At 31.3% G+C, this 63,210-nt stretch overlaps 4 protein-coding genes across 9 annotated transcripts; 2 read left to right on the plus strand and 2 right to left on the minus strand.

Annotated features, from left to right (window-relative positions):
* Window positions 1-3,867: 3,867 nt before the first annotated feature.
* Window positions 3,868-6,854, minus strand: LOC117680430 (tryptophan--tRNA ligase, cytoplasmic). Its single transcript, XM_034446452.2, has 8 exons — window positions 6,641-6,854; window positions 6,057-6,165; window positions 5,471-5,590; window positions 5,200-5,382; window positions 4,897-5,110; window positions 4,587-4,760; window positions 4,235-4,375; window positions 3,868-4,097 (listed from the first exon to the last, which is right to left on the minus strand). Exons 1-8 carry the CDS (start codon window positions 6,771-6,773, stop codon window positions 3,918-3,920), a joined length of 1,254 nt encoding a protein of 417 aa, XP_034302343.2. The 5' UTR covers window positions 6,774-6,854; the 3' UTR covers window positions 3,868-3,917.
* A 37-nt stretch (window positions 6,855-6,891) lies between these two features.
* On the plus strand, window positions 6,892-19,895 carry LOC105327142 (tryptophan 2,3-dioxygenase). The gene is made up of 14 exons (XM_020066756.3): window positions 6,892-7,006; window positions 13,402-13,448; window positions 13,561-13,651; window positions 15,169-15,236; window positions 16,217-16,285; window positions 16,388-16,449; window positions 16,972-17,047; window positions 17,333-17,446; window positions 18,134-18,223; window positions 18,347-18,382; window positions 18,488-18,536; window positions 18,618-18,752; window positions 18,846-18,936; window positions 19,111-19,895. The coding sequence occupies exons 2-14, from the start codon at window positions 13,404-13,406 to the stop codon at window positions 19,205-19,207; spliced, it is 1,023 nt and encodes a 340-aa protein (XP_019922315.1). The 5' UTR covers window positions 6,892-7,006; window positions 13,402-13,403; the 3' UTR covers window positions 19,208-19,895.
* Window positions 19,896-40,786: 20,891 nt separating this feature from the next.
* Window positions 40,787-44,165, minus strand: LOC105327141 (tryptophan--tRNA ligase, cytoplasmic). Its single transcript, XM_011427452.4, has 8 exons — window positions 43,960-44,165; window positions 43,366-43,474; window positions 42,571-42,690; window positions 42,286-42,468; window positions 41,983-42,196; window positions 41,673-41,846; window positions 41,319-41,459; window positions 40,787-41,181 (listed from the first exon to the last, which is right to left on the minus strand). The coding sequence occupies exons 1-8, from the start codon at window positions 44,090-44,092 to the stop codon at window positions 41,002-41,004; spliced, it is 1,254 nt and encodes a 417-aa protein (XP_011425754.3). The 5' UTR covers window positions 44,093-44,165; the 3' UTR covers window positions 40,787-41,001.
* Window positions 44,166-44,225: 60 nt separating this feature from the next.
* Window positions 44,226-56,468, plus strand: LOC117680482 (tryptophan 2,3-dioxygenase). 6 transcript variants are annotated; one of them, XM_034446455.2, is made up of 15 exons: window positions 44,314-44,331; window positions 48,055-48,148; window positions 50,076-50,122; window positions 50,236-50,326; window positions 51,893-51,960; window positions 52,951-53,019; window positions 53,122-53,183; window positions 53,548-53,623; window positions 53,926-54,039; window positions 54,720-54,809; window positions 54,934-54,969; window positions 55,073-55,121; window positions 55,203-55,337; window positions 55,431-55,521; window positions 55,682-56,468. In XM_034446455.2, the coding sequence occupies exons 3-15, from the start codon at window positions 50,078-50,080 to the stop codon at window positions 55,776-55,778; spliced, it is 1,023 nt and encodes a 340-aa protein (XP_034302346.2). In that variant the 5' UTR covers window positions 44,314-44,331; window positions 48,055-48,148; window positions 50,076-50,077; the 3' UTR covers window positions 55,779-56,468. The 6 variants fall into 6 exon arrangements, with proteins under 6 accessions (XP_034302345.2, XP_034302346.2, XP_065931993.1 ...); XM_034446454.2 differs by lacking the exon at window positions 48,055-48,148 and having other exon boundaries at window positions 44,226-44,331; XM_066075921.1 differs by lacking the exons at window positions 44,314-44,331; window positions 48,055-48,148 and adding an exon at window positions 45,881-45,982.
* Window positions 56,469-63,210: the final 6,742 nt, after the last annotated feature.

The raw sequence follows: 63,210 nt of genomic DNA on the forward strand, positions 1-63,210 counted from the left end.
GAATTATTGATTTTTAATTAACGAGGCTGGGGGGTGGCTGCCATTTTAAAGCATTTTTATCTCTATACAAAGAAGATTTTCACTTTATTGTTCTATAAATCTTACATCGTACTGAAATTGTCTTTTGAAAGAAATGTATATGATAGTATTGAAGCATTATTTAAAGATTAAATTGATGGTAAACCAAGGGTTACAAGATGCAAAAAATATCATTTCAGCTGTTTTTCAGCATTTCTAACTTTTCAAAGGGAGATAACATGTAAAAAAAACTCCTAATATTTTGTTCTAATATTTTCCTTTTTTTTTCCTTTTATAATTTCACCATCAGAATTTTTTTTAAATGCTCAATCTTTTTTACACATGTATTGATTATTATTATTTTAAAATTTGGAAATAATCTTGTGGCTACTTTTTTTTTTTTTTTTTACATATTTGCATTTGTATGACATATATTTTTGGTAAAATTGTGACATTTTTCTTTATAACAAATAATGTTTAGTTTTTCTTATTGTGTTAATTTTTTGTGATGTTATTGCTATGTTTTTTTGCTTTTATTTATATTTCATATATTTTTCATAATTTTTTTTTTACATAATGTGCAATTTCTTCAGATGCAAAAAATCATAAAATTAACGATGATTGTGATGTGGTCTTTCATATTAAAATGTAAATTAAGATTATTAGAAACATTTCTGCAAATTATGTGAATTTTGGAGACAATTTTTGGGACTCCCCAGCCTCCTTAATAAGCGAACCAACCCCAAAAAATTGCATGCTACGTTTCAATAGTTTATTCTATTAATTAGAGTTTGAAGGAACAGCCCCCAGCCCCACCCACCCCCATCCTCATCCTCCTCAATGACCGTTCCCTTCAAACCCCGATAAGGAATTTTACCGTGTAGGAAACACTTAGAAGGATCCCCTTGTCTCAACATTTAAGCCAACGAGAGATATTTATTTCAGTTCTTAGAATTTGTTTTTTAATCGTTAAAAAGAAAGTGGGTTTTTTTGTTTTGTTTTCAATACCCATATCAGTGACGACAATATGGCGTGACAGACTGTTAATGTACAGGATTTCTTTCTTATTGATTTTGGAACATTTAACACTGCCTGATGTAGATGGGGTTACGGGAGTTGAACCTCCCCTTCAAAATGCCAAAAAAGATGGAGAGATAATAGGGGAAGGTTATGAATATTTTATATATTATATCAAAAATAATCTTTAAATGGGTAATTAAATTATGACACATATCGTAGTTTCAAATTTCTCTGGTTAACTTGAAATTTGGAATTCGCACTAACTACCAACGTATACCATAAAATGGACAATGTAGAGTCAGATGATTCATTATGATGGAACATTCTATTCTTGGAGTGTTAAGTCTAAGTCAAAAACGACTTGAAGGTTTTAATAACATGTCTATAATGGCTAGTAAGTACAAAGTAATAAATTGTCAGCTAGAATTAGATGACGTGTTTTTATAAAACAATATTGAGAAACTTGACAACTTGAATTTAAAACTAACAGATTGAATGGACATTCATAGAATGTTAAAGCTTCTGTAAACCACTCAATGCTGGTTTTAAAAGTAAAAATATGGCATTTATAAACTAAAATCGCAGATGAAAGACTCGCTTCCACCCAGATGGGAATTGATTATGATGGTCAATCTCTGTTTCAAACACAGAAAACTACTTTTAAAAAGTGAAGATAAAAAAGTTTTGTTTAGTCTGATCAAATACAACCAACAATCCTTAAGTTTTTTCTGCAACGTTGAAATAAATCAGTTCCAAACTTCAAATGGAAGAGGTTTCCTTCTTTAAAATCCTTGATCCTCTTTATCAATCACGGCATAAATTTACCAAATGTGTTACGTGTACTTTCATAAATCTATTAGCAACCTCGAGCTCTTATGCCGAAACAACATTTCTAAATGAGTGTAGATTTTACACGGTTGTAGTTAACCTGACTACGGTTAAAGAATACTTGCTTTGAATTATATATGTACAGCTATCCAATCACGCACAGAATACATTGAGGATATAAGGGATACTTAATCAACGAGTATTATGTATTTGGAAAAAATTGAATGGCTATTACGCAATTTTACATCTTTGAAATGTGATTAATCTAAACGATAATGAAAGAAGACGAACGCAAAATAAAAGTTTGAACATTGGGCAAGGCCGCCGCTTTGGTCTCAAAGAGGCATACATATAAATGATATATCGTATGGATTTGTATATAAATACAACACAAAAAACAGATATGCCATCTAACAAATCTACTTCATTTTGAGAGTTCAGACAATGCACGTAGGTTATCATTAAATATTTGATTTAATCAAATTCTATTTTTAAATTACTAATCTTATTGGGTACCGTACCCTTATCAGAAAGGCCACCTGTACACTTTTTGGCTGACAGTTTCACTTGTTTATTTATTCATTTATTTTTTGCGATTGGTGGTTAGTGATCAAGGCATTCGCAACAAGGTATCAGATTTTCGATAAATCATCGTTATATATGTATAGTTTCATACATCTGAACGTCTATCTACATCACATTTTCACCAGAACTCCTATTTAACAACTGTACATGATGTCTTGAAAATTTAGAAGTTGAGGACATAATGTAAAGAATTGTATATGTTGTCTATTTTGGTCATGATCGAATATACGACTGAAACAGGCTTTCATTGTATTTTTTAAAATCTCTTAATAAGACTTAATTAAGGTACCTCACTACACCTTGAAATAGTTTCTCAAATCAGCAGAAATTTACTTGATTATGATAGAAAGAATGATGGATAAGAATTATATATATCAAAGAGGCGAGAAATGTACAATTTTAGTTTCAAAAATGTCATTCAGTAAACATGAACAAAAGCCCCAGGTGGATTGGAACTCATTACCTGCGGTTCACAAGCCTGATACTTTAACCACTGAGCTATGACGATATACATCTGAATCGATTGATACAAACAGATTCACAAAACATTTAAATCGCCATCTTGTGACGTAGTGTCTTAAAAAGTATAAGTCTTAGTGTAGTGAAGTACCTAAAAATGACTTGCCTGGTTTAATTTATGATATCAATTTATATTGTATATATACCATTCGAGAAGTTAAAAACACGTACTTTTAAAATGTGTTTTGATTTCTAGACAATGTGATAACTATTTATGTTAGTATTATTTACTATTTGGTGTCTTTTGATGGCCTATGTATTGATCCTTTCAAAACATGGAGTGACAAATAAGTCGACATCACATCTTCAAGTTGCATTGTCCAAATAGGATAACAAAACTTCAGAATCAAATTCAAATTGCCTTTCTTTTTACTGATAATTATGTCGCAGACAAGGTCGGTGTTTGATCGATCGATCGATTGCAATCGATTGCAATGCAAAAAGGTGATGGTCGCAAAAATTCAAATTGGGGCAGTCCTGGTAACACAGCAATGTTCTTAACCTGACTAATGTCATTACTGAAACCAGATGCAAAAAGGAGCGTTTAGAGGTTACGACAGGGCAATTATTTGGCTTTTCAGTTTCGGTTTCGTATTTTACTTTTTTCTTTTTCTTTTTTTATTTTTTCAATATAACAAGCAAGAATGTTATTTCAGGGATCACGTTTAAAACGAATACGCAAACATCTTAGATTTACAGAAACTAACAAAATCACATTAATTAAAGCATATAATGATATTTATGAAATTTATTGTTCAAACTACACTGTAACAGCACATATTAATTAAAATCAGAGCGGTAAAATATAGATAAGCATGCACAGGCTTTTACACAAACAATCCCTAAGATATTTTTAAAGTTATTGCAAAACCACTTTTTTTATTTTTTCAGCCAAAGTTCAATTATCCAGTATTTCATGGGTGCGTGATTTAAAGAAACACGAAATGTCACTTCTTGCTTTCCGCGGGAGGATAATCATATTTCAATTTTCTTGGCTTCATGAACTGTCTGACCATGTCATCGGTAACCTCTGCGCGCCTTTTACGATGTTCGCCGACCAGTTTTTGTAGAATTTCTATCAGTTCCATTTTCAACGATCCTGTCATTAATTCACCGCTAGCATATGTCTGGAAAATGGATAAAAAAAGTTACGTGTACATGTATTTCAATTGCACTATCAACTTCAAACTAAAGAACTTATTTTAACTAAATCAGAGTGAAAGAGTGAATAATTCAAGCTTCAACTTAATACAGGTATCAATACTTTTCGAATTTCTTCAAGTCGTTTATCATCTTCCATGAAGAACGTCAGATATTGATATGACACATCTATCTCACAGTTTCCTCCCGTTGCTTTATGCTCTTCTACAGTGGCACCACCTCCGGAAAATGCATATTTATTGATCTGAAAAAAGGAGTTTGGCACAGAATACTTTAAATCACCTTCGAAATATGGCTCATACTTTCATTTTTGCAAAGCATTGCTAAAATCATATACCAAGTGATGACAACGTAATCTCATTATAAAACATGAAGGATTTGTAGATTTTACTTCTACTTTTTTTCTTAGAGGGAGGATTATTTTTTAGACATATTAAAGTTGAGGAATGTTATACCTTTTCCTTGATTTGCTTGTCCGTATCAGTGACAAATATTGAAGAATTAGGATCACTAGCGCTCATCATCGTCTGTGCCCCTTGTAAAGCCGGAAAGAATGTAGAGTGGAGCAAAGCAGGTTTTAAGCAACCCATCCGTGGAGCAACGTCTCTAGTCATTCGAAAGTATGGGTCCTACAAGTACATCATGAAATCATGTATATAATGATCTTGTTTCAGAAATACGTGTCGAGGTAAAACTATTGTAAAAATATTGTAAAAATTGAAATGATATTCATTAGAATAATTGAGACAGCCTTGAATAAAATACCTGATCTATTGCACATGGGATGAGGCAGGGAATGTCGGTCCTGCCACTGAATATTTCAGGAAACATGCAACTAAAGCTTGGCGCAGCTTGAATGGCAGGAAAGCTAATTTTACCAATACTGTCGCTGTCTGAAAACCCAAAAATACCCTTGACTTGGTTGTACGTCACCAGCTTTTGAATTCGACATATTGTCCTGTAGAAAGCAGGACTGTTCCTATTCAAACAAAAAATTTCATATGAGTTTAGGTTGAGAAATAACAATCAAAGCAAAGTTCTTGGTAAAATATTTTTATTTATTCATACGTGAGGAAATCCAGATCGCTGAAGATGAATGTCTTTTCGACGTCAAAACCACATGCAATGATATCCTTAGCATTTTCAAAGGCCAGATGGTTAGTTTCGTCCAGGGTAAGGTCTTTCCACAGGAACTTTTCGTCATCGGTCAGCTGAATAACAAGGGGTACGTCAAATGTGTCTTGCAGCCATCTGAATATTATAAAAATAAAATGAATTTTAAGTTTAACAATAATGCTAAGTTAAGGCTACTAAAGCGTTCTTTTTAATAATTTCGTACTTTGTGAAAATAAATGGAATAAGATGACCCATGTGCATAGCTTCTGATGATGGTCCTCTACCGGTGTATAGATAAAATGGCTGTTTCTTTTCATAAACATCTAGAATCATTTCCATGTCCCTGGAATAATATCGAAATTCCAAAACATTATATATATATATATATATATATATATATATATATATATATATATATATATATATATATATATATATATATATATATATATATATATATATATATATATGGTTGACAGTTTGATATTGTCATTTTTCATTCTTAAGTATTTTATCATGAATTATAGAGATCAATTGCGTAAAATATGGTTGTTATATGGATAAATATTATTTTATTTCCTTATATTTCAATGAGCACATGTCGTACTCATAATCATACTGTCTATGAATAAACAAATGCAATATCATAAGACAAGGAACCAATTAAACACTTATCTAATCTTCAATTTCTTCCTCGTACAAAGATTAATATTTTCGTTGTCAACAATTAAATTGGAAACTGGGTTTAAAATTTTGAATCCCTTTAGGATTGAATCATAAAGCCAAACATATGACAAGATATGGTAAACCTTTGTGAAAAGAATATGCCTCTCCGGAGAAGATGATGGACTGGTTTTCCTGTAGCCTTTTCGATTCTTTGAATTAAAGCATCGTCAATCTTTGTACTTCCGAATCTTGCTATTTACGTCAATATAAAAGAGTTGTGTTGATTGGTTTCTTATATAAATACTCTAGATATAGTACATTAAGAATATTAAATCAAGCTGACTTATAAGATCGACCAACATTTTCGTTATAATATTCATATATTTTTAAGTTTGATTGATATATAATACATTGTATCTGTTTGTTAATTAAAGTCATTAAAATTATGCATTATGACGTAACATGCCTCTATGAATAGATATGATCTAAAATTTTTAAATATGCATTATGTTTAGATTGCATCATCCAAATTAAAAGTGGAATTTTAGAGCCATTATCACACCAAACGTTACAAAGTGTTGTTTTTAGCATCTGACTGTTCTAACAAAATTTGACAGCAGAACGATTCTTAATTACATTTAAACAATTGAAAACGAAAGTAGACATACTATCTTTTAAACGTGTATGTACAAATACTAATGAAAACGAATTTTTAAAAAAAACTTACTTATGAGTTTGTCATAGTCTACCCCTTTTGCAGAGTGTGTTGAGACTTCCCAAGGATTGACTATGTCCTCTTCATCAGCCCCAGGTTGGTCAACATTTGACCCATTTTTGTTCATTCCTTGACTATCAGACATTACTCGTTTGGTTTCGATACAAACTCCGGTTTACGTCTGATACCTATAATCTCCCGATATCAAAATGAGAAAGAACAAGAATCAAAATAGGTGGGGCTTTAATCGACCAATCAAAACAGCGTTAGTTTGGCAATCCTTTTTATCGGTATCTGCCAAATAAAAGATCTTTTTTCTAAAGGTTTAATCAGATATCGTTAGGAATCACGAAGAAATAACGTGATTATACTTTTCAGGTAATTTTTATAAATTCATCGTTAATTTTTTTTTATTTCATCTAATTAATCATCATCTGCGTGCCAACACGACCGACCATAAATTACTTAATATAGACGACTACATTCAATCTGGTTAAAACATCTAAGTTACGGAATTCTTGGTAAACGTTGAAACCTTGCTGTTTCATGAATGCAGTTTTGTTTCCTCGGTACTGAAATAATGTATCGTATGGCAAAAAAATATAATACATAAAATGAACAGATGATATACTTGCTTCATTAACACCCTTATTTAAAAAAGGATATTTTTTATTTACACATGTATGGTAATTGATATATAAGTTTCCATTTGAAGGAAAACATTGTAAGTAAAATAGGATATTGTTACTTAAAATTAATGGGAAAAGTGAATGCAAATTTATCGTTCTAATATTTAATAATGAGTAATTTTGAAGATGTTTAGAAATATATTTATTTAATTTCATTTTTAAATTATGGAAAAAATAAATAACTTTTAAGAAAAAAGTGTCTCCATAATTATTAATTTAACGCAACTGTATATGTGGTCGTTAGAATTTTAAAGACACATTTATTAACAAAAAAAAGCTACAGAGTGTATTTCTATAAAAAAAAAATCACTAAATATCACCCATTTTTTGTTTATATAAAAAATTCTATTTTAAACCAATTTTATGTGCATCATTTAAAGAACTGAGTAGTAGTTTTATCTACAATAATAACCCCGTGATAGTATATCACATGGCAAAACATATTTCCTTATTTTTCTTATTAATAGATTGTTGCCTATTTGTATGATATATTTGTGTATTCGTTTTAAAGCCACCATATACACTCTTAGTCAGAGATATGAAACAGTCATATAAACGTGTTATTTATTTCGCCTGCGCGACTTAACATATAGTGCCAGAAACTTTGTTGAAAAAAAAATTATTGATGAAATGATTTGATTAAATGATTATTATCAATGAGTATATATCAAATTGGTTATGTAAGTTTGAAGGTTTCATTTATTCTTACAATAATTAATATACTCAAAACACGTAATGACGTTTATATTTGTGCTCATGGCACATGAATTGGCTTAGTGTATTCACAGGAATTTGAACGTGGTAGATTTCCAATTCAATCAGATGGGAAAATATACTCTGAATGTAAATATTTATTCGTTCATTCGGATTTCCTTCTTCCAAAGTGTTTCTTGTATATTAAAACTTGAACTTATATAAGATTGTGTACATACATTGGCGATTCCATGAAAAATGATGCTTTTTTATACCTGAAATTTTCAAAATAAATGATTATTCTTACATACACTTCATTAGGTATTTCTTTTTCTTATCGTTTTCTACTTTTATTACATCTATATAACTGACGCGAACAGACGTCAAACACAAACTTTTAATACTTACATCTGACCGGATTACGCCAACAACCGTCGAACATTATAATTTATTAGGTTTGTTACTGACTGTTTACAGAAATTTGTGGGGTCGGTAAAGTCCATAGAAGGCGAGGCGGAGCCGAGTTTTTTTTTTTTTTTTTTACCTTTCTCGTCAGTCGTCTGTGCAAACCTGGATGCCATTGTAGGATCGTAATATTACGTCACGGTCAAAGGGGTTACTCTTAATATTTTGGGGTTAAAAAATTAAAGGTATGGTTGAACGTTTATGTAAAAATATCAGCTCAAATGAGCGTTACGTCCGTCATGTTGCCGTATAAATGTAGACGCTCGTTGTGTAAAGAAGTTTATAAGGCAATCACCTGACGCGATTCATCCAATGACGTAAAGACATTTTAGTCCGAGGCAAAACAATAACTTTGATTAGTTACATCTAACCGGATAACGTGAACAGACGTCAAATTGATGACTGAGTTATATGTGACCGTTAACGTTAACAGTCGTCAAATGAATGACTGGCTCACATCTAACTGTATAACGTTAACAGCCGTCAAATGAATGACTGGCTCACATCGAACCGTATAACGTTAACAGCCATTAAATGGATGACTGAGTCACATCTAACCGGATAACGTTAACAGAAGTTCAAAGGTATGTTAATTAAAGTTACATATATTCTAATAATGTTCACAGACGTCAAACGGATAATGTAGTTATGTCTAACTGACTTGAAACAGCAACCAGACGTTAACCGGATAATTTAGTTACATATAAATGGATACCGTAATGGGCGTCACGTATACTTAAGTCACTCCTTACCAGATAACACTTACAGACGTCAAATGGATGATTTAGTCATATTTTACTGGATAACGTTAATAGATGTCAAAGGAATGTTTTAATCATATCTAACAAGATAACGCTAACCGACGTCAAACGAATTGCATAGGTCAACTTTAAACCTTTTCATTTTTTTTGCAGCAACTTCCGAATATGATATCCGTGAAATCATTATATTCCAGGTTAAACTAGAGGTACCGTGAGCAAGCTCACTCAAAAAACCTTGCACTAAGAAAATATAACAAATATAATATATATTTTAAAAATTCTGTACTGCGTCATTTTTTAGTGACCTTGAACTTGCCAAGGCAATTGTTATATCACGTTTTAGCTTCTAATTATTTCTCAATACAAGATTTGACCTGAACAGGAATTTTTGAGGTGACCTTGAGCTTGTAGAAATGACTTCGGTCAAAATCATGACGAAACTTCAAGTCATAAGCAATGTTTGTTTGAAGTAATATATTTTAACGCTCCTCCAAAGGAAAGATTTGGACCGGACACGATTGCACAGATGAAGATGGTTATTTCTATATACCCGGCCCCCAAAACTTTGTTTGCGGGGGGTATAATGAATAAAGGCTAGTTTTAAAGTAGGTATATAATGAAAGTAACAAACGTATCGTTGTTTTTAAAGCCTATTTAACTCTAAAATGTTTCTGCTTCGATCCAGGTTTGAAATACCCCAGAAATTATAGTCACGTCTTTTGGACAAACAGAATATAAGGAAAATATAAGAGACATTGGACTAAATCCTGAAACTCTGAGTAAGCGATATAAGTCAGTGATATATATCGAGGCGCTATGGCTTACCTTTAAATAATTAACACAATAATGCAGCATGTTTAAATTATACTTGCACGGTATTGCCAAATTATATTGAAATGCAATACATTCTCTCTATTTGACGAAGTTTCTACCTTGTCGTAGGTCATTTGCAAAACTATTTTGTTAAAAACCACTCGGATTGTGCACAGAAGTACTCTGAAGTGGATATTGAAAAGATATTGTAAAGATGCTTGGGTTTCTGATATACATCTATGTAGTTTTTGGAAAATAGTCTGTTTGAATTCCCATGCATACCAATTGCGCTCGTTTTTAGCAGACCATTTTTGTATTCATATGAAGCAGAACTCATTCAAAAACCTGTACGTGAAAAAAAAAAATCACCCCGCACAACAGTTAAGGCTGTCAATAAACTCCGTTCAGACAAAAAGTACGGGAAATGTACATTATGACATCACAGTATATTACAAACCTCGAAAGTACTTATTAATCTATTTATTAGTAAAATTAACTTATACTTATCTTTTAATTAAAAACAACAAATGCTATTACTTACAATTTTGATGTCCGTTATATCGTACACACTGAAAAATAAGCGAGATGTCGTTCTCGCTGTACTACAAAATATGACGTCATATGCTTCAAAATGACGCATTAAGTTAAATCATTGAAGGCTATCGTGCAGTTTTATAGCGAAGAAAAATAAATGTCATACATTAACGGAAAAGTATAAATGAATATTTTGTTTAAAATTATTATAAGTAGAATGCTACCTATATAGTCTTATTTTCATTTTGTTAAAAGTATGTATCGTATAAAGAAGCCACCTCGGTTTTGTATAAAATATCGTATATCTAAAATCTGAGTACCTAAATAAATCACTCAATTGCAAGGGCATACACTTACCTGTTCCAGAAAAACTTTTACATGTGAATTTGAAATATGCTATCTAACTTAAAAATTCTACGATCCTTGTAAAATCTTACAAATTAATTATTTTTTAATGAAATTAACCCTGTGACCTTCAAAATTTTTCAACATATGCATTATAAATTACGGTTTCTACTAACAAATATTCTTATCTTTAAAAGTTCGCACCGTTTTTCAAAATCTACGATATAACATCAAGTTATTTCATTATTCAGTTGTGAATTTTGACATGATTATGCCCTTGCAATATTGAATTTTTTAAATGACCTCAAAACCACAAATACATCTGCTTGTACCATGCGACTGCCATATCACGTGACCACTATGAACATAAAATATTGTACTGTTATATATATATTTTAGAAATATATTGCATTTGAGTGACTGTTATTGATTTTAAAAAGGACATGCCAGTTTAACTAAAGTATGCGTGTTTTCATCACAAAAATTTGCCCATATTTTTATTGACCGCCTTAACTGTACTGCGCCGCGCTGTGGCCTTCAGCTCAACATTTAGGTATATCAACGACGTATTATCAAAAAACAATTGTTACTTCATACTGATGTCGACTCGATTTATCCCAGTGTACTTGAAATAAAAGATACCACAAAGTATGCGTCATGTGTATCACATTTGAAAATTTTACTGGTAAGGGACATTGATGGTAACCTAACAACAAAACTTTAAGATAAACGTGATGGCTTCAATATTTCTATAGTCAACTTTCCTTACCTATTTAGCAATATACCTTCATCACCTGCATATGGAGTTTTTTCCTCTCATTTAATTCGATACGCAAGGGCATACTCTACGTATGAACAGTTCCTAGGGCAAGGCAAGCTACTGAGAAACTTTTGATAAATCAGGACTATGAACAGTCTCGATAAAAGTCATCTTTTCGTACGTTCTATGGTAAATACAACGACTTTGCCTGCAAATACAATCTTCCACTTGGTAGCATGCTGACTGACGTTTCTCATACTTATTGTTAGACCATAATTAATCATTTAATTGTCTATTGATTTTTCCGTTTTTCCCGAATTTGACAAAGAGCACAATGCAGCTGTGACCTGTCAGCAGATGAAGCTAATCTTCCATGGCACCTGAACCTAACTCTAATCTTTTAGGGATCACTGTTTGCTCTGGTCCTGTTCTGTATATTTCCTTTGGACTTTTCATTTAGGCAGTGTTTGTTGTCACCACATGTCCGTCTATTTAAACAACTAGATGCAACCCCACGCAAGCGCAGATATAAACATTTTTATACATTAATACATGTATGATACAATTATCATGTGCATGGCCTTTTTCTGTTTGTTGCAGCTGACTCGGAAAAATTCCAATTTTTCATTTTATTTTAAATTAGAGCGTGTGTGCATAGTGCGTCGTACCTCTATTCTGAATATTGTTCTTTATGTCAAATCTCACTATAATTTTTATCATTACACCAAATAAGAATTTCAGATAAAACTGTAATCCATACAGATGTAGAGTTGTTAACACCATCTGTTCATGTTTCACAAAATAATGTATAAAGTTTACTACCAATCTGTAGTGGAATAAAAATGGATGTTACTTAAAAACATTAGTATAATAACAGGTTTATTTTGCATATCTTAAACCACAGTTTTCAGATCCAAGGTACATGTAACTGTCCGATGATTAAATCGTCCTACAATTGCCACCGCGACGTTAATTAGTCACCCCGTTCTGGAAAGATCATTCATGAAAACTAAAATCGCACATTCAAAAAACGAATTGGCTCATTGTATTTGTTCAACATTTGTCAAATTTTAACATCTATGTAAACGCTAAAAAAGTTACCAGTAAATTTAATTTTTTCGTTCTTTACATAATCATTCAATATTATCCATTGCAAGTATATATTTTGAAGCAAACCACCGCTGACTTGGATCCGCCAAAACGTGTCCACCTTATCCTTATTTTTGCTATTTTAGACTTGTTTATCGAAATTGAAAGTAGGTTTATGAATACTTTCAAAAAAACTTATCAGTTAAAATTCAGTTATAGCTTACGAAATTCATGTCACACGTGGTAAAATACCAAAGGTGTAAGCAGTTACTCTGGTGCAGGCATTTTGTATTCTATTACGTGGGGTTTAAATAACTTCGTTATGATTCAATTTCAAAAGTTCACCAAATTCTGTCAAACTTGAAGGACACGGAGTGTTGGCAATATGCAAAAACCTTGGACTGAATTTCGACACATAAAGCAAGCAATACGTGATTTGTTAGGGGCTTTGTTAAATCTTGTAAAGCGTGTCATAGAGGATCGGTTTTGCAAGTCTAATTTTAATTAAAATGGTCTGAATTACAAAGTATGGTAGGGACCAAGTGATAAATTCTTTACATTTTGAAACGCATTAGTAAAATATAATTACGGTACCCTTCATAAAATTTATCGTTTACATTTCAGATATGTCTGATGAACCAAAGAAACTAACATATGAAACCTACCTTGGTGTAAGGAACTGTGTTTAATTCTGAATCTTATATATAAATGATTATGTTAAAAACTTCATCATGATAATACTTAAGAATGGTGTTGTTATTGTTTACATGATAATTTCTTTAGTTGGATAAGTTGCTGACATGCCAGGAACTAGAGAGCGAAAAGGCAGGAAACCGGGTTGCCGAGGAACACCTCTTCATCATCGTTCATCAAGGTTTAACATATAAAGATGTCTATAAGTATAGTATCGAAATAATCAGAGTACATACATGTATATCCGGGCTCATTGATGTGTATTGAAAACGTTTTCATGAAATGACATCATAACAGAATAAATAGAAACAGACACATTGAATGACATGATTCTTTTCATATCGTAAATATGATAAATGGGTCAGATATGTAACACCCCAACTAAGATAAACTGTTGGCCATGCTTTCGAAACAATTTTCTGAACAACTTCTACAATCAGCTTAATAACGGGATTTCTAATGTTATAAAATGCTCTTGGGTATTAGTGTATTTTGCCTCTCGGCAACTTTGCATTGCATCTCCAAGTATTCAGGATGTTACACACAAGAAGATTACCATTCATATATGTAGATATATCAGATGTAAACTATCACTAATCAACTAACATGCTATCATTCTACTTCTCTTTTGATTTGGAACTACAATTTTGTTAAAACGATCAGTCACATCCGACACCGTAGCTATAACTTGGACATTGCTTAATTAATGAGCCCGGCAAACAAAGTTCTTCCTCGTAGTGTTGTTCTTTGATATTTGAAAATACTTATGGCAGAAAAATGCGAGACAAATTTAAAGTAGATATTTAGCTTTTCTAAACTACTAATTAGTGTTAAAAGAAAAAATATTATCAAAATCTCTTTTATAATTTTGTTTTTGTAAAACAAAGATAGAAACCTTTTGAAAAAATATTGTTATTGTTATGAAAAAAAACCATTATATCCTTTTCATAACAAAAAAGACAGAAAAAATATAACTATATATAAAGCTAAGGAGATAATAGAAAGCAGTGACATTGGCCAGTTTATATATGTTGATGAAAATAAAGCAAAAGTAAAATATTAAGATTTTATTCATCATTTTTTTATCAAATGATATTTAAATATTATGTACATCTCCTAAAACAAACATAATTAATAATATAAATAGTATACACTTGTATATAAATGAAAAAAAATATCTTCCCTACATAGCCAAACAAAGTTTGCGAAATCATGATAGTATATGCACATCTTCCGTTACTGGAATAACTATAAATAAACACTTAGGTCATTATAGCCGTTATTTCCAAATGGCATTAATATGTACACAAAAGTTATTTAAATCAAATAAATTCCTTCCGCATTAATATTGAGTCCGGCTAAAAACAACGAACATCTTAACTATGTTATGTACTTTACTATTCATTATTACTAGATAACCGACAAAAGGGTTCAAAGATGTACAAAATCATTCTAAAGATTATATCCGTACCAAGTAAAGGTGCTTTTACGGTTAAAGGATTCATTTAAAGCATTCAAAACTTTAAAAGAACAGCAATCGAATATAATCACGTCATCTACTGAATAATATTGCTTACGAAGTTAGATATTGTCTATAGCCTATCAAAATACTATCTAGACAATCTTCCACCAAAAGTTGACACAAAATCATTCATAAGACCAGGAAGTCCCTCATTGATTGTCTAATTCTATTTACAGGATTTGAGATATGGTTCAAACAGATACTCGAAGATTTTAAAGGCGTCATAGACATATTTAAAGAGCCTGTATGTGTTCCTTTTTCCAAATAAAAAAATTATTAATTCATTATTTTTTTGTCAGGTAAACTGTGTTAATACAGTCTATAAGATGAAATGCATATATTTTTGCAAAAATCTACATGACTTGGGCACCAGCAGATTAGAGGCACGTATGTGAAATGTGTAGTACAAGTAGTATGCAGGGTTTGCTATTAGATAGTAAAAATACAATAATAATATATTTCCAAAAACCATTGAACAGCTATATGCACACCGAGTTTATAGACCAGGTAGACCAGGGCAAGCAAGACGGTTTTTATAATATGAAATTGTGGGAAGTAATTCCTTTCTACTCTACTTATCATAATTATAAAAATAAAAAAACTTCAATATAGTAAGTTTCAGAGTCATACAGCTGGGTGATTCATGCGCCAAAAGAGGGGGAAGGTCTATTTACTGATGGGGTATTAATTTCTTCACAATTTTTCTGTACTCTCGAACGTCCGACAAACAAAAGGCTTATTTTTATATATTTAGAAAGTCCTAATCAGAGTATTCCCAAGTTACTTGACTGCCCCCCCCCCCTCGTCCGCCTAAATTTTTGTGATGCTAATATTAGGTATTGGTGGACATTTCATTGATTTTTATTGAAATACTAATACTTTGCAAATTTATAGTTTATTAACACTATTATTTTCCATATAATATGAACTCAAATTAAAACATCAAAATATAATTTTATGTTTAAAAGAAATTTAAAGATAAAATTGCAAAAAGTTTAATAAGGGACACTTACTAGTATATAGTTTTGTGAGCATTATGATATTGTTTCTCAACGAGACAATAATTTGGACATTTTACCAACAATAGTAGTCTTTATAAAAAACTTATCATTAGTTGCACAAAATTATGATGGTGTCCTTTTTTAACCTATTTTATGGTACTAACAATAAATTATCTTCAAACATTAAAATATGTAATTTTGTGTTTGACTTCAATTTTTATAGAAAATTGAAGAACGGACACATTTGTCTGGAATCACCACAAAATTAGGACGATGCATTTTAATTTTGAAGGTACAGTCACTGTATTATATATACAATAATTGGATTTAATTTGACTTGTATTGCTTAAGGGATAAAAGAAGGGACATGTTGTTAGTTATTAAAATGTTGTAGGTAGTTATTCAGCATTTCGAAATAATTGAGACTATGCCACCTGCAGTTTTCCTGAATTTTAGGTAAGTTAATTTTTTTTAGGACCCTAAAATCACAAATGTATTTAATTAATGCACCAAAGAAGCTATTTTTCCGGGGGTTTTTGTTTGTCTTTTTTTTTTAAATTTTATGTTGGTTTTTTTCAAATGGAACTTGAACGTATTCTAAGTATTTAACAATCGAAAAAGAACTTTCATATTTTACGTTCAAAAAAATTCAACAAAAAAATTGTCATGGTTTCTAAAATATATAAATTTGACGAAAAATAATATTTATTAAGATGTAGTATTTTTTGACAAAATTGTTTCATTGTTAAAAATTCTAAATGACGTCACAAGATTTTAATACTAAAAAGTCCAATTTATATAATATATAATTTAATGATGAAAGGTTGTATAGAACAAAGATCAAATGAACACCATTCAAATTTGAACTTTGATTGGATCAAAATATGCGGTACCTTGATATTTTTATTTGAATTAATTAAAGGTATAACTAAATGTAATTATACATTACCTTAACCCCTAAAATGCTTTCATTCAAAGAAAATATTTGAAGAGCGGATCAGGATTTCAAAGTCTACAGTTTCGCCAGATTGAAAATACTCTTGGTCTAAGACCAGTAAGTTACATAGATTTTATTCTGTCTCTTTTGAACAAATTTTACACATAATGATACGAACTATTTTTTTCTTCTTATACTGGCGCTTATAGTAAAATCTAACACTAACATTTTACTGTATTTACATTTAGATTTGCATGGTAGAACCATGATATATGCTTGCAAAAATCTAAACTTAATGCTTTGATTGGTAACGATCTCGATTGGATAAACGAAAATGGCATTTGTTATTTTATAAATTGAAAGTCGATTGTGTCATCCTATGTCGTATTTTATTTTCCTCAGGAGACACGAGAGCAGGATCAACCAGGAAAGGATTACAAAGATGCTCTCAATACAGAACAAAGCGAGGTAGCAAAAGACTCAGAAAAAGGGGATACCCTATTTTCAGTTGCAGAGGTAAAGAAACACTATCGTAACATTCAAACATACTGCTTTGAATTTTAACATTATATTGCATTCTTTATTAGATCATTTTGATATATAGATGATTAGCATTGCCAAAAATTTATAACCTGTGTCAGAAGACTCTGCGTTATATTTTATTGAATGCTACTTTTGTAGCCAGTACGAAACACCGAACCACGAAATCATCTACCTCGATTTCTTAACCTATTAGTGTCAATAGTGTTGAATGCTACCTAAATGTTTCTATACTATCAATTAGTGTATTGCATTAAAGAAATAGCAAATTTCCCATTTACAAAGGGCCTACTCAGCAAATCTCAGCTAATTCATATTTAAATAATAATATGTCGAATAAAAAACATTAATAAAATCCCCAAAAATTATCCTTGGAAAATCAAGATTCATTTTATTTTTATGAATTACATCCGCAAAATCAGTCTCTTTGATAGTTATACTAACAGTATATGCATATATTAAAATCCAAAAGCGTGCTTAAGGCGTAAACTTTATAAAATTTATTTTGTTTATTTAACAATTGTTTTTGTTTTATTAACCCGAGTGAATATGCATTGAAAAATTATTCATATTTATAAGACATTATTTTAAGCACTTTTGTCTTTGATCGGGAAACTATTGCGTTATGACAACTATTAAATGTTTGACATACAAATCTTTCAGACATGGCTAAAAAATGTATTTGGTACCTATGTCAGGGATCGGGTTCAGTATTTTAACGTGCTGAGTGAAATGATGAAAACATGGGCTGAGGTAATATCTTTTTAAAATAAGTCTCCTAATATATATATATGAATGCTATTACCCAACTTTCTTCACTTTATATAACAGTTTTAAGGTTTTTTTATGTAATAAAGATATAAATCTTTTGTTTAGGATACCACAATGGAAGAGCATCATAGAGGAAATAAGGTAAATTTACATGTAATTTATGAATATAAATTTAGGTTTTTTTTTAGTGTCCCATCAATGAATAAAAATTAAAATTACTCTTCTCTGGATCATTTATATTTATAGGAAGCATTTGATAAGATTCTGAAAGAAGATACCTATGAAACCATACCAGGTAAATAAATGTTTCTGAGTTGTTGACATTTTTCGTTTGATAAATTTTTCTTACCTTTTTTCTTGTCTATTCAATTTAAAGATAGGAGACTTACTTTCGAAGCTTTCCACGGAGCGTTGTTGATTTCACTTTACCAAGACGAACCGGAATTCCAAAGCGCATACCATACAATAAAGCTTTTTATGGACATAGACTCTTTAGTCTCAAAATGGCGCCGTAAGGATAACTTTTAGAAAGCAAAAAACATTATCACTTATCATATTAATGATATACAGGAAGATTATATTTGTACCCTTTTCCTATTTTCAGATACGCATGTTCTCATGGTTCATCGTATGCTTGGAAAGAAAACTGGAACAGGGGGCTCTTCGGGATACGACTACTTAAAAAGGACTAATCAGTAAGCAACAGTGGGAAACTAGAAAATTAAATCAAATGTTTGCCATTTCAGTCGTCATTGACTTTTGTTGTTACATGGTTGAAAGGGATTGTTTCTTTTATATTATAAAATATATTATGATTATATTTATGCATAATTTATTCGAAAAAGAATATTTTACTTTCTAATTTACAGAGATAAATACAGAGTGTTCATGGAATTTTTTAATATGGGTGCATATCTCATCCCGGAAGATTACAAGAGAGGGGAAAAACCGTATTCTGTTCCTTAAAGTGTAGAAGGAATCTAAGGGACATGTGGTGAAATTAATTGTTTATGATACGTAAAACTCTGGTTAGAGAGATATGAATGTGAATTGCTTATGATATGCACAAAAAATGTTTTAACGACTTTTTAATTTTCAAATGATCAGGTAAAAAACCTCAATTAAATATTTTAAACACCCAATACTATTCCCTGAATTTGTATTTAATTCCGTACATGTATCAATTATAACACTTTTTGCATATGATTCGGTGAAGAACCAGGAAAAAAATTAAATTAATTATTAAATTAAAAACAACAAAGAGCTTGACAAGTTAAAAGAAGAATTGACTAGAACCAAAACCGTACGTTCTTCATAATGTTTATCGTAGGTTTTTTTTTTTCATATTTTTTGTCATTTATTTTCATTGCGATGAAAACATTTTATCAATTTCAATGTATAAGAATTTTTTAAAACTTGATCGATATCATAAGATAAATAGTTTACTGATGTCTTGATATTTTAGAAAAAAAATATGGCAAGTTGGCTATTTCAGAAATATCCAAATATTATCATACTTTTTATTATGTTATTGATATAGGATAGTTTCTTGTATTCTGAGCCGATTGAAATTGAGATTTTCTATGTGTTTTCTGTTCTGTTGTGTGAAATGACTTTCTTTTGACCTCCTTAATATTTAGCAGAATGTGTGATGATAGATGAAAACCAAAGTTTTGCCTGTAAAGAAAACCATGATCAACCGTTTATTGAAGTATGAAACACTTCTTTAAGTGTTTAAATTCCACTTGAACATGAAAACCAAAGTTTTGCCTGTAAAGAAAACCATGATCAACCGTTTTAACAGAAAACAAACGCCAATTATAACAGTTGTTTCTTTCGGGGATACATGAACAATTTATTAATTTGCATTGATTTCCTTTGATGAAATTAATTAGAATTGCTTGCTTCTGTTTAAAAGTTTTCTTATATACCAAGACGATTTTAACATGCTTCTGTATTATTAGACGGACTTATAATAAGTATTGCCTCCTGAGCATATATGCTCATAATTTGTTTACAAAAATTAATTATTAAATTAATACTTGTACACGTATGCATGTTAATGTTTCGATGTATTTCAAGAAATATCGATTGTCATGATTTTGAATATGTTGTTTTGAATTCAATATTAACAAATGTTATACGATTAATAAAAGAAATATACTGTAATAGTTTGCCTTTTTTCTGCGACTCCCTATTTATCTTGTGTTAACTTGCGGTATTCATATTAAACGTTGTTTCTTTGTCCAACATATCATAATTTTCATAATTTGATTTTAATAATTGCATAACTATAAAATATTGACTTTTACTGTACCAAGTTTATATTAACAAATGTCAATGACATATTCTCGCATTATTGGTCTCATGGTTGGAAACCTACCAAACAATTACTGTATATTGTTTTTATATGTCAGAGTGTCAATTTTCAACAATAATCTTTACAGACGCAAGTCATTTTAATCAGTAATAAGAATATCATAATATTTTGAAGATCACATGTACGGAAGCATATTAGTGGCTTATCTTTTTTTTCAAAATTCTTCAAAACGCCAAGAAACAAGAGGCCTTTGTCCACGATGGTCACCTAAGTACCATATTCCTGGTAACATGACCTGTTACAGGGTATCATTTTGCATTTTAAGCTTCATTGGGGAGGTTAAGCATTTGAACGTGTACGTCTACGGATACGTGTGGATTACAAATCTGTTAACACGTACACGAGCCAAAATTTGGGTTACGATATAGAACTGTACGTGTACGCCTACGTGTAAAATAATTAGATTCAATATTTAACTTGTTCAGTTTACTCTCATTTTTTATGAAATAATTCTATAACTTTGAAAAAAAAAAAAACAAAGGCATAGTTGTCCTTATTTTATCGTCTGCTTTACATTACACAACGTCCGATATACACTTAGTGTATATTTTTTATAAAAAAAAAATACTAGGATCTGTCTTCAGATATTTTTGCCGCTTATTTTCTTAAATTATTCGATATTTATAAATACTTCTTCATTAAGACGATGTTCATTCAATAGTATGAAAAAATCCCAAGATTTCCTCTAGGTTGTCAGGCTTAATTACAGGGCTAAAAATAGATAGTGTACGGGGATTTTGCATTGATCAGCCATAAATAAGCCGGGATGATAACGTTGAAAAATTGTGCGAGGTATTCCGAGTGACTTCCGAATGGAAAAAAAAATTCATCATTCCCTATTATAAATCTCCGTTGGAAATCTCTTTTCGTTCTTCTAATTTTTTTACGAGGTAAATGATAATGTGTTTGAATGAAGTTATTTTGGAAATTTCCCCTTTCGATTTCAACTGCTCTTCTTTCAAGGTTTGTGTATTTCTATTAAAAATTGTCAAATGTGCAGCATTAAAATTAATAATGAGGTATCCTTTTGTCTATTTTTCTCATGTTTTGAGTGCCAATAAAGTTCTAGCATTAAGTTACATGTGCATCATTTTTAAATATTTACAAAATTCACAATTTTTACAATTCAGTTTTAAACGGGTCAGTTTTGCTCGTCCCTCATCTAAAAAAGTCCTTAAAACGTTAAATATGAAACAGTGTTTTGCACCCTTAACCACAAAGAAAATTAACATATTTACAAGGCGTTTTGGTGATTTCATTCTTATATTGTCTCCCTCGTTAGAAAAGTTTGATTACACAGGGTAGAGCTTATTGTACCAAGACATAATTTTATAAATCCAGAACAAAAAAAACCCAGCTTTACAAGCCATGTTGAATTACTCACTCAGATTTGTTTTCGAATCAAATGCTTCATACGTTAAATCTTGCCAGTAACATACTCATGCTCGTGAGTTTGCGCTTCATTTTCGACATCGAAATGGAGTGGGTTGACAACCTCGATGATTTTATTACCTTTGTTAATTCAATTCTTTTCACCATTCTATCAAATTTACGACTGAAATTTCCTCATTCAACAATACGTTTCTTGACACTACTTCAACTTTAGTCAATTGTAAACCTCTATTTAATGAAGTCAAGCTGCCACCCACCTCATACGTTTAAAGGCATAACAAAAAGCCTAGCCAACAGAGTCAGACGTATTTGTTCAACTCAAGAACTATATTCTAAGCAAAATAACCTCCCAAAATCCCACTTATGTACCACAGCTCTCACTCTGTACAAAATGCAATTGATGATTTAGCTAAAGAGGATCGATTATCCCATTTGAAATGCAAACCTAAAAAACGAAAACAACAAAGTCCCATTTGTCACTACTTACCAACCTGTCCTTTGTGGTCAAAATGCAGTTCTAAAGAAAAACCTGCTAATACTTTACAGCAATGATAAAATGATTGAGGTTTTCAATAAAATAACCAAATGGCAGCTTTCAAGCGCCCTAGAAACCTAAAGGACATGGTGTTAAGAACCAAACTAAAGAACCATCTAACTAATGTGGCTTTAAGACTTGTTCTGACACTAGATAGCTGTTGTGCAAACACAGCTCTGATACAGACGACTTTTCTAGCCCAATTACTGGCCGTACTTACAAGATTTACGCAAATATTTCTTGTCGTGCTGACAATTGTATATACCTCAAAAATTGTAAATTTTATCAGAAACAATACGTTGGGGAGACAGGAGACCTCCGCAGGCGCATCAATAACCATCGTTCCACCGTCAAAACTAAGAAAATTAAAGAACCCGTCGGGAAACATTTTAACTAGATGGTCACAAATGAGAGGACATAATGATTTTTGTTAATGATCACAACCCAAGCTGGACAGATGCGGAGAGAAAAACATAGAAAAGTTTTGGATGCATAGATTGAAGCCATTCCGCCCTGACAGCATGAATAAATTAAGTGACTTCACCGAAATGAACATCAACTAAAGCATCCTAATTTTTTCCTCGCAATATTACCATCATTCAAGTATTAGTCATTCCTTAATCGGTTTAATTTGTACGAGTTCTTTTTGTTTTCTTTTATTTTGGTATTTTTAATTGTTTTTTATCCATTTTATTTTCTCTATCTAACTCCTTTTAGTTTTTACACTTTTGTGAATATTTATGAGGTCATTTACAGAGCCTGTCTCCCCTACAAACCTTTACTACGGATTATCTTACTAGTACAACCTAATTAACAGCAACACTCAATTAGCAAATTAACTCGTTCGCGTTATCTTTCAGCACTCCTTCACAGACCGTCCGCTGCGTCGAACGGGATATTTCTTTCTCGGGCTTATGTAGCAAGGGACAGTTTCGGATAAAGTAACCGTCAATATTTTTGTAAAATTGAGAATTGCTGTACTTGAAGGCTTATGAGTGTTGCTAAAATTTATGAAATGATTTTAATGATTATCATTGGTTAGAGGGATGTCCCTTGTTGAAATTATTATGCAATATGAAGGCGTCATATGTTAGGTACTTGAGAACCAGAAGTAAAATGCAAAACCTGCGGCTATGACCGTTGTGTTGACTTTACACAGGGAAATTGCAAGTTACAGACGAGAAAGTTAATAACACGAAAAGTAGATGGATGGGACATTGTAAACTATACACCGGTCAGTTTCAGACATGTGATGGTGCAGCATGCACACGGTACGGAAGGTCAACCCTTTGCAGGGAATTGGCTGGGGGGGGGTCTAAAAAGCTGAAAAATCATGAAAACCTAGCAAAATATGAAAGGTTATAAATCTCATAAAAACCAGTATGTAGAAAATTTTACAGGTTTTGACTAGTAATTTTCTTCAGAAATGGTGATTGGCCTTATAAAGAGTAAATTAAAGGTATTTGAGCTGAATGGGCAGTGGGGAAATTCTAGTTATAGAGTTCCGAAGACACACATCCCTTGGCTACAATGAAATGTATCAAAAAAATTGTCCCATGCCACCATATGATCTTTAATACAAAGATGTAGTTACCACGTTCAAATCCGGTGTTTTATAAATCATTTAGTTTTTAGTTTAGTGCTAGTTTTGTAGATGTTTTTCTCCTTTCATATGTAGTTTTTATTTTGTCCGAAGAAAGGCCGCAAAAATTTGACAATATTTTGCTTCATTGTTCGTGTTGTTGGTTTGTTTTTAGTGCCTTTTTATATCTCATCTTAAAACCGTGTATCTTTTGATCCGACATTATAGATAACGAGTGTTGTTGGTTTTCTTTAGTGCTTTATATATATATATATATATATATATATATATATATATATATATATATATATATATATATATATATATATATATATATAACGGGTCAGTAAGAATAAATAAAGATACTTTAAAATGCTTAGGTATATATGTTGGACTAAACAAAAATATATGTAACGAAAAAAATTGGATATGTAAATTAAAGGAATTTGAAAAGATACTGGATTCGTGGAGATGTCGAAAGCTTACAATCTTCGGTAAATGTCAAATTGTAAACTCGATTATTCTATCAAAAATCATTTTCACTGCAACGGTTTTAGAAAATCCGGGAAATGATTACTTTAAAAAATTAAATAAACTAATTTTTTCATTTTTATGGGGCAATCGTGAACGCATCAAAAGGCACACATTAATTCGCGAGATGAAAGAGGGGGGTATAGGAATAATTGACCCAGAAATCAAAATTAAAGCTACTAAAGCAGCTTGGATTTCAAAACTTACACAAAATAAGAGTAATTTAAGTAAATTTTTAAATGCATGTTTAGCAAATCATAAGATGAAAATCGAATATATTCTAGAATCAAATGTAACAAACACTTCTGATTTTAATAGTCTGAAAGGACTTCCACAATTCTACAAAGAGGTATTTACTGCATTTAATGAATGCAAAACTCCAAAAAGCATTGATACTGTGGAAGAAATATTACGGCAGAATATTTGGTTTAACGTAAACTTTAAATACAAGGGAAAAGTTTTATATTTTCAGAACTGGTTCGAAAGCGGCTTTCATTATGTGAAAGACCTTGTGAATGATAATGGTTTTAAATCGCTCAATGAAATAGCTACTATATTAAAATCGAAAAGAAATTATCTTTGTGAATATCTAACACTAAAAAACGTTTTTCACTCTAAAATACATAATGATACAAGCAGGAGGAGATATATAAATATCAAAAATGAATTTCATTTTAAATTACAAGGAGAAATAAAAGATATCGGTAAAACGAAATCTGGCTTCTTCTATAAAATACTACTTGATGACAAATCCAAAAAACCTATCATGGAGAGTAAATGGAAAAATGAATTTAGCGACATAAACTCATTGTGTTGGCGAAAAATATATGATGAAAAAATTGTAAAAATTAATGATAAAAGCATTGCTGAATTTAATTTTAAATTATTGCACAATCTGTTGCCAAATAATCTATACCTTAGCAAATGGAATGTAAATATTGATAAATTTTGTGCGTATTGTCAAGAAATTGAAAATACAAAACATATGGTTTTCGACTGTATACTTATAAAAAAACATCTGGAAAAAGGTTTCTGCTATACTTAAAATTAATATTGCTTGGAAACATCTTGTTTTGGGATTCATTTATAATGGAAACCAAAGCAATGTAGTTTTAAACAATGTAATATACTTCATTGCATGTAAAAATTTTAAATACAAAATGAAATGTAAATTGATAGAAGACAATGTCACAAATGAAGGCCTAATTTTATTTTTAAGGTCATCGCTTGCAAGCTTTTTCCTTGTAAATCAGCAAGCACAAACTGTCAATTTTGATTACTGTATACTTAGAACTCTTTCTGAAATGCTGTAAATTGTAAAATAGTAATAACAATAATGTTGTATTATTAGTAATAGAATATAATGAACTAGAGGGCGACCTGGCTCTCGTACTTTTATGCGGTATAGGACAAAAAGAACTGTGACTGTAGAAGCAAGTCCTACCGCATAGTACCGCATTTTATATTCTCTATATTCACAATTGTCAATTCCTATTATATGTTTATTCGTAAATTGTATTTAAATTATGACTTAGAATTGTTTTCATATATATATATATATATATATATATATATATATATATATATATATATATATATATATATATATATATATATATATATATATATTTTTGATAAATCTTTACATAAGAAAAAAAATGATAAATTCGCACTATTAAGTTAGATATGTGTATGATCTACAATGATTATAATTATATTACTTCACTTTATTAACTTTACTTTGTAAAAATATAAATGTATAAGGTATCCTCATTAGTTACCGATCCAGGGGGCCCCTGGCACCCCAGGTAAGGTATACAAAGAGGGCCTCTGCGGAGGTATTACCTTAAGCAATTTGTATGTAATTTCAAATAAAATCATTATTAAAAATATATATATATATATATATATATATATATATATATATATATATATATATATATATATATAACGGGTTGAGAAAACAACGGTTTAATGAGTGTTTAACTTTTTAATTTATTTCTATCAATATATTTATTGATGAAATTAAATCAAACTGTAAAGTATTTTGATGACTTTGCATGTCGACCAAGTTTGTAATTTACTCAGAACTGACCTGAATGGACATTTAACATGAAAAATATAGACAATTTCAGCTGAAATCGGTAACATACATATAACTTTTAATAACGCATATTAATGACATTTAGCTGTAGTATGCTGTTGAGAAATCTGAAGCGTTATTACAGTCCCCGAATTTTCTAGCTTATTCAGGGTCGAATTCCAGAGAGCTCTCAAAGTAAAGCGTAGATGAGTTGACAGTTTAACTTTCATTATTTCGATGATATTCCAAGGAAATTCTTATAATGTTCATCAAACTAATTACTTTTTTCTAAGCTAATTTGGTAAATAATATGCGCACATCACTCATACTAGAGAGCTAATTTATAATAAAGGCAATTTTTGTTTCATATTTTCCAGTAAATAAATTGTCAATGCTAGAGGCATTATTCTTGAAACTTTTATCTGTGTATGCCAGAATTGAATTTTTGTGATTATAGTATCTATATAACCGTATTTTGCAACTGTTGATTATGTTATAGATGAATCATGTAATTTCATAATATCTTAACATATTATGCATAAATGTATATATATTTCTTGATTTGGTTTGATTTTCTTGCCTTTTTTCTTAATATCTAAGGAAGAAAACTAATTATTTACCAGAACTTTTTCGCATGGTTATTACGTTTTAAAATTATCAAACAAAATAATTTATTGATGCATAGTTCTAAATTCCTTGGAAAGGATATTCCATTATAACAAAAACATGTCTGATTTTTAAACCTCCTGGGTATAAATACCAAGCTCTAAACTACCATTAAAATGAATATAAAATGTCACTTGAAATATATCTTTATTACAAACTTGTTAATAAACTGATCCTTAGCAACGTCGTTGGGAATCTATAACGCTTTCCATAGTAGCATGTTTTTTTGCATGGTTATTACGCTTTAAAAATATTATACAAATAATTTATTTATGCATAGTGTTAAATTCCTTGGAAAGAATATTCCATAAAAAAACAAACGTGTCTGGTTTTTAAACCTTCTTGGTATAAATACCAAGCTCTAAACTACCATTAAAATGAAAATAAAATGTCACTTGAAATGTATTTTTAATACAAAGTTGTTAATAAAATGATCCTAAGCAACGTCGTTGGGAATCTATAACGCTTTCCATAGTAGCATATTTTTTTGCATGGTTATTACGTTTTAAAAATATTAAACAAATAATTTATTGATGCATAGTGTTAAATTCCTTGGAAAGGATATTCCATTAAAACACAAACGTGTCTGGTTTTTAAACATTCTTGGTATATTTATACCAAGAATGTTTAAAAACCAGACACGTTTGTGTTTTTTTAACAACCAAGCTCTAAACTACCATTAAAATGAAAATAAAATGTCACTTGAAATGTATTTTTATTACAAAGTTGTTAATAAACTGATCCTAAGCAACTTCATTGGGAATTTATAACGCTTTCCATAGTAGCATATTTCAAGTTCATTTTTTAGTGCTAAATAACTTATAAATAAAAAACAGTCCGTTTGTTCTAGCCAACCTTCTAATGTACTATTGCAATTAGACATTAAGGTTTTATACCTTACCTCTAAACATATTAAATTCATTTCCAATCTAAGCTTATTCCTCAAACTTACACGTCAGATATTTTTTGGAAATTTCGTAATTATAGTAAGGGTGTCATTTTCCAAAAAAGGAGAAAGTCAATATGAAAGTTTCATAACATTTTCACTGTGAAAGTTTTATTATGAGGGGACATAGAAAATTGAGAGAATTTTTTTTCAAGTTTTACCCCCAAAAAATTGTAAGAAATACTTATCCATCAATGCGATCACTTCTTTTAGAATACTCATAATTTCTACGTGTATTATAGCTCCTTTTGTTTGGAGAATGGCTGTCGACTATTTAATTGCGTTAAATATGTGCATAGAAAGCTAAATCCCACAAACTGATATTTATGTTAAACCCCCTTCTTTACTTTTCAAGGCAACATTGACGCTTGTTTGTTTACATTTGAATAAAGACAGTAACACCTCTTGATTGTTAAAATATTGTCATTTATTTAAAAATGACGCAAAAATTATAGAACATATAAACATAAACAAAAGTGGCTGGAAGACCCACAAACATTTGACTAGAAAAACAAATTGGAGAGTATAGAACAAAAGGGGTCTCTCAGCCGCAAAATTGCTAAAACTAGTTCGCATGTTAAAAAACTACCATTAATGAAATACAATGGAAACAAAAGTGGTGCATAAAAAAGACTGATATTTATGTACAAAGTGTGATTTCTGGGGTGTTTAAAGAGATAATACAGCTGTAAACATCTGTGTGAATAACTTCAGATTTACCTGTTGTATCGTTAGGAAATAAGAAATAACGTAAATTGTAATAGGTTAAATACATAAAAATCCCTTTCACATGCTTAATTAACGTATTATGAGCTTACAGAAATTTAAGGGTCGTACAAACCGGAATAATCTTATATCGTTTACTTGTACCACGTAGATTTGATTGACAGTAATTGACACGTGCTGAAAACTACAAGATCTTCGTCCGACTGCGGTCATATGGTTATACGAGGTTAAAGGGACTCTCCGAACGGAAGACATTCTCACTTACTCGATAATTTATAAATGGTTTACCAATTTCGGTTCATTTTAGAATGAACAGACATAAATGTGTCAAATAACCCCTCAAGGGACCTCATTTACAGAAATGAATTTGGGTTGTAGCAACTCCTATGATAAACACGAAAAAAAACATGCTTACAAAATAATAATTGTGGTTGATTTAAAACTTTGAACAATTATTACCTGGGAGAAGTTGATAAGACATATTTTTATCAAAAAACATGTCCAGGAGAATCTTCGCGAGCCCTGCATGTGTTTTGTTTACAGTAAATACGCATGCTTAATAGTATGGAAGGCTGACCCGTAACACGTTGCGATGTGATAGGTAATACGTAATTATTAATTTTAATGAAATAATTAGATTTATTTCATGGAGAACTTTGTAATTTTCTGAAAGTTTATACATTCATGAGTAGTACAAAAATACCGAACCCAATCGGAAATATTTTTCAAGTCGGTTATTTAATAAAATGCGCCGTACGGTCTCTTTAAATAATAATGCGTTTAAAAAAATCAAAACAGGACGTTTTATTGATCATCAAAATGATTTTATTGAGAGACTATGTATAAAATGACAGACAAACTTATCTCAACTAGCATTAAAACATAAAATATCACTTAAAACCGTATCATTTATAAAACTGTTTACAAAAACTAAACGCACGATCCATAGGAATTTATAGTGTTCAGACATATCCATATCCAAAAATTCATTTTTATGATTCTGAAAGAAATTCGTATATACCGTCTGGTTCTAGCCAATACTCCAATGAATTGTTACAATCTTATAAAGTTTTATAAATGTACATAACTTCCTTCAAAAGTCCTTTTCGATCCTGCATTTTTCTTACAGTCAACTTAAGTTTACATATATTTAATGGTAAGGGTGTTATACATTAATAATAATATTAAAAAGACAATAGAAAATACTATATTTACTCATAATTTTTCAAATAAAAACAAATTAAAACAAACATTTTAGAGCAATATGAACTGCAATTTTCATGCTGACTTTTTTTTACGACAATGTTCTTTTCTACTAAAATCACAAAAATGCTCATTGTTTTTAAATTTCTGTTAGCTATATTTTTGTGGGAAAAGCCGTTTTGAAGCCTTGATTGGAGCAAAATTCAATTGTTGTCGTCCTCTACAAAAACTGTTCTGCAATGTATTTCTTATAAGAGAAATTATTCATCTGACAAAAATTATTGATTTTCAAATCTTATTTATCATAAAAGTTTATGTTACATGCAGACTTATCATACTAGCAGTTTTTTTGCTGCAAAATAAAATTCCCAAAAAATACAGCTCAAATTGCCTTAAATGTTATGATAATATTGGAAAATTTTACCTTGAAAAAATTTGATTTGACATGTTTCGAAATTATATTGCGCAACAAACTCTAGCTAGTTGAAAACCTTGTGACCCTGTTTTATCGTCTAAGCACAGGATGAACCAATGCCATTCAGTCAACTGAATGGTAGCTGAATGGTCTGGAAAGGTGACTCAAAGGCATAGTTATGCCATTCAGTCACCTTTCAGTTACCATTCAGTCATATTTCAATTGACTGAATGGCAGAGATTCATCCTGTGAAGATCGCTAATCTTGAGGTTGCATTGTCCAAACAATAATTACATTCTACTGGGTTTTTTCATTAAATTTAAATTGGCTTTCATTGTATTGGAAATTATGTCACAGACAAAATTACTGTTTGATCGACTGCAATGTTGAAACGTGCTGTTTGAAGATTGAAACAGTCATGGGTCATGGTAACAGAACAATGTCCCAAGGCTGGCTAATGTTTATACTGAAACCAGATGCAAAAGGACTGTTGACAGATTACAAAAGGGAAAATATTTGGCTTTTCAGTTTCGGTTTCGTATTTAACCACAGTCTTACAAATTTGCTCCTGTTATTTGTGTTGATTCAAGGTATTTGGGTTACAACTCTTAACACACAGTTGGTGCATTTGTTGTCATGCAATGCCTTGATTTACAAATACTTTCCTTTGATCAATTTAGGCTTAGTGTAACCATTAAATATAACAACATAGACTTAAAAAGTAAAATAAAACAATAGTTTGCACCTTTAATGGATCAGTTATAAAGTACACAAAAAGCTCAGTACTTTTCAATACTTGTCAATACTCCGCCAAGTTTCTCAAGACCGTCAGCAAAATGTGTCAGTACTTTTCTAAGTTTCTCATTAATGTCAAAGATTGTCAGTACTTTTCTAAATTTATAAGTACAGTCAGTAAAAACTTCAGAATTTGTCTAAGTTTATCAAAAATGTCAGCACATTGTCAGTAAATGTCTTAGTTACTATATAAGTACAAAATTGGAAAGTAAGTACAGTAGTGTCTTACACAAGAAAAATAAACGTTCACTTACATGTTCGGCAACATGAGGTCTTGTGACAAATGATAAAGTTTACTTGTCTTAATTGATTAATGACTCCTTATTTTACGCGAATACTTAATTCTCGTTTTGCATTAAATTGTGAGAAAAAAAATCGCTAACGCACAATTTTTAAGAGTTTTATTTAGTTTACATCTGTCCAAAAAGTGAGATTTAGATATGCGAAAGATGTGCTTTCCGCGATTTTAATCGGTAATTAATTCATTGCGTTTAATCAGAGATTACCAGTTTGTATTAATTATGCAATGTTTTAATTGACACAAAGTTAAATACAAAATGTTTAATCGACTTTGATCTATAACACACCATAAAGTATAAAAACTGGTCTTAAAACAATTGAAAGGGGATAAATGGTTTTAATAAGCGAACCAACCCCAAAAAATTGCATGCTACGTTTCAATAGTTCATTCCATTAATTAGAGTTTGAAGGACCAGCCCCCAGCCCCACCCACCCCCATCCTCATCCTCCTCAATGACCGTTCACTTCAAACCCCGATTAGGAATTTTACCGTGTAGGAAACACTTAGAAGGATCCCCTTGTCTCAACATTTAAGCCAACGAGAGATATTTATTTCAGTTGTTAGAATTTGTTTTTTAATCGTTAAAAAGAAAGTGGTTTTTATACCCGCACTTTCTAAAGAAAGTTCGGGTATATTGTTGTTACCCTGTTCCGTCCGTCCGTCCGTCACGTTTTACTTTCTCAAACTGTCTTACATCTTATAAACCAGCAAACTGAACTCTTGGAGTTTGATTTGGGGTATCATGTTGTTTTGTAAAAAGGTTTCAAAAATTCTCTGTTAGTCCTGGGGGTCAAATAATTGGTAAAAAATGACGTTTTTTCACAAAAAACCTTCTTCCTCGAATTCCTCCTACATTTTCAACAGTAGACAAATCATCTTTTGGAATATGTTTTAGGGTATCCTATAGATGCGCAATAAGGTTTCAGAATTTTCAATTTTGTCCTGGGGGTCATTTAATGGCTGAAAAATGACGTTTTTTTTTACAAAAAAACTGGTTTCAAAAACGTCATTTTTTTTTGGTAGTAGCCAAATGATCTTCTAGAATATGATTGGGGGTGTCATATTGAGGCGTGATCAGGTTCCAGAATTTTTTTATCATTAAGGGGATCAGTGGGCAACAAAAAATGACGTTTTTTGGCCAAAAAAATATGGTTCCCAAAACTCCTCTTACAACTTTTGGAGTAGCTACGTCATCTCTTGGGATATAATTGGGGCTGTCCTATAGATGTGCAATAAGGTTTTAAAAATTTAAATTTCATCCAGGGAGTCAAATAGTAGCAGAAAATTGACGTTTATTACTAAAAAACAAAACATTGATCCAAGAGCTCCTCTTATGATTTAATGGATAGACAATCATATCTTGGGATATAATACGGACTGTTATATAGATGTGCAGTAAGTTTTTAAAAATTTAAATTTCATCCAGGGCGTCAAAAACAAGCAGAAAATTGACGTTTATCACTTCAAAAAAACATAGATCCTAGAAATCCTTTTATTATTTAATGGATAGACACATCATATCTTGGGATATGATAGGAAATGTTCCATAGATGTGCATTACGGTTTTGAAAAATTAAATTTAACCCTGAGGCCCATTACATACCGTTACATACCTTTTGATGCCCTTTAAGGATCAAGAATATATATGGTTAAGGGGTGGGGATCTCTACCGTTTTCGAGATATTCGTGCACTTCCTGTTCAACGGGGGGTCATGACCACCCCAAGGGCCCATGACCTACATACAGTTTGATGCCCCTTGACACAAGGAACAAGAATATATATGGTTTAAGGGTGGGGATCTCAACTGTTTTGAAGATATTAAGGGACTTGCTGTTTGAGGGGGTCAGGACCACCCACAGGGCCCATGACCTACATAACATTTGATGCCCCTTGACATCAGAAACATGAATATATATGGTTTAGGGGTCATGATTATAACAGTTTCTCAGATATATAGTAATTTCAAATTCCTGGGGGGTGGGGATGACCCCAGGGGTCAGATCTAATAAACCCTATATATTGCCAGTAACAGCCAATATATGATTATGAAAACCCTATATTATTATCTTTGTCCGTTTTCAAGTTACCATTTACAATAGAGTCTACGATTCTTCCTACAAGGTTCAATGTTAGACCCCACACCCTTTTGACACCCCCCTCCCCCGAAAAGTGGTTGTCTAACCCAAAATGAGAAAAATCAAACCAGGGTGCACAACTAGATATGCAGGCCTATCATATCCTAGAGTTTTGTACAATTCTGTTCAGCCATCTCTAAGAAACAAGTTCATGGCAGGAAAGAAGAAAAAGAAGATGAAGAATAATAATACATGTATTAAGAACCGTACAAAAACAATAAGTCTTCAAATTTCATTCGGGAGACTAAATAATAAAGATTAAATAGAGATAGGATCATCAAACATCAATATTTAAAGATAATTGACAATTTCTAATTCTAAGGGGGTCAGGATGACCCCTTAGGGTCATGACTTACACGCCATAATGAATTGATGCGCCTGCATGACCTAAGGAGGAATAATATCTTTGGATTAAGGTGGGGATAGTATATGATATTTAATAATTTCAGGAAGAGCACTTGGGATCATGACCTACATACCATCTTAAATGCCTTGAACAAAGAAACAATAATATAATATGTACATGATATATGATTCAATTTAAGAACACAGATATAGATCAATCATCTGTTTTGTAATACTTCCTATGTATATAAACATGTATATGTATTAGTTTGTGTTTTGTTCTATACTATTGATGTTCATGACTGTAGTATGGCTTAGTCTTATTTTAAATTACATTAAAAAATTGTTAAATATATGACTTGGAACCCCCACTCCCAAACAAACTCAAATATAAACTGTTCTCCCCCCCCCCTCCCTTGTCGAATGATCTATTAAAATCAAAATATAATTTGGGTGTCTAAAAACTTACATAAACTGGTAAAAAATGTTATTCTTAAAAAAATTATATTACACCTTGCATAATTGACAAATGATCTATTGAGATATGATCAGAGGTCATATTTCTACCTTGGGATCAATAAGTAGTATTCATTGACAAGTTAAAATTAATAACAATAACTTATTCAAATTATAAATGTTTATATCCACATCCACCCCCACCCCCCTAATCTAATCTGGTTAAAAAGATTCAGTCTTCTTAATTTAATACATTCTTACATGTGTACAGTAGCAAATTTTAAATCATTTCTTGATTGCTTTTTCTCTTGTGATTAACATTTTGGAAATTGCTTAATTCAATTTTTAAGATTTATAAACAAAATGTTATATGCATCACTTCCATGTGTATTCGCCTATTTGGGGCAATTGTAAAGTCTCCTAAACAAAGCAGTGACATATCATTAGGCTAGGAATTACCCACATGGATCAAACACTACCGTGTAACATATGAATAAGATAAAATACATTATTATGGGGGTTGGGGGTTAAAGACAACACCTGGGGGTCATTAATGTACTTTACACCATTTGATGCATCATGCATGCATAATGACATTAGAAGATATTTTGTATTTTCCTGTTTCGTGGGGTCAGAACAGTCCCATAAGGTCATGACCTACATTGTATTTGATGCATTATAATACATTAGGAAAGAAATACTCCTTCATTTCTATTATAACTCATATAAAAATGATAAGTGTCTACACCTACTTACATGTAATACACAAATTTAATAAGAAATTGTTTATACAGGGTCAATATGGGGTCAACTCAATAGTGCTGCATGATCATGCAGTCTAGTCTGCTGACAAATGAAAAAAATAACTTTTGCAACTAAAATGACAGAAACTTTACAAATGCGATAGGATAGGTAACGATGATAAGCTTATTTAAATATTAAAAGATGATGATACACTGATACAGTATGCTGTCAAAGGGAGATCACATTTAGAAAGTGAAAGTAGAACTTATATATGCATGCTGTCATCTAATTATATTGCGCTACTGCTACTACATGTATTATGCTTACCTGAATTGGTCAACATCATAATGATAAGCCAATTAAAACACAATAATGAATTCCTTTAGCTGATCTTAACTAGGGGCCTAATCCTTTTCTGCATACGGAAAACACAGACATGTATGTATGGGTGTTGCTAAAACGCGGAACGAAAAACGAAAATGACAAGCGGAACGGAATGGAAAATATCATCACGTTTATCGCTTAAAAAGGGTATAGACTGGCCAGAAACGATTTACTTTGTATCTTTTATTTATATCTAATGAATGATTATCAACATGTTGTTATCTTATTAATATTCATATGAATAAGTAGCATTGTATTCATTCGGCTTTAGTTGAGTACGAAACGGAAAAATCAAATGTATACGAATTGTGAAACATTTACATGATTAAACGAGCAAATTAGCTATAACTTTTTACTTATTTTTCTTATATGGTATTGCTGGCATATCAGCGTAACGTACGCAGTTAGTGAAAGCGTTTTATGCGTGTTTTGAGTATTTTTATATTTCAAATATGATGATGTACATGTATATACTTACATCAATTGTTTATTGCAGTTGTTTATTCCAGCAGCTATATACATATGATCCGAATAGAGAGCTCTAGACGTTGCCTAATTTGATTTTACGATTATATATTGGGACTATAGTATGTCGATCCCAAAATATTCATGCAGCACATTTGGACGATTTATAATGGAAAATGTTGACATCTTTTCTCCATTTGGAAGTCACTCAGAAGACCTTGCACAATTTTTCAACACTATAATCCGGGTCTGTTGAAATGTGTGTATTTATACCAGCTGATAAGCTAGAGAGGACGTTTTAAAGAAAGAATAATGAGAATGTGTAATGCTTCTAAAAGAGAATCGCTTGAACCCTGAGGTATATATAAATATACAGCAAAAAGTGAATCGAGGATATTTTGGGACAGAATATAGTGGTCAATGCATGTACTGTTAATTTTGAGGAAATAAATTTTCTTGAATAAATAATCTAATATTGCTAATCTTTCAAAAAAAAAAATAAAAAGGTACATAAAGTATATCGTTTTAGCATGATTAACAAATCTATGAGGTAAATAACATTAGATAAGATTTTCCGTTTTCCCTTCCGTTCCGCTTTCCGTTCCGCATTTTAGCAACACCCATGTATGTATACACGTGAACCCATCTAATCGAAGAGCTGGGTAAAACTAGTACCTGCTAATGAGACATGCAGACCTGTGTTGTGTACGTAACTTCAGACAAAGATCATTCATTTGTAACATGCATGTATTTTTATGACCTATTCTTCAAATCCACTTGCACTATTTTATTAGGTAAATAACAGATTTAAGGTGGTGCAGGACACCTGCATATTGTGATGTACATGTATACTTTCTATTGAGATAAACAATAAAGTATAATAATTTAATTCTGGTTGTAACGCGGCATTTGATTGGATAGAAAAATTTAGTTAAATTTGTATAACCTGGTTTGCACGTCACAAGACACGTCACAATGCACCAACGTACTAATTCACTTGACGTTACGTTTGAATTTTGAACAGATTTATATCATTTTTAAAAGTAAAACGGACTCAATTTGTACAGCAAATTCCAGAAAATTAAATTATAAGGAATGAACTCAATATCTACCCAAGTTATACTCGTATAACCTGGGTTGGAGCAATTTACGCTTTTTTATAATCCGCTTCGCGGATTATAAAGCGTAAATTGCCCCAACCCAGGTTATACGAGTATAACTTGGTTAGACATTGAGTTCATTTCTTAATTAAATATTGATTAAATATTTACCCCCCAAATAATGTTACCTAACATTGAAGCGCAATGGGTTAGAGCGTTTACATGCCTGTAAGAGCATTGGGGTCCAAGGTGTATTTTTGGTAATTTTACAATTGATATAAATGAATTTTCATGGGGAGGGGGGGTGGGGGGGGGGGGGTCTGGACCCCTCACTCCCACCCCTTCTCTAAATCTGTGCACACGATGATGTTTATGTAGGCACACAGAAGCAAATCTAAAACCGGCAACCGCCACGGGGAGGGGGCATAATTTAATTTTGTTTGTAATAATTATATAGACCATTATACTTTCTATGACATAAAATGTTAAGATTATTGATTAACTGAAAATTCACTGCAAACAGTTCTACCCCAAATTGCACATAAAGTGCTGCTCGTGTCACGATGTGTATTATCATATGGGAAGGGATCTCATCCTTCAGTTATGAAAATTATAAATTTTAATTGTATTACCTGAGCTTGCATATAGCCTTCATTTTTAATCAAACTGGTACAAAACAGTGTTATTTAGGGGCAAACACATGGTGCGGGTATTACTGTCTAATGACAGCATCTAGTTTTGTTTTGTTTTCAATACCCATATCAATGACGACAATATGGCGTGACAGACTGTTAATGTACAGGATTTCTTTCTTATTGATTTTGGAACATTTAACACTGCCTGATGTAGATGGGGTTACGGGAGTTGAACCTCCCCTTCAAAATGCCAAAAAAGATGGAGAGATAATAGGGGAAGGTTATGAATATTTTATATATTATATCAAAAATAATCTTTAAATGGGTAATTAAATTATGACACATATCGTAGTTTCAAATTTCTCTGGTTAACTTGAAATTTGGAATTCGTACTAACTACCAAAATATACCATGAAATGGAGAATGTAGTGTCAGATGATTCATTATGACGGAACATTCTATTCTTGGAGTGTTAAGTCTAAGTCAAAAACGACTTGAAGGTTTTGATAACATGTCTATAATGGCTAGTAAGTGCAAAGTAATAAATTGTCAGCTAGAATTAGATGACGTGTTTTAACAAAACAATATTGAGAAACTTGACAACTTGAATTTAAAACTAACAGATTGAATGGACATTTATAGTATGTTAAAGCTTCTGTAAACCACTCAATGCTGGTTTTAAAAGTGAAAATATGGCATTTATAAACTAAAATCGCAGATGAAAGACTCGCTTCCACCCAGATGGGAATTGATTATGATGGTCAATCTCTGTTTTAAACACAGAAAACTACTTTTAAAAAGTGAAGATAAAAAAAGTTCTGTTTAGTGCGATCAAATACAATCAACAATCCTTAAGTATTTTCTGCAACGTTGAAATAAATCAGTTCCAAACTTCAAATGGAAGAGGTTTCCTTCTTTTAAACCCTTGATCCTCTTTATCAATCACGGCATAAATTTACCAAATGTGTTACGTGTACTTTCATAAATCTATTAGCAACCTCGAGCTCTTATACCGAAACAACATTTCTAAATGAGTGTAGATTTTACACGGTTGTAGTTAACCTGACTACGGTTAAAGAATACTTGCTTTGAATTATATATGTACAGCTATCCAATCACGCACAGAATACATTGAGGATATAAGGGATACTTAATCAACGAGTGTTATGTATTTGGAAAAAATTGAATGGCTATTACGCAATTTTACATCTTCGAAATGTGATTTACCTAAACGATAATGAAAGAAGACAAACGCAAAATAAAAGTTTGAACATTGGGCAAGGCCGCCGCTTTGGTCTTAAAGAGGCATAAATATAAATGATATATCTTATGGATTTGTATATAAATACAACACAAAAATAAGATATGCCATCTCACAAATCTACTTCATTTTGAGAGTTCAGACAATGTACGTAGGTTATCATTAAATATTTGGTTTAATCAAATTCTATTTTTAAATTACTAATCTTATTTGGTACCGTACCCTTATCAGAAAGGCCACCTGTACACTTTTTGGCTGACAGTTTCACTTAAAAAGTTTATTTATTCATCTAATTTTTGCGATTGGTGGTTAGTGATCAAGGCATTCGCGACAAGGTAACAGATTTTCGATAAATCATCGTTATATATGTATAGTTTCATACATCTGAACGTCTATCTACATCACATTTCAGAACTCCTCTTTAACAACTGTACATAATGTCTTGAAAATTTAGAAGTTGAGGACATAATGTAAAGAAGTGTATATGTTGTCCATTTTGGTCATGATCGAATATACGACTGAAATAGGCTGTCATTGTATTTTTTTAAAACCTCTTAATAAGACTTACTTAAAATGACTTGCCTGGTTTAATTTATGATATCAATTTATATTGTATATATATATATACCATTCGAGAAGTTAAAAACACGTACCTTTAAAATGTGTTTTGATTTCTAGACATTGTGATAACTATTTATGTTTCTTTCAAGATCTTTCATATATTTTGTGTCAACGAAAAATGTAAAATTAAGATAGGTCAATATAACTTTATTCAAAGAGCAAACAATGCAAATCTGTATCAAGTTAGTATTTCAACAGTCGTGATTGGAATAGTTACTTTTCATTCGTGTATACCTATACCTACACTGCAGAATTGTAGCTTAGATACTTCATTCATTGCTGGCCTTTTCACTACTTCATAGTTTTTGAAGACTGTAATCCAATTTTGCCCTGGTCAGTCTTGGTGTCTTTTGATGGCCTATGTATTGATCCTTTCAAAACATGGAGTGACAAATAAGCAGACATCACATCTTCAAGTTGCATTGTCCAAATAGGATAACAAAACTTCAGAATCAAATTCAAATTGACTTTCTTTTTACTGATATTTATGTCGCAGACAAGGTCGGTGTTTGATCGATCGATCGATTGCAATGCAAAAAGGTGATGGTCGCAAAAATTCAATTTGGAGCAGTCCTGGTAACACAGCAATGTTCTTAACCTGCCTAATGTCATTACTGAAACCAGATGCAAAAAGGAGCGTTTAGAGGTTACGACAGGGCAATTATTTGGCTTTTCAGTTTCGGTTTCGTATTTTACTTTTTTCTTTTTCTTTTTTTATGCCTTTATTTTATCAATATAAAAGGCAAGAATGTTATTTCAGGGATCACGTTTAAAACAAATACGAATACGCAAACATCTTAGATTTACAGAAACTAACTAAATCACATTAATTAAAACAGATAATGATATTTATGAAATTTATTGTTCCAACTACACTGTAACAGCACGTATTAATTAAAATCAGAGCGGTAAATATAGATAAGCATGCAAAGGCTTTTACACAAACAATCCATAAGATATTTTTTAAAGTTAATGCAAAACCACTTTTTTAAATTTTTTCAGCAAAAGTTCAATTATCCAGTATTTCATGGGTGCGTGATTTAAAGAAACACGAAATATCACTTCTTGCTTTCCGCGGGAGGATAATCATATTTCAATTTTCTTGGCTTCATGAACTGTCTGACCATGTCATCGGTAACCTCCGCGCGCCTTTTACGATGTTCGCCGACCAGTTTTTGTAGAATTTCTATCAGTTCCATTTTCAACGATCCTGTCATTAATTCACCGCTAGCATATGTCTGGAAAATGGATACAAAAAGTTACGTGTACATGTATTTCAATTGCACTATCAACTTCAAACTAAAGAACTTATTCTAACTAACTCAGGGTGAAAGAGTGAATAATTCAAGCTTCAACTTAATACAGGTATCATTACTTTTCGAATTTCTTCAAGTCGTTTATCATCTTCCATGAAGAACGTCAGATATTGATATGACACATCTATCTCACAGTTTCCTCCCTTTGCTTTATGCTCTTCTACAGTGGCACCACCTCCGGAAAATGCATATTTATTGATCTGAAAAAGGAATTTGGCACAGAATACTTTAAATCACTTACGAAATATGGCTCATACTTTTATTTTTGCAAAGCATTGCTAAAATCATATACCAAGTGATGACAACGTAATCTCATTATGAAACATGAAGGATTTGTAGTTTTATTATTTACTTCTTTTTTTTCTTAGAGAAAGGATTATTTTTAGACATATTAAAGTTGAGGAATGTTATACCTTTTCCTTGATTTGCTTGTCCGTATCAGTGACAAATATTGAAGAATTAGGATCACTAGCACTCATCTTCGTCTGTGCCCCTTGTAAAGCCGGAAAGAATGTAGAGTGGAGCAAAGCAGGTTTTAAGCAACCCATCCGTGGAGCAACGTCTCTAGTCATTCGAAAGTATGGGTCCTACAAATACATCATGAAATCATGTATATAATGATCTTGTTTCAGAAATACGTGTCGAGGTAAAACTATTGTAAAACTATAGAAAAAATTGAAATGATATTCATTAGAATAATTGAGACAGCCTTGAATAAAATACCTGATCTATTGCACATGGGATGAGGCAGGGAATGTCGGTCCTGCCACTGAATATTTCAGGAAACATGCAACTAAAGCTTGGCGCAGCTTGAATGGCAGGAAAGCTAATTTTACCAATACTGTCGCTGTCTGAAAATCCAAAAATACCCTTGACCTGGTTGTACGTCACCAGCTTTTGAATTCGACATATTGTCCTGTAGAAAGCAGGACTGTTCCTATTCAAAAAAAAATTTTCATATGAGTTTAAATTGAGAAATAACAATCAAAGCAAAGTTCTAGGTAAAATATTTTTATTTATTCATACGTGAGGAAATCCAGATCGCTGAAGATGAATGTCTTTTCGACGTCAAAACCACATGCAATGATATCCTTAGCATTTTCAAAGGCCAGATGGTTAGTTTCGTCCAGGGTAAGGTCTTTCCACAGGAACTTTTCGTCATCGGTCAGCTGAATAACAAGGGGTACGTCAAATGTGTCTTGCAGCCATCTGAATATTATGATAATAAAATGAATTTTAAGTTCAACAATAATGCTAAGTTAAGGCTCGTTAAGTGTTCTTTTTAATACTATTAAACGGACAATTTCGTACTTTGTGAAAATAAATGGAATAAGATGACCCATGTGCATAGCTTCTGATGATGGTCCTCTACCGGTGTATAGATAAAATGGCTGTTTCTTTTCATAAACATCTAGAATCATTTCCATGTCCCTGGAATAATATCGAAATTCCAAAACATATATATATATATATATATATATATATATATATATATATATATATATATATATATATATATATATATATATATATATATATGGTTGACAGTTTGTTATTGTCATTTTTCATTCTCAAGTATTTGATCATGAATTATAGAGATCAATTGCCTAAAATATGGTTGTTATATGGATAATTATTATTTTCTTTTCTTATATTTCAATGAGCACATGTCGTACTCATAATCATATTACTTATAAATAAACAAATGCAATATCACAAGACTGGGAACCAATTTGATGCTTATCTAATCTTCAATTTCTTCCTCGTATTTGTTATTGTCATTTTTCATTCTCAAGTATTTGATCATGAATAATAGAGATCAATTGCCTAAAATATGGTTGTTATATGGATTATTATTATTTTATTTCCTTATATTTCAATGAGCACATGTCGTACTCATAATCATATTACTTATAAATAAACAAATGCAATATCACAAGACTGGGAACCAATTTGATGCTTATCTAATCTTCAATTTCTTCCTCGTACAAAGGTGAATAGTTTCGTTGTCAGCAATTAAATCGGAAGCGGGGTTTAAAATTTTGAATCCCTTTAAGATTAAACATCAAAATCATAAAGCCAAACATATGACAAGATGTGGAAAACCTTTGTGAAAAGAATATGCCTCTCCGGAGAAGATGATGGACTGGTTTTCCTGTAGCCTTTTCGATTCTTTGAATTAAAGCATCGTCAATCTTTGTACTTCCAAATCTTGCTATTTACGTAAAAATAAAAGAGTTATAATGATTGGTTTCTTATATTAATACTATACATATAGTTTATTTAGAATATTAAATCAAGCTGACTTATAAAATCGACCAACATTTTCATTATAATATTCATATATTTTTAAGATTGATTGATATATAATACATTGTATCTGTTTGTCAAGTAAGTCATTAAAAATTACTTATCACGACGTCACATGCCTCTATAAATAGATTTGATCTAAACCTATTGAATTTGCATTATTTGTTTAAATATGTTTAGATTGCATCATCCAAATTAAAAGTGAAATTTTAGAGCCAGTATCAAACCAAACGTTACAAAGTGTTGTTTTTAGCATCTGACTGTTCTAACAGAATTTGACAGCAAAACAATTCTTAATTACATTAAAACAATTGAAAACGAAAGTAGAGATACTATCTTTTTAACGTGTATGTACAAATACTAATGTAAACGATTTAAAAAAAACCTTACTTATGAGTTTGTCATAGTCTACCCCTTTTGCAGAGTGTGTTGAGACCTCCCAAGGATTGACTATGTCCTCTTCATCAGCCCCAGGCTGGTCAACATTTGACCCATTTTTGTTCATTTCTTGACTATCAGACATTACTCGTTTGGTTTCGATAGAAACTCCGAATTTGGTGCACGTCTGATAGCTAAAATCTCCCAATATCAAAATGAGAAAGAACAAGAATTAAAATAGGCGGGGCTTTAATCGACCAATCAAAACAGCGTTAGTTTGGCAATCCTTTTTAGCGGTATCTGCCAAATAAAAGATCTTCTTTCTTAAGGTTTAACCAGATATCGTTAGGAATCACGAAGAAATAACGTGTTAAGACTTTTCAGGTAATTTTCATAAATTCATCGTTAATATTTTTTTTAATTTCATCTTGTTTATCATCATCTGCGTGCCAACAACCGACCATAAATTATTTATTTTAGTCGACTACATTTAATCTGGTTAAAACATCCAAATTACGGAATTCTTGGTAAACGTTAAAACGTTGCTGTTTTGCAGTTGATGTTTTGCAGTTTTGTTTCCACAGTACTGAAATAATGTATCATATGGCAAAGAAATATGATACAATGAATGGACAGATGATTAACTTGCTTTATTAACATCCTTATTTAAAAAAGATATTTTAGATTTACACATGAATGGTAAATGATATAGAAATTTCCATTTGAAGGAATAGAAGGATATTGTTACTTAAACTTAATGGGAAAAGTGAATCCAAATTCATTGTTCTGATATTTAGTAATGAGTAATTTTAAAGTTGTTTAGAAATATATTTATTCAATTTCATTTTAAATAATGGAAAAACAAAATAAACAACTTTTAAGAAAAAAGTGTCTCTATAATTTTTGATTTAACGCAACTGTATATATGATTGTGGTCGTTAGAATTTTAAAGACACATTTATTAAAAAAAAAAACTACAGATAGTATTTCTATATAAAATCACTAAATACATGTATAACCCATATAAAAGTTCTATTTTAAACCAGTTTCATGTACATCATGCAATTTAAGAACTGAGTAATAGTTTTATTTATAATAATAACCCCGTGATAGTATATCACATGGCAAAACATATTTCCTTATTTTTCTTATTAATAGATAGTTGCCTATTTGTATGATATATTTGTGTATCATCGTTTTAAAGCCACCATATGCACTCTTAGTCAGAGATATGAAACAAACATGGAACAGTCATATTAACTTGTTTGTAAGTTAGCCTCCGCGACTTAACATATAGTGTCAGAAACTTTGTTGAAAAAAAACTTTTTATGAATGAAAAGATTTGATTAAACGATTTTTTTTTCAATAAGTACACATTAAATTGGTTATGTAAGTTTGAATGTTTCATTTATTCTTACAATAATTAATATATTAAAAACACGCAATGACGTTTATATTTGTGCTCATGGCACAAGAATTGGCGAAGTGTATTCATAGGAAATTGAACGTGGCAGATTTCCAATGCAATCAATTGGGAAAATATACTCTGAATGTGAATATTTATTCGTTCATTCGGTTGTTTCTTCCAAACTGTTGTATATCAAAACTTGCACTTAAAAGATTTTATACATACAAACATTGGCGATTCCATAAAAAATGATGGGGTTTTTTAAATATTTAAAATCAAAATAAATGATAAGTCTTACATACAATTCATTAGGTATTTCTTTTCCTTATCGTTTTCTACTGTTACTACATCTAAATAACTCACGCGAACAGATGCCAAACACACACTTTAAATTACATCTGACCGGATCACGCCAAAAACCGTCGAACATTTTAACTTATTAAATTTGTTACTAACTGTTTACAGAAATTTGTAGGGTCGGTAAAGTCCAGAGAAGGTGAGGCGGAGCAGAGTTTTTTACCTTCCTCGTCAGTCGTCTGTTCAAACCTGGATGCCATTGTAGGATTGTAATATTACGTAACGGGCAAAGGGGGTCACTCTAAATATTTTTGGGCTAAAAAATAAAAGGTATGGTGAAACGTTTGTATAAAAAAAATCAGCTCAAATGAAACGTTACGTCCGTCATGTTGCCGTATAAATTTTGACGCTCGTCGTGTAAAGAAGTCTATAAGGTAATCACCTGACGCGATTCATCCAATGACGTCAACACATTTTAGTCCGAGGCAAAACAATAGCTTTGATTAGTTACATTTAACCGGATGACGTGAACAGCCGTCAAATGGATGACTGACTTGCATCTAACCGTATAACGTTAACGGCCGTTAAATGGATGACTGACTCGCATCTAACCGAAAAACGTTAACAACCGTTAAATGTATGACTGAGTCACAATTAGCCGTAAAACGTTAACAGAAGATCAAAGGTAGGTTAAAGTTACATATATTCTAATAACGTTCAAAGACGTCAAACGGATCATGAAGTTATATTTAACTGATTTAAAATAGCAACCAGACGTTAACCGGATGATTTAGTAACATATAAACGGATAGCGTCAATGGACGTCATGTATAATTTAGTCACTCCTTACCAGATGACGCTTACAGACGTAAAATGGATGATTTAGTTATATTTTACTGGATAACGTTAACAGATGTCAAAGTAATGTTTTAATAATATCTAACACGATAACGCTAACGGACGTCAAACGAATTGCATAGGTCAACTTTTATCAAGTTTTAGCTTCTAATAATTTCTTATTACAAGATTTGACCTAAACAGGAATTTTTAAGGTAATCTTGAACTTGCACAAATGACTTTGGTCAAAATCATGACGGAACCTCAAGTCATAAGCAATTTTTGTTTGAAGTAATATATTTTAACGCTCCTCCAAAGGAAAGATGTTGACCGGACACGATTGCACAGATGGAGATGGTTATTTCTATATACCTCCATAACTTTGTTTGCGGGGGGGGGGGGGGGTTATAATGAACAAAGGCTAGTTTTAAAGTAGGTATATAATGAAAGGAACAAACGTATCATTGTTTTTATGTAAAGGGTATAAGCCAAAAACTGTCCATTCTGTGAGAGAAAGAATTGATCGAGGCCCGAAGGGCCGAGATCAGTTCTTTCTCTCACAGAATAGACAGTTTGAGGCTTATATCCGACTTAAAACATTCTCCTCTTTTGTTTTAAGAATGGACTGCAACATGTACACCAGTAGACAAAGAAAATGAGAGCTATTTTTTTAACCACCCCGAACACACATGTCCTGAGTCCTGAGTATAATTCTGTTTCTATTGTCTCCTTAGTGGACAGGTACAGGTGACTTTTTAGGTATAACTTGAACTGCATGATTTTTTATTTATTCACACAACTTGTGTTTTAGTATCGAGGTGTCTTCCTCTGATGGAGAAAGCATTTTCTTAACTCAGTCAAAATTCAAGGATAATACTGAAAAATCATCCAAAAACGGATGGTGTTCTAAGTGACATTCTAGATATGGAGGCTGGGCCAGATTTTGATGTAATTCAGAACTGTGTATTTTCTGATATCTCTGGTGAAGATATGATTAACGCCAGTCAAGAAGTAGAGAACAATGAGAGGCTTTTAAAACCTCTGAATCAGCAGGATTTGGATGACTTAATACGAAGTGATTTATCCAAGAAAACGGAGGCAAAGTCAAATCTGGATTTAAATACTATTTTCCTGATTCCACACATGTATACATGTAAACAACTGCATTTGGATTATTTAACACTCATGTACCAGTGCATTTGAATTATTGTACAGAGATGTGTCAGTTCATTTGGATTATTATATTTCAGAGCATGCTTAATTTAATTTCATTTTGCTCTCAGATGTATGGCTTTGCATGGTATTTGTTTTATTACACGTCACCTGTACCTGTCCATAAATTTACAATTACAATCCATTATTTTTTACTGGGCAGATTTCACTGTCCATTTTTTAAAACAATGAACAGTTTTTTAAACTTATTGGACACTTACAGGTAACTTTTTGGATTTGTTTTCAAATCTACAAGTACTTTATGCTATATAATAGCTTAAAATAACAAAGGATTGCAAAACGAAAATGTTTTAAAGCCTATTTAATTCTAAAATGGTTCTGCTTCGATCCAGGTTTGAAATATCACAGAATTTATTGTCACAGTTTTTGGACAAACAGAATATAAGGAAAATATAAGAGACCTTGGGCTAAATCCTGAAACTCTGAGTAAGCGATATAAGTCAGTGACATATACATTTATATCGAGGCTATGGTTTACCTTTAAATAATTTACACAATAATGCAACATGTTTAAATTATACTTGTACGGTATTGCCAGAATTGTATTGAAATGCAATATGTTCTCTATTTAACGAATTTTCTACCTTGTCGTAGGTCATTTGCAAAACTATTTTGTTTAAAACCACTCGGATTGTGCACATAAGTATTCTGAAGTGGATATTGAAATGATGCTTGAGTTTCTGATATACATCTATGTAGTTTTTGGAAAACAGTCTGTTGCAATTCCGATGAACACCAATTGCGCCCCCTTGTTAGTAGACCATTTTTGCATTCATAGAAGGCAGAACTCTTTCAAACCCCTGTACGTGAAAAACATAAATCATCGCTGTGGCCTTCATCTCAACATTCAAGTATATCAACAACGTATCATCAATTAACAATTGTTACTTCGTACTAATGTCGACTCGATTTATACCAGTGAACTTCAAATAAAATATATACAGAGTCATGTGTAATTTCACATTTGGAAATTTTACTGGTAAGGGACATTGATGGTAACCTAACAACAAAACTTTGATGCTCAATCCTTCATGGCACCTGAACCTACCTCTCATCTTTTAGAGGTCCCTGTTTGCTCTGCACCTGTTTTGTATATTTCCTTTGGACTTTTCATTTTAGGCACTGTTTGTTGTCGGCCTATTTAAACAACAAGATGAAAGCCCCGCGCAAGCGCGGGGATAAACATTTTATACATTAATACATGTATGATACAATCATCATGTGCATGGTCTTTTTCTATTTGTTGCAGCTGACAGGAAAAAATTACATTTTTTATTTTATTTCAAATTAGAGCGTTTGTGTACAGTGCGTCGTACCCCTGCTCTGAATTTTGTTCTTAATGTCAAATCTCACTATAATTTTTATCATTACACCAAATAAGAATTTCAGATAAAAAAATATTCATACAGACGTAGAGTTGTTAACACCATCTGTTCATGTTTCACAAAATAATGTATAAAGCTTACTACCAATCCGTAGTGGTATAAAAATGGATGTTACTTAAAAACGATAGTATAAAACATGTTTATTTGCATATCTTTAACCAAAGTTGTCAAATCCAAGGAACATGTAACTCCCCGATGATTAAATAGCCCTACACTTCCCATCGTGGCGTTGATTAGTCACCCCATTCTAGAAAGATCATTCATCAAAACTAAAATCGCACATTCACAAAAATAATTGGCTCATTTTATTTGTTCAACATTTGTCAAATTTTAACATCTACATGTATGTAAACGCTAAAAAAGTTACCAGTAAATTCATTCGTTCTTTAAATAACCATTCAATATTATTTTATTGCAAGTATATATTTTGAAGCAAACTTTGATCCGCCAAAGCGCGTCCACCACCTTACTCCCAATTTTGCTATTTTAGGCTTGTTCATCGAAATTGAAAGTAGGTTTATGAATACTTTCAAAATTACTTATCAGTTAAAATTCAGTTATAGCTTACTGAATTCATATCACACGTGGTAAAACACCAAAGGTGTAAGCAGTTACTCTGGTGCAGGCATTTTGTATTTTATTACTTGGGGTTTAAAGACTTTTTTGGTGATTCAATTTTAAAAGTTCACCAATTCCTGTCACAATTTAAGGACACGGAGTGTTGGCAATATGCAAAAACCTTGGACTGAATTTCGACACATAAAGCAAGCAATACGGGATTTGTAAGGGGCGTTGTTAAATCTTGTAAAGCGTGTCATAGAGGATCGGTTTTGCAAGTCTAATTTTAATTAAAATGGTCTGAATTACAAAGAATGGTAGGAACCAAGTATTAAATTCTGTATATTTTGAAACGCATTAGTAAAATATAATTACGGTACCCTTCATAAAATTTATCGTTTACATTTCAGATATGGCCGACGAACCAAAGAAACTAACATATGAAACCTATCTTGGTGTAAGGAACTGTGTTTAATTCTGAATCTTATATATAAATGATTATGTTTAAAAACTTCATCATGATAATTTTTAAGAATGGTGTTGTTATTGTTGACATGATAATTTCTTTAGTTGGATAAGTTGCTGAAATGTCAGGAACTAGAGAGCGAAAAGGAAGGAAACCGGGTTGCCGAGGAACACCTCTTCATCATCGTTCATCAAGGTTTAAAATATAAAGATGTCTAGAAGTTTAATATCGAAATACTCAAGAGTACATATATTCAGGCTCATTGATGTGTATTGAAAACGTTTTCATGAAAAGACATTATAACAGAATAAATAGACACAGACACATTGAATGACATGCTCCTTTTCATATCGTAAATATGATAAATGGGTCGGATATGTAACACCCCAACTAAGATAATCTGTTGGCCATGCGTTTAAAACAATTTTCTGAGCAACTTCCACATTCATCTTAATAACAGAATCTCTAATGTTATAAAATGCTATAAGGTTTTAGTGTATTTTGCCGCTCGGCAACTTTGCATTGCATCTCCAAGTATTTAAGATGTTACACAGAAGAAGATTACCAGGCATATATATATATATATATATATATATATATATATATATATATATATATATATATATATCAGATGTAAACTATCACTGATTAACTAACATGCTATCATTCTACTTCTCTTTTGATTTAGAACTACAATTTTGTAAAAACGATCAGTCACATCCGGCACCGTAGCTATAGCTTGGACATTGCTTAATTAATGAGCCCGGCGAACAAAGTTCTTCCTCATATTGTTGTTCTTGGCGTTTTTTGAAATTTGAAAATACTTATGAGGGAAAAATACAAGACAAATTTAAACTAGATATCTAGCTTTTCTAAACTACTAATTAGTGATATAAGAAAAAAATACTATCAAAATCATCCTTATAATTTTGTTTTTGTAAAACAAAATATAGAAGCCTTTTGAAAAAATATCTTTATTGTTATGAAAAGAAAACATTATATCCTTTTTCATAACAATACAGACAGAAAAGAATATAACTACATGTAAAGCTAAGGAGATAATAGAATAGCAGTGACATTGGCCAGTTTATATTTGTGGATGAAAATAAAGCAAAATTCAAATATTAAGACTTTATTCATCATTTTTTATGAAATGATATTTAAATATTATGTACATCTCCTAAAACAAACATAATTAATAATATAAATAGTATACACTTGTATATAAATGAAAAAAATCTTCCCTCTATAGCCAAACACAGTTTGCGAAATCATCATAGTCTATGCACATCTTCCGTTACTGGAATTGCTATAAATAAACACTTATGTCATTATAGCCGTTGTTCCCAAATGACATTAATATGTACACAAAAGTTAATTAAATCAAATAAATTGCTTCCGCATTGAGCCCGGCTAAAAACATCGAACCACTTAATTATTTTATGTACTTTACTATTCATTATTAATAGATAACCGACAAAAGGGTTCAGAGACAAATACATGTACAAAAGCATTCCAAAATTTAAATCCGTACCAAGTAAGGGTGCTTTTACGGTTAAAGGATACATTTAAAGCATTCAAAACTTTAAAAGAACAGCAATCGAATATAATCACGTCATCTACTGAATAATATTGATTACGAATTTAGATATTGTCTATAGCCTATCAAATTATATCTAGGCAATCTTCCACCAAAAGTTGACACAAAATCATTCATAAGACCAGGAAGTCCCTCATTTATTGTCTTATTTCTACTTACAGGATTTGAGATATGGTTCAAACAAATACTCGAAGATTTTAAAGGCGTCATAGACATATTGAACGAGCCTGTATGTGTTCCTTTTTCCAAATAAAAAAATTCTTAATTGATTATTTTTTTGTCAGGTAAACTGTGTTAATACAGTCTATAAGATTAAATGCATAATATTTTTGCAATAATCTACATGCCTTGGGCACCAGCAGATTAGAGGCACGTAGGAGAAATGTGTAGCACATATAAAAAGTTTTATGCAGGGCTTACTATAACACAGTTAAAATACAATAATAATATATTTCCACAAACCATTGAACAGCTATATACACACCGAGTGTATAGACCAGGTAGACCAGGGCAAGCAAGACGGTTTTTATAATATGAAATTGTGGAAAGTAATCCCCTTCTTCTCCTACCAATCATAATTATAAAAATCAAGGGTCTCCTTCAATATCGTAAGTTTCAGAGTCATACAGCTGGTAATTCATGCGCCAAAAGAGGGGGAAGGTATATTTACTGATGGGGTATAAATTTCTTCACAATTTTTCTGTACTCTTGAACGTCCGACAAACAAATGGCACATTTTTATATATTTAGAAATTCCTAATAAGAGTATTCCCAAGTTATATGACTGCCCCCCCCCCCCTCGTCCGCTGAAATTTCTGTGGTGCTAATATTAGTTATAAGTGGACGATTCGTTGCTTTTTTTAGTACACCAATACTCTGCAAATTTATAGTTTATTAACACTATTATTTTCTATATAATATGAACTTAAATTAAACCATTAAAATATAATTTTATGTTTAAAAGAAATTTAATGATAAAATTGCAAAGAAGTTTAATAAGGGGCACTTACAAGTATATAGTTTTGTGAGCATTATGATAATGTTTCTCAACAAGACAATACTTTGGATATTTTACTAACAATAGTAGTCTTTAAGGAAAACTTATCATTAGGCGCACAAAATTATGATAGTGTCCTTTTTTAACCTATTTTTTGGTACTAACAATAAATTATCTTCAAACATTAAAATATAGTTTTATGTTTGACTTTAATTTTTATAGAAAATCGAAGAACGAACACATTTGTCTGGAATCACCACAAAATTAGGACGATGCATTTTAATTTTAAAGGTACAGTCACTGTGTTATATATACAATAATTGGATTTAGTTTGACTTGTATTGTTTAAGTGATAAAAGAAGGAAAATGTTGTAAGTTATTAAAATGTTGTAGGTAGTTATTCAGCATTTCGAAATTATTGAGACTATGCCACCTGCAGTTTTCCTGAATTTTAGGTAAGTTCATTTTTCTGAAGGACCCTAAAATTACAAATGTATTTAATTAATGCACATAAGAAGCTAAATTTTCGTAAATATTTTTTGGTTAAAATTTTATGTTGGTTCTTTTAAATGGAACTTGAACGTATTCAAAGTCTTTAAAAATCTAAAATAAAATGACGTCACAAGATTTTAATACTAAAAAGTCCAATTTATATAATCTTCAATAATGAAAGGCTGTATGGAACAAAGATCAAATGAACACCATTCATTTTGATAGGATCAAAATATGCAGCACCTTGATATTTTTATTTGAATTAATCAAAAGTATAACTAAATGCAATTATACACTACCTTAAGCTTACAATACTTATATTCAAAGAAAATATTTGAAGAGCGGATCAGGATTTCAAAGTCTACAGTTTCGCCAGATTGAAAATACTCTTGGTCTAAGACCTGTAAGTTACATAGATTTTATTCTGTCTCTTTTGAACAAATTTTACCAATAATGATACGAACTAATGCCGTTTGAGGTATTATTTTTTCTTCTTATACTGGCGCTTATAGTAACATCTAACATAAACATTTTGCTGTATTTACATTTAGATTTGCATGGTAGAACAATGATATATGCTTGCAAAAATCTAAACTTGATGCTTTGATTGGTAACGATCTCGATTGGATAAACGAAAATGGCATTTGTTATTTTATAAATTGAAAGTCGATTGTGTCATCTTATGTCGTGTTTTATTTTCCTCAGGAGACACGAGAGCAGGATCAACCAGGAAAGGATTACAAAGATGCTCTCAATACAGAACAAAGCGAGATAGCAAAAGACTCAGAAAAAGGGGATACCTTATTTTCAGTTGCAGAGGTAAAGAAACACTATCGTAACATTGAAACATACTGCTTTGAGTTTTAACATTATATTGCCTTCTTTATTAGATCATTTTGATATATAGATGATTAGCATTGCCAAAAAATTATAACCTGCCTCAGAAGACTCTGCGTTATATTCTATTGAACGCTACTTTTGTAGCTAGTACGAAACACCGAACCACGAAATCATCTACCTCAATTTCTTAATCTATTAGTGTCAATAGTGTTGAATGCTACCTAAATGTTTCTATACTGTCAATTAGTGTATTGCATTAAAGAAATAGCAAATTTTACATTTACTAAGGGCCTACTCGGCAAATCTCAGCTAATTTTTATTTAATTAATAATGTGTCGAATAAAAAACTTTAATAAAATCCCAAAAAATTATCCTTGGAAAATCAAGATTCATTTTATTTTTATAAATTACATCCGCAAAATCAGTCTCTTTGATACTTACAGTATATGCACATATTAAAATCCAAAAGCGTGCGTAATGCGTAAACTTTATAAAATTATTTGGTTTATTTAACAATTGTTTTTGTTTTATTAACCCGAGTGAATATGCATTGAAAAATTATTCATATTTATATGACATTATTTTAAGCACTTTTGTCTTTGATCGGGAAACTATTGCGTTATGACAACTATTTAATGTTTGACATACAAATCTTTCAGACATGGCTAAAAAATGTATTTGGTACCTATGTCAGGGATCGGGTTCAATATTTTAACGTGCTGAGTGAAATGATGAAAACATGGGCTGAGGTAATATCTTTTTAAGATAAGTCTCCTAATATATGTATATGAATGCTATTACCCAACTTTCTTCACTTTATATAACAGTAAATAAGTTTTTTTTATGTAATAACGATATAAATCTTTTGTTTAGGATACCACAATGGAGGAGCATCATAGAGGAAATAAGGTAAATTTACATGAATTTATGAATATAAATTTGACTTTTTTTTAGTTTCCCATCAATGAATAAAAATTAAAATTACTCTTCTCTGGGTCATTTATATTTACAGGAAGCATTTGATAAGATTCTGAAAGAAGATACCTATGAAACCATACCAGGTAAATAAATGTTTTTGAGTTGTTGACATTTTTCGTTTGATAAATTTTTCTTATCTTTTTTCTTGTCTATTCAATTTAAAGATAGGAGACTTACTTTCGAGGCTTTCCACGGAGCGTTGTTGATTTCACTTTACCAAGACGAACCGGAATTCCAAAGCGCATACCATACAATAAAGCTTTTTATGGACATAGACTCTTTAGTCTCAAAATGGCGCCGTAAGCATAACTTTTAGAAAGCAAAAAACATTATCACTAATCATATTAATGCTATACAGGAAGATTATATTTGTACCCTTTTCCTATTTTCAGATACGCATGTTCTCATGGTTCATCGTATGCTTGGAAAGAAAACTGGAACAGGGGGCTCTTCGGGATACGACTACTTAAAAAGGACTAATCAGTAAGCAACAGTGGGAAACTAGAAAATTAAATCCAATGTTTGCCATTTCAGTCGTCATTGACTTTTGTTGTTACATGGTTGATTTATTTTATAAAATATATTATGATAATATTTATGCATAGTATATTCGAAAAAGAATTTTTTACTTTCTAATTTACAGAGATAAATACAGAGTGTTCATGGAATTTTTCAATATGGGTGCATATCTCATCCCTGAAGATTACAAGAGAGGGGAAAAACCGTATTCTGTTCCTTAAAGTGTAGGAGGCATCTAAGGGACATGTGGTGAAATTAATTGTTTATGATACGTAAAACTCTAGTTCGAGAGATATGAATGCGAATTGCTTATGATATGCACAAAAAATGTTTTAACGACTTTTTAATTTTCAAATGATCAGGTAAAAACTCTCAATTAAAAATTTTAAACACCCAATACTATTCCCTGAATTTGTATTTAATTCCGTACATGTATCAATTATAACACGTTTTGCATGTGATTCGGTGAAGAACCAGGAAAAAAATGGAAAATTAATTATTAAATTAAAAACAAAAAGAGCTTGACAAGTTAAAAGAAGGATTGACTAGACCCAAAACCGTACGTTCTACATAATGTTTATCGTGGGTTTTTTTTTCATATTTCTTGTCATTTATTTTCATTGCGATGAAAACATTTTATCAATTTCAATGTATAAGAATTTTTTAAAACTTGATCGATATCATAGGATAAATAGATTACTGATGCCTTGGTATGTATGTTTGTGTTTCGATGTATTTCAAGAAATATCGGTTGTCATGATTGTGAAATATGTTGTTTTGAATTCCATATAAACAAGACATTTTATACGATTAATAAAACAAATATACTGTAATAGTTTTGGCTTTTTCCTGCGACTTCCTATTAACCTTGTGTTTACTTGTGGTATTCATATTAAACGTTGTACAACATATCATAATTTTAAATATTTTTTTAATAATTTTATTTTTAATTGATTGCATATACTTAGTATAATATATTGACTTTTACTGGTACCGAGTTTACATTAACAAATGTCATTCTAGTATGATTGGTCTCATGGTGGGAAACCTGCTAAACAATTACTGTATATAGTTTTTAAATGTCAGAATGCCAATTTTCAACAACAATCTTTACAGACACAAGTCATTTAATTTGTAATAAGAATATCTTAATATTTTAGGTCACTTGTACAGAAGCATACTAGTGGCATATTATTTTTTCTTTCAAATTCTTAAAACTGCAAGAAACAAGAGGCCATCAGTCCATGATGGTCACCTAAGTGTCATATTCCTTGGACAGATCTGTTGTAAGGTATTATTTTTGCATTTTAATCTTCCTTATGAAGTCAAGACCCTAATTTCAATTTAATGCTTAAAAAGGGTATTCATAAAAGGGGAAGAGAGTCGAAAGAATCTTGGATTATTTATATTACACCTGTATCTAAGTTCTGGTGCAAAACAAATTCAAAGGTTTGGTAAAATTACTTTCATTTTATTTTTTTCGACTGTAATAGTGATGAAGAAAATAATCATAATAGAATTCAATACATTTCACTATGTGGGCATTTTGGTCCTATCCAAAAGACCTGAAACCCTGGCCCAGGTTTCATAATTTAGGTAGTGTGTTTCATGAATATCATAACCATGGATTCAGTTCATCTTCCCTTGTTGTGGATGAAAATATTTTCTTAGTTTAAAGCCTGATCCTAGGGTCTAAACCCCCGACAGAGAGGCAATAAATTCCACAAGTTTGGTTGAGGACTCGATGAATATCAGATTAATTCATTACGTTTTTCTACTCCTGCTGTGGTAAGAGAGAAGATATTCTAAAATTAAATACATTTTCACTACATTGCTTTGGTGGCCCCGCCTGTACCACCGACGCAGGGGCAAAACATTTCATAATTTTGGTAGAAGGCTTCATAAACATCGTAATCAGTTTTTCTGATTTGTATATAGGAGTGAAGAAGAAGATATCTTTAAATTATAATGAAGATTTTTAAATCTTAAAATTTAAATTAAAATACATTTCACTATATGTACATATTGGCAATATCCGAGTACCTGAATCCAGGGACTATGAATTTCAAATTTTTTTTTAGAAAGAAGAAGAGAATGATATTTTTGAAAATTTGGCCCTGTGCTGTGGTAATAATTTTTCATAATTTATATTCTTCTCGTCCCAGAGATGGTTTAAAAAATTGTAATAATTGGCATTGTAGTTTTTAAGAAGAAAGTGAAAATATACAATTGTTAACGCACAATGAACGACACACGACGGCGGACGAGGACCAATAGTAAGACTCAAGTGACCTAAAAAGTAAGACTATCTGGCGTAAACGTTCTTATTTCGTTTACGAGATAAGAGAAACGGAGAAAAGTTGAATAACTCGTAATCACGAGAAAATATCTCGATATTTTGAGTTATTTATGTCGTTATTACGAGAAAATATCTTGTTTTTAAGGAGAAAATACTTCGTTATTGCGAGAAAATATCTCGTAATTATGAGAAAAGGTATCGTTAGAACGAGCTTATTATTTCGAAATTTCGAGAAAAGATCTCGTAATCACGTGGTAATTATCTACATATGCCGTTATCTTTTCTCAAACAAAAATGTGTAAGGAGGACGTTGACTTCTATATTAAACTTAGAACATTAAATTCTTAAATTAACATATTAAACTATATGAATAAATATATATCAGAACAATGTGTAAGCATTTAATAAAATATGTTACTAGTTTGTGTTTTTTTTAACATTTTAGCTTTTTTCGGTATTGATTAATTCCTTAAAAAAACACATGTACATATATAGAGAAAACCGCTATTATACTACTTTTTGTTTTACAAAAGTAAAACGGACTAGATATTATTGTGAGCAAGCTCACAATTGATACTCCCCGCTAAGAAAAAAATCATAACTGAAGAAGTTTGATATTGGAGGAAAAAATGGATGCTATCTATTTAACCGTCCATTTTCTATCAATAAAAACTGTTCTATTTTTTTTTTTTGTATTACTAATGCTAATATGAGTACACAAACCGATTTCTATACTTTAAATTCAATTTTATTTCAACTTAACTGTTAATGCATGAAGACATTTATATCCTTATGATAACAAACATGACTTGAATCAAACGATAATCCACTTGTCAAGCATCCATTAAATGTTTAGAATTTTTGGTATACCAAGCCCGTTTTTTTTTTACCGAAAATCTTTGTCCACACATTTTTTTTCGAGAAAAGATAAAATACATCGGAACGAGCCATATTCAGAGGGGCGGGCGGTGATCAAAATCTTTCAATTAATTTAATTTCGCCTTACACAAGAAAGCTTTGTGTCAAATTTTACCTTCTAATCAAGATCATTTTCATTCATACAAGAAATGACATATATAAGACTTAAACATTTTTAAACAATGAATTTGAACTTGCTCAAATAAACTTGACTCAAATGACCTTGAGTCAAGGTCATGACATACCTTTAGGTCAAAGGCAATCTTAAAGTGAATTTAGAATATCTAATGGTTTTCCATAAGAAGAATATAAACCAGGCACAACTTTTGCACTTTTTCTGCCAGTGACCTTGACTTTGCCTAAATGACCTTGGGTCAAGGTAATGACACCCCCAAGGTCATAAGCAATCTTTGAGTCAAGTAAAACTTCAATTGTCTCTCCATAAGAAAGATAGGACTGGACACGAATTTTGCACTTTTTCTGCCAATGACCTTGACCTTGCCCAAATGACCTTGGGTCAAGATCATGACACACCCTCAGATAAGCAATCATTATGTGAAGTAAGAACTTCCAATGTTTCTCCATAAGAAAAATATGGACCGGACACGAATATTGCACGGACGGACGAACAAAGTGATTCCTATATACCCCCCCCCCCCCAACTTTGTTTGCGGGGAGTATAAAAATAAAAGAATTTATCATGTTTAAGAGAATATCGCAAATGTTCGTCCATTTTACATATCTATGAAAGCCCATCGAGCTCATTTTCGCCAATAAACGCAAAACTTTCGCGATATAACACGTTAGTTTTGCGAATAAACGCGTTACTTTCGCGATATAACACGAAACTTTCGTGAAGAACGCAAAACTTAAATGTTCTCATTTCATACATGAACCCCTTTGAAGAACAATGACTGAGAACCAGCATATTTTAGTTTTTAGTTAAAAAAAGTAATCTTTTAATAAAAAGATGTAAATTAATCAGATTAAACTTTATACAAATTGATATAAATTCAAACGTAGGAAATCTTTAAAATCTCAGTACTGTCTATCAGAGTACGTAATGCATATAGATTCTCACATTCACATGGGCGCTGTTTTATAGAAATGAGGCACAAGCATATTTGCATTATAAAAATTTTAATTCGAATAAAAAGTTTTATTAAATATCATTGTAGAATTGAAAGGATATCAATGTTCAAAACGCTATATTATATGTTATATCGCCGTGACATAAATTAACGTCTAGTTTTATATCAGAAAAATTCGTCAAGGTATGAATTGAAATAAATTCAATTTATACATTTTTCAAATCTAAATAATGTAAATTCGTCCTTTAAATATTAATCACATATGTCATTTGAAAATCATTCCTAAGATTTCAAAGATTTCCCACGGTTGAATTCATATACATGTTATAAATAAAAAGATAATGATACGATCCTTCCTAAACAACTGATGTTTGTGAATCACTTATTCCCCCTTTTTTGGAAACATCTACGAGGAAAATTAACGTAAACGGCAAAAAATTGGAATTTTTCAAAGTCCATGAGGCATAACTCTGTCAGGTATTTACTCGGTCGTACCCAAAATTTAAGAACTAAGTCTAAAGGGCATCACTCTGTCTAAAATTGCTTGATTGTATTCAAAATTAAACTTGACCTAGATATCAATATGATAAATATGTACTCCAAATTTTATTTCAATATGTGCAACTTCTGCAAAGAAAACAAGACATATTTAGCAAATGCTCACTAGTGATACCCCCGCTCTGATGTGAATATTCAAAATAAACAAAGTCGACATTTAACAGGAAGGTGGCATCTGATTGATACAAAAATAAATTCCACAATATGGCATGCCTAAACAAATAGAGTGTGAAAATTTCAAGCAGCTGCAATAAATATTTGCTGAGAAATCTTTGACGAAAATTTAGGCTAAAAATAAACAAAGTCGTCATTTAACAGTAAAATGACGTCCAATTGGTACAAAAATACATACCACGAAATAGCATGCCTAAATAAGTAGAGTGTTAAAATTTCCAGCATCTGCGATAAATAGTTGCTGAGTTAAATGCGACAGAATATTTTGTGACAGACAGAAGGACAGACAGACAAGGGTAGTAAAACAGTATACCCTTCTCCTTCGGAGAGGGGGTATAATGAACGGGAAAGAGTAAAACAGTATACCCCCTTCTCCTTCGGAGAGGGGGAATAATGAACGGGAAATGAAAAAGAGACAGACAGCAAAGCAATATCCTTTTCTTCGGAAGGTATAAATATAATTTTTCTTACTATTATCGATCTAAACTACATTAACATGTAACAAGCAATTGATATGCATATTATTACGATATTTTTTTTTCATTTTTAGGCACGCGCACTTGAAAGGCCCCAAAACTGTCATATAAAAATGTTCCACATGCCATGGTATGTAGATGTAGAGGATGGTGACATCTATATAGAATAGAATTTATTTATTTTTTTCAAACATTTTGTTGTTTAGACTGTAAGTTTTTTTTTCAAAAATTAATATTCATTATATTAAAGATCAATTCTCAAAGTAATTCTGCATTTTCTGAAAAAAAACATACTTGAGAAAATCTTTGAAATTGGGTTTGCCTTTGCTGATTTTGTTGACATTTTCAGTGTGGTTGTCTGCTGAAGGGTTAATATCCAATACACTGATCCCTTGTTTGGTGATTTCAGCAGCTCTGGAAATCTCTATGAACTTGTCTAAGGTGAGTTCAGGGGCCCTTAATAAGCGTTAATCTATAATTCCATAAACGATTCTATCTCTTCCTAATAAATCCATTATTTCACTATAGTTATACTTGGCTGCTTATGTTTTTAAATCGATGGTGAATGTCTCAATTGCATCACCTGGTTCTTGTTTCCTCATATTGAACTTGAATCCCTCCACAGTTTCGTTACTTTTGGGCAGTAGGCGTCAAAAGCGTCAAGGACTTCTCTCAGTGCTCGGTCCTTCTCTTCTTTGTCGAACTTCAGCGTGTTGTCAATCTCCTACCATCCGCACCGATCAAATATTTCAGTAACTGTAATTTCGCTTTGTCTTATTCTTCCTCTTTCATCGAAAGAAATGCGTACAATTCAAACACTGATATGCATTCACAATTTATTTCTTATCGTCGTTAGGGTGGACACACTGTAAAAACAAAACAAAAATGCTTTTTTTTCCAAATGGTGCTTTTTGACTTGGTTTAATAGGACGCCATCATTGATCTCAGAATAGAGCTGTTACAACAGCTAATATTAATGGATAAGGATTAAGCTAATATTGTTTCGATGAATATTCCACATTTCTGTTGCACAAAACACATTAATAAAGGGTATGAAAAGCATGATTTAATATAGAAAAAGCGTATAATTTCCAACTAGGTAATTATACAAGTCACTGTCGATCGTATTTGTATAAAATGCTAACCTGGAACATATTTTCTTTAAAGATGAAATTCAGATGGATCAATTTAACCATATAAAATGTTTTCATCCTGATTTCCTAAAATATCTACAACTAACATTGTAACAATCTCAATAGTCTTACAATAAAAGTAGGATAACTAGACAAAATGCGACAATGTTACAATTTTAAAAATCAGAAACAAACAAACAAATTACATTTAAAAAATAGTTTGAATACTAGTATCCGTTTGGTATTTCTAGACTTGCTTACGTTTCGGGTTAACAGTTTTTGTTTGGAACTTTATTCTTAAACGGAAACCAGTTTGGTTATGGGTATTGAAATGAAAGGCATGTATGAAAAAATGACAATAATAAACCGTCAACCATCTCAAAAATCCATAAAACGAAATACAAATTCAAAGCAAAGCTACACGGACCTCCAAAAAGATAGAGATAGGATCAGGTACCTAGGAGGAGTGAGCATCCTCTGCTGACCAGTCACACCCGCCGTGTGCCCTTTGTCGTAATCGGGAAAAAAACGGAAAAGTCCGTTGACAATTTGTATGAAAAACGTCAGTCAGCATTTATATTAATAGTTTTTTAGACGACTATTTTTTTTATTCATAAATTAATTTAACACTTTTCACAAAATCTGTAACAAAGATTTACTAATATCAAAAACTTCACTTCTTAGAATTAAACTAATGAAATTTTACATATTTTTGTGTGATTAAATTATAAATAAAAAATAGATCGTCTAAAAACAACTATTAATCTCATTGACTGTATCTTATGAATTTATATAATACAGTGTCAACTCAAAAGAACCAGAAATTTAAATCTTCAAGAAGAATTATGCAAAATCATAAAATGTAAAGCACTGTTCAAAATATGAGCCTTGTTTTTAGCCGGGCTCTGCTGAAAGCAGAGTCCTGGCTGTAGGCAGGCAAATCGCCAATGTTACTATAAATAGCACAACAAAAAACCAAACAGCGTCAAAGTAAAAGCTTCCGC

Source organism: Magallana gigas, chromosome 2 (genome assembly GCF_963853765.1).
Source record: "Magallana gigas chromosome 2, xbMagGiga1.1, whole genome shotgun sequence".
Taxonomy (NCBI): Eukaryota; Metazoa; Mollusca; class Bivalvia; order Ostreida; family Ostreidae; genus Magallana; species Magallana gigas.

What these genes read in the sequence shown, in the direction of transcription:
- LOC117680430 (XM_034446452.2), bottom strand. Translation starts at nt 6,773, where the DNA reads ATGTCTGATAGTCAAGGAATGAACAAAAATGGGTCAAATGTTGACCAA. An exon ending in ATTCCATTTATTTTCACAAA is followed by an intron (nt 5,383 to 5,470) that starts GTACGAAATTAT and finishes TATAATATTCAG; the next exon opens with ATGGCTGCAAGACACATTTG. An exon ending in TCCCATGTGCAATAGATCAG is followed by an intron (nt 4,761 to 4,896) that starts GTATTTTATTCA and finishes ATGTACTTGTAG; the next exon opens with GACCCATACTTTCGAATGAC.
- LOC105327142 (XM_020066756.3), top strand. Translation starts at nt 13,404, where the DNA reads ATGTCTGATGAACCAAAGAAACTAACATATGAAACCTACCTTGGT. An exon ending in CTTCATCATCGTTCATCAAG is followed by an intron (nt 13,652 to 15,168) that starts GTTTAACATATA and finishes TTCTATTTACAG; the next exon opens with GATTTGAGATATGGTTCAAA. An exon ending in GATGCATTTTAATTTTGAAG is followed by an intron (nt 16,286 to 16,387) that starts GTACAGTCACTG and finishes AAAATGTTGTAG; the next exon opens with GTAGTTATTCAGCATTTCGA.
- LOC105327141 (XM_011427452.4), bottom strand. Translation starts at nt 44,092, where the DNA reads ATGTCTGATAGTCAAGAAATGAACAAAAATGGGTCAAATGTTGACCAG. An exon ending in GGCATATTCTTTTCACAAAG is followed by an intron (nt 42,691 to 43,365) that starts GTTTTCCACATC and finishes ATATTATTCCAG; the next exon opens with GGACATGGAAATGATTCTAG. An exon ending in TCCCATGTGCAATAGATCAG is followed by an intron (nt 41,847 to 41,982) that starts GTATTTTATTCA and finishes ATGTATTTGTAG; the next exon opens with GACCCATACTTTCGAATGAC.
- LOC117680482 (XM_034446453.2), top strand. Translation starts at nt 48,671, where the DNA reads ATGTGTAATTTCACATTTGGAAATTTTACTG. An exon ending in CACATTTGGAAATTTTACTG is followed by an intron (nt 48,702 to 50,075) that starts GTAAGGGACATT and finishes TTTACATTTCAG; the next exon opens with ATATGGCCGACGAACCAAAG. An exon ending in TGATGAAAACATGGGCTGAG is followed by an intron (nt 54,810 to 54,933) that starts GTAATATCTTTT and finishes TCTTTTGTTTAG; the next exon opens with GATACCACAATGGAGGAGCA.